The following is a 60,570-nucleotide window of genomic DNA, read 5'->3' on the forward strand; positions in this document are numbered from 1 at the left end:
GTGTTTCTAGGGAGAAAGGTTGGAACATCATTACGCATTGTCATTCAGGCCCAGTGGGGGGGGCATTATGCATCAAGTCGAACTGCAGAGAAGGTTTTAGCTGCTGGGTTCTATTGGCCGACCTTATTCCAAGATGTTCATCAATTTGTTTTACGATGTGATAGTTATCAAAGGGCTGGAAACTTATCACGAAGGGACGAGATGCCTCAAAATCCTATGCAATTTTGCGAGGTGTTTGATGTATGGGGAATTGATTTCATGGGACCATTTCCAAAGTCCAATGGCAATCAATACATTCTGGTAGCAGTTGATTATGTTTCAAAGTGGGTGGAAGCCCAGGCTCTTCCAACTAATGATGCAAGAACTGTGGTGAAGTTTTTGAAGAAGTTATTTACTCGATTTGGAACTCCAAGAATTATCACTAGCGATCGGGGAACCCATTTTTGTAACACACAATTGGCGAAAGTGTTAAAGCGTTATGGATTCATCATCGTCTTGCTACTCCTTACCATCCACAAACGAGTGGGCAAGTGGAGGTTACAAACAGAGAGCTCAAGAGAATCTTAACCAAATCAGTGGAACAAGGGAAACGAGATTGGTCCAAAAGGTTAGATGACACACTTTGGCCTCATAGAACAGCATACAAAAACCCAATAGGGACCACTTCCTATAATTTAGTGTATGGGAAATCTTGCCATTTACCGGTGGAATTAGAGCACAAAGCATATTGGGCAATTAAAGTGATGAATTTTGACTTGCGCAAATCTGGAGAGCAATGAATATTACATCTCAATGAGTTAGACGAATGGAGGATGAAGGCCTATGAGAATGCAAGGATATATAAGGAAAGAATTCGGAAGTGGTATGAAAAGCATATTAAGATTCCGAAGGACTTCAAAGCAGGCGATCAGGTGTTACTATTCAACTCTCGCCTACGTTTATTCGCGGGGAAACTCAAATCAAGGTGGTCTGGTCCGTATACCATAACCGAAGTTTCACCTCATTGAGCCATTGAGATTAACCATCCGGAGAAGGGCACATTCAAGGTGAATGGACATAGGCTGAAACCATACTATGGCGGAGAGGTTTGTAGTGACAATAGAGAAGTATTTTTCCTCCATGAACCCCCGTGAGGTAAGGCAAGTTACGTCAAGCTTAGTGACGTTAAACAAGCGCTTGTTGGGAGGCAACCCAAGTGTTTACTGTTTCTTATCTTCTAGTTTAGTTTGTTTGCATGAATAATTTGTTAAGTGTTGGTGTTTTGATTTTTAGATGCTTTTGCTGAGATTTTCTTGTGGGCTTTGTGTATTTATCGTGTGTTTTCATTTGGAATTGGCGAAGTTGTGTCGTTTGAGCTTTATTCAATGTTTTTCACTGGTAAAACTTGCATACTAGGGTAGGCTCTGAGTTTGTAAACATGTTCAGAAACTTTCTGCAGAGCCTGCAGGTTTTTCTAAGGCATCCAGTGAAAATGCACGGGCATGTGGAATTTCCACACGCCCGTGGATTTGTATTGCGAGCTCATCCAGAGAAGGCACAGGGGCGTACGGATGCCCTTGTGAACGACCATGCGAATATCGCACGCCCGTGGGTAATTTCCGCATGGGCGTGTGATGTCCTGCAAAGTTTGTCAAATTATCCTGAGAGCGCACAGGGGCGTGAACTCGCTCCTGTGGGCGACCTTGTGAAAACCGCACGGGCGTGGGTAATTTCCGCACGCCCGTGCGAATCTCTACAGAGGAGTCCTCTCTATCACGAGAAGACACAGGGGCGTGCGCTTGCCCCTGTGAGTTGGGCTTGTGAATGTCCACGACCGTGCGTAAGTCTCGCACAGGCGTGCGGAGCACTTAGGATAGTTTCTCGGATATCCAGTGAAGCTACAGGGGCGTGCGTCTGCCCCTGTGAGACCTTCGTTTGAGGGCGCATGGGTGTGGGTGATTCCCGCACGCCCATGTGGATCTCCAGGAATTAAAAATCTGTCTTCTCTCCCAATACATTGGTCACACCTTGTTCCTCAGATGACCCTAAGCCACCCAAAGAACATTTTCCGACATTCTCCTGTCCTCCTATTGTTGTCGTTGAATCGATTGATTGTGCATTGTGCGGATTGTAGGGGTGTTTAGCTTCAACTCGTCGGTAAGCCTTTGTTTCTTCTCGTCACCCACTTCCTTTGTGTCTAGCTGATTACCTACGATTAAAATGGATAATGCACATCAGTTTCTTACTAAAATGGTTATGATTTGTTTTTGAGAAGATCTGGAAGTGAGATAGGGGTGTAGCTGGAAGAATGGCTACAAGAGCCGTGTATTTTCCACGCCCTTGAAAGTGCACGAGCGTGTGGAATTTCCGCACGGCCGTGCGTTGTTATTTTCCTATAGTCTGAATGAAACTGATTGATTTTCGTTTTCTAATACATGCAGGTATGGCCACAGGTCGAAGAAGGCAGTTGCTAAACGTCCTAGAGGGCCTACCCCTGAGCCAGAAGTCATGGAATTCACACTTCCTGCGCATTGAGATCGGTTTAAGCGGTTAGCGAAGCTTAAGTTTAGTCAAATGTGAATCCCGGATGTTGGGTCACTTAGGAAGATGCAACTGGCAGATGAGGTCAAGAAACTATTATTTGTCGGTAGTTGGCACAAGTTATTGAATATTCATTACCCTACTATCCGCTCACTCACTTTAGAGGTGCTTGCTTCATTTGAGTTCGACCGCTCTTATGCTCATTTTGATAGTGTCGGCGCTATTCAGTTCAGTGCTTTTGGGCAACATCATAGTATGAGCGTCACACAGTTCTCTACTAGACTTGGTCTATATGATGAGGAATATACTGAGACTGAGGAGTATGAGAGTCTTCCAATTAACATGTCGGGTTTATCTCCCAAGTAGGCATATAAAATACTATGTGGTAAGGGGCGATATGAACCAGGAGTGTCTAAGGCCTTATGTTTATCTCGACCTAGTTACAGATATCTTCACACCATCATAAGCAGGTCAGTGAATGGTCGCGGTGATAGCACGGGAGTCATAAATAAGCAAGAACTTCTGTACTTATACTCCATGGTTCGGAATGAGCCGGTCCATCTGGGACACATTTTAGAGGAGTATTTGAAACATCAAGGATAGTATCCCAGACTAGGTGTCATTTTCTCGAGTCCATACATTACTAGACTCATTTTGGGGATGGGTCTATTAGACACTATCAGCGGAGCCGAGAAGACGATAATACCAGCACCACTTGGGTTAGAGATAATGAGGCTCATGGGTTTGGTCAGTAAATATCAAGATGGTGTTTATGTGCTGAATATACCATTCGAGGATAAAGGTGATGAGCCTCAGTCAGTACAAATGGAGACTGAGGCACCTCCAGCGGCGGAGAACGTACCCCCCGTACGTTTGTTTACACCATCTCGAGCCCATGATCGCTTTGAGAGGCTCGAGAATGCTTTAGGAGTGGTGCGGACAGAGGTCTCTGAGATCAGGGCCACGCAGGCCACTCAGTACACAGAGTTCATGGCACGTTTCGACGTATTACAACAGATCTTAGAGCGAGACGTCGCCTCTTCATTTGTCTTGCGACCGAGGACTCCTTAGCCCCCTCGGCATCTCCTGCAACCCCATCTCCTATACCAGCACCGGTGGATCCACCTTATGTTTCCCTACCACCAGCAGTAGCAGAGGAGCCGACAGAGCGTGACACCGACATTTGACTTTATTTTTCTGCATTTTATTTTAGACTTGTTCACTCAGAAAGGATTCTCCTTCTGAGTTTATTTTCATTTTCCATCTCGAGTTGTATTCATTGTCTATCTTTTATATATACTCGAGGTATTTTGTTTTTATTGAGCTTCACTGAATCCCCTCGTATATGCGTGAAGATGGTCTTGTCACTTGCGGAATTGGGACTTTGTCATGGGCACGGCCAAAGTGCTTTGGCACTTGACCGTGTGAGCTTCATAACCCGTCGGAACATTATTCCCAAGGACTTAGCTCCATCAAACGCGACACTAGGAGTCTGGGGAGTATTGTTTTGATTACTTCTCCCACATATATTCTTCATTGATATACATTATGAGTGAGCTTGCATGTGTACATTGGGGACAATGTACAACTTAAGTGTGGGTCGGAGTTTCATAGTGCACATATCTTTTATATTAGTTTTGATTGTTATACATGCTCACATAGCCAATGGCGGTTCACCTTAGTTGCAATGATTGTATTCTTGAGTTTAGGAGAATTTTTAACATTGAATATTTTCATGTTCTAGTTCTTGCTTGAATTTCTAGGAATTTTTACCCGATTTACACTCAGTGCACTGCTCACTCTTTAAACTCTATTGGAAACTCATGTTCAATGTTAAAGGGACTAGTTATAGTTGTTTCTTGTGTTAAATTCTGAAAAAAAAATGAATGATGAAAAGAAGGAACAAAATAGTTTTCTTGTTTGTTTTGCATTTTCGGTGGAAAGAGCTACCACCTATGTAGTATGAAGCTACTCTCATAAGTCGGATACTAGTTATGCCCTAATGAGAGAAAGAGCTATCTTATAGGATGAGTGAAAGCTACCACTCTGGTAGAAAGAGCTACCACCTCGAAAGTGTGAAAGCCACCTTAGCGGCCGTTTGGGAAAGGGCTACCTTAGAGAATCTGTGAAGCTACTACCATCTTTAAATTTTGGTTACTTTCTTGTTGTAGATAAATAAGTACCTTATACTTAGAGCTTTGAGGAGTATACCTTGGGTTGACTTGAGTGAGTCCACACACTTTCACGATTTCGGGTTTGTTGTCTTTTTTTTATTCAAGCTTTTAACTAGAGCTTCGATCTTTCATATTTAGTGTTGGAATTTCCCTTACTTGTAGAATGCTCTCTTTGTATACTTTGGTGAACCTAAGGTCAAGCACTTTCAATATTTTCTTCATTGATGCATAGAATGTTTAATTTTTGCTTAAGGACAAGCAAAAGCTTAAGTGTGGGGGAGTTTGATAAGTGCTTGTGCGATATGAATGCGAAAAGCGTTCTTTCCTTATGTTGAGCACTACTTTTCTCGGGTTTTTACACTAATATGTGTGTTTTTATGTTAGTCTTATGCAGGTAGGGTTGAGAAACCAATTATGAAGGAAAGAAGCCAATGTGGATCACAATGCACCGATTTTGTAGGAAATCTTGCTAAAGTTCAAACACGAAGATATAAGTCGGGTACGAGATGCTAGAGTATGTGCCAGCCTCCCCGTATTTGAGTTTGCACAACCATTTGGAGGGGTACAAGGGCATTCACACTCAAGCACTCCGACTTATGCACATAGAACAAGATTTCCATCAACTTATCGGTCATTGAAGAAGCAAAGCGATCCACGGCATAAATGTGTGCCCGTTTATGTTACCTCGAGGAAAAGTGGATTCGGGAGTATTTTTTAGCAAAGCGATCCTTGTAGAAGTTACTGTTCACAGCCGGCCGAAAAATAACAGTTTTAGAGAATCCGCACGGGCGTGTGGAAATTAAGCACACCCGTGTGGAAATTCCACAGGGCCGTGTGGATTCCCGATTCCAGCACTATTTAAAACCGATTCAGCCTCGATTTCAGCAATCTTTTCTCCATCTTTTCCCCAACTTGAGAGAGGGTTTCGTCTATGGTTTTGAGAGGTATTGGCTAGGGTTTTGGAGAGGTTCTACGGCTCCGACATCGTCATTCCTTTGGAAGAAGGTTGGTAGAGGAGCTTCCGTCGAGGCATATCCTATACCGGACAAGGGAATCCTTGGACGATGAGTAGAGGACTTTCCACAAGACCATCGACACGACTATCGAGGTGGTTTCTCTATGGATTCATTGCTTTTACATTCTATTTCTTTGATTGTACTTAGCTCCATGGAGAGCTAAACCCCTAGTGGGTATTTGGGTATTTGTGAACCCTAGGATGTATTTGTTTCATTGAATCTCTTTATTATGCTTTAAATTAATTGATGTTTGTTGTGAGTTCCAACCTTGAATACTTGATTGTATGAACATTTCCCCTAGGGTTGAGAGTTCTTGTTGGTAACCTTGTGAGTGAGTGACACACCACGAGCGTTAGACAAAGCTAGATTGGAGAGGGTTGAGAGGGTGAGTCGAGAGGTATAGGAGCATCCCCTTTCCCCTCCGACGTGATAGATTCTACCTCTGTTCCTCGAGCTCTTTGCAGCCATAATAGAGTGAATGGTCTAAGGGATAACCCTCCGCTGGGGCTTAGTTGCGCGTGCAACGGAGTGAAGCATTGAGGTGATCTTAGTATCTAGGGCTTAATCGTGGTTAGGGACCTTCCACCTGGACCAAAGGGTTAGGTCTATAATTAGGAAGAGATTTATTACTTGGAATCCCTAGAGCTCATTGCAACTCTATTCGAGTGCGAGGTTGAGAGTTTATCTAATCTCTCCTCCGGGACATGTATAGAGTTAGGCATAGTTGACCTTAGATTTGGGACTATGTATTTAAGGATTTCCACGACTCACAATTGCATTGATTAGGAAGCATAATAGAGGGTTTTTGCAATTGAACGATTGTCCTAGGCGGAGCATTATCCGAGTACCCCATCTTTATCGATTGTCTTACCTCCTTCTTTCCTCGTGCTCTCTTACTTGTTGTTTTTACTTTTGAGAATTGAATCATTGTCACACTTATCACTACTGATCTTTCACATAGCTAAGAAGCGGATTAAGTGTTTTTATTCCCTACTCCCTGTGGATTCAATACCCGCTCATCCGGGATTATTACTTCGACAAACCCGTGCACTTACGGGATATACGCAAGGGGATCTTGTCACACTACATCTGGGAAGATTCGTACCTATTCAGGGTTTGTTCCGATCAGGTTGCTCGAAGATGTGTTTCTAGGGCAGAGGGTCTATGCATTTTGAGGCATTGTTACTCAGGACCCACTGGTGGCCATTATAATGCGAATAGAACAACAAAGAAAATTCTTGATGCAGGTTTCTATTGGCCATCAGTGTTCCATGACACCCAGAAATTCATTCAAGTTTATAATAGATGTCAGCGGGTCGGTAACATATCTCGCCGGGACAAGATGCCCCAAAATTAGAACCAAGCCTGTGAAGTTTTTGATGTGTGGGGGATTGACATTATGGGACCTTTTCCGAACTCCCATGGATACAAGTTCATACTCGTGGCAGTCGATTATGTGTCGAAATGGGTGGAGGCTCAAGCATTGCAAACAAATGATGCGAGGGTGGTGGTGAAATTCTTGAAGAAATTATTTTCCAGGTTCGGCGCACCACTGGCTATCATTAGTGACAGAGGCACTCATTTCTGTAATGCCCAATTCGCAAAAATATTGAAGCGCTATGGAGTCTCCCATAAAATGGCAACAGCATACCACCCACAAACTAGCAGGCAAGTGGAAGTATCCAACAGGGACTTAAAGCGAATCTAGGAGAAGACTGTATCTCAGAATCGAAGAGATTGGGCAGAACATCTCGACGATGCCCTCTGGCCTACAGAATAGCTTACAAGACTCCTATTGGCATCACTCCGTATAGACTAGTCTATGGAAAAGCTTGTCATCTACCTGTTGAGCTTGAGCATAAAGCTTATTGGGCTATTAAGTTCCTAAATCTCGACTCTTCTCTTGTAGGTTGCAAGAGGAAACTCCAACTGAATGAACTTGATGAGTGGCGCTCCACGGCATATGAGAGTTCGAAGCTCTATAAAGAAAAAGTAAAGGAGTACCATGACAGGCGCATTAAGTACGCTAAGCAATTTCACGTGGGCGATCAAGTCCTGCTGTTCAACTCTAGGCTGAAATTATTTCCTGGGAAGCTAAGATCACGTTGGTCGGGTCCGTACATGGTTACTCAAGTGTTCCCACATGGAGCGGTTAAGGTAACCCACCCAGAAAGCGGCACTTTTAAGGTCAATGGGCAACGATTAAAATTTTACTTCAATAACAACACTACAAAGGAAATCGGGCGTGGTTTCAAACTCTTTGAGCTCCATTGAGGTAAGAAATGAGGAACGTCAGGCTCGTGACGTTAAACAAGCGCTTCTTGGGAGGCAACCCAAGTGTTCAGTGGTGTTTTCTTGCATTTTTTCGTATTCTAGGTCTTAGTTCATTTCAATTCTCATATTTCTTAGACATGTTTTCCTTTTAAATAAGTTCATGCTCACACACTTGGCATAGTGCTCTCATCGTTTTAATTGTGGTATATTTGCGCAACTTCTTGAGAAACTCATGTTTAGGTGTTAATTCATGCACTAGATCATCGTTTTATTCATTTCATTCGTGTTTGGAGAAGCCTTCGACCTTACCACACCATGTTTACATCATTTGGGGGAAGTTTTCAGAGTTTTAAATGGTTTTAAAGGGCATACGGCCTTACTCGGCCGTATGGTGGCCGTCTGAGATGAACACAGGGCCAACCCATGGCTCTGTGCCATCTCAGACGGCCCCTTAAACGGCCCCCATACGGGGCCATCTGAGTTGGGGCTCCTCTCGGCCGAGATGGGGCCCCCCTTTTTTAACCCTCATCCTTACTCTCTCTCTTCCATTCTCTAATTTCTCTCATCCTCCACCGAATTTCTCTCTTCATTCTCACTCAATTCTTGACCAAATCTCCTCATTTTTCCTCCTAAATCTTCTTCTCACCCATTGGAGACATTGATCTAGTGGTTTTCCCGGAGTTTAATGCTTGGTTTCTCAAGATTTTGTCGGTATACTTTCTCTATGCCCTAGTTTTATCTTTCTCATTTCTTGGGCATTCTTGGAGATTTTGTGTGGAATTTCTTTAGCATTTTGCTTGGGTTGAATGATGTGAATGTCATGGATGAATTTTCCTTCAAATTTATGTAAAAAATTTTCGATGCTTTGAATATAGGGGACACTCTTGTCAGCATGAATAGTGACCATACGGCCCCCTATACTGCCGTATGACCTTAAAAATTTGATTTTTCATGTGTTTCCTCTATCTCTAGCATTTTCTTTTGACTTATCTTTTATCCCTATAAGCTTAAATAAAGTTTATCTTCATTGTAGGGATGCCTAACACAAAACAGCTCGCCTCCAAGCGCCCAAGAACCGTCGGGCCCTCCTCTACACCCGATGAGCCCGTCTTCAAGTTATCCCATCATCTAGAGAGATTTGATCGACTGAAAACAAAACCATTTGGAACATTGTGCTACCTTGATTGGGGACTTGTGGAGAACCTTGGGATTGCAAGTCAAGTAAGGGAATGGCTATCAAAAAATTGTTGGGACAAGTTTTTTGCCATAAACGAGCAAACCATTCGTCAATTAACCTTGGAGGTTTTGAGTACATTTGAGTCACAACAAGATGGAGAATCCGTGTGGAATAGGAAAATTATCACCATCCGTTTTCAAGCTTTTGGAAGGAAGTGTACTATGCACCACTTGGATTTTTCCAAGTACTTGGGGATCTATGATGATGAGTTTATCAACTCCATGCCTGGTAAACGTCTTAAGCTTGATTTTCCAAGTGGAGTGGGTAGAAGCAACTATTGGGCGACTTTGGTGGGTGATGATCAAACTCGAAAGGCCTCGCGCATGATTGACTCGGTACACAGATTCATTCATGCTTTGATTGCTCGATCTATTTGGGGCCGGACCGATAGCAAGGGGGTTGTCACTCAAGCCTATATTTACACGATGTATGGCATCTTCGAGCAACGCCCTATTCACCTTGGCCACCTTGTCTCCGATGCATTTTTTCACCAGGGCTCGTATACACGATTGGGAGCTATATTTATTAGGCCCTATGTGACTAGATTGATCCGTGGCATGGGTTTATTTGAGCAGACGCGAGGCATAACCATTGTAGGAGGTACAGCACCCCTCGGACCGGCCCACATATGGCCGATAGGCTTGGTGGTCGCATGTGGCAGACCCACACTTCACCAGGCCACTGGTGAGTCTAGTCGGCGACAGACAGAGCACACAGAGTTAGACCCTGAGGGCGCACCTGCTCCTACCCCCGGCGCTACATCTTTACCTGACTTTGACATGAGACTGAGGGGGATTAAGGGAGAGGTTCAGGCTGTGCGTTAGGAGCAGCATGAGATTCGTGGCCAGCTTCACCAGATCATTGAGGCACAGCACTGGCTCGAGGCAGATCTTCACCGTTTCCTCACCTCCTACTATGGTTCATCCTCACACACTCTGGCCACTTCTTCTACCGCCATGCCATCACCACCAGCACCAGATTGTGATGAGTAGCAGCTTGTTGGAGCTTGGACACCTATTGTTTACTTTTGCTTGCTTTGTTTTGTATTTTTGTATTTTGTTGAGTTGGCATGGTTCTATCCTACCGACTTGTGTTATCGAACTTTAGTTTATTTTCACCTTTGTGTTTTGTTGACTACTCTTTAGTTTCTTCCTTGTGCTTGTATTTTTAAATCTTTGTGGAATGATGATGTCCCCTTTTTGCCTCGCAGGGCATTGAGGGAATTTGGTGAGCTTTCCTTGTTTTAATGGAGGTCGGACGAGACATGTATTGCTCACCACACATTTTCTCACGTCCTACCTCACTACGAGCACAAGTTAAACCGGGGAGTTCGTTTTCACCCTCCTTTATTATTTGCAATGTTTCATCTTGAATGTTTTTCATGATTAGTGTACATTGATGGCAATGTACAACACTAAGTGTGGGGATGGGTGTATTTCATGTATTGGGATCATTTGCTACATGCTAGTGTTACCTATGATGGCTTTGTTCATTCTTGTAAGATTCTTTTAGCTTGGACTAATGATTGATGTGAGTTACTTGTTTATATGCTTTATTGAATCCTGTTTTACCCCTAGTATTGTCATGTGCACTGAATTTTTTTGTCGATGCCCTGAGAATAGCCAATGTGACTACTCTCTAACTCTCTTGTATGCGTAACACACTACTTTGAGTACTTGGCCTTAGAACACTAAGTTCTTTCCTTCAATGAACTCTTAGGAACTTCTAAGTCTTGTTGAGCTAATCCTAGTTTTGTGGCATGTAGTGTACTCTGAAGATGTGATAAAAAAAAATGAGTCTATGTCAGTATTCCTCTGCTATTGAAGAATGAATGCGTCTATGTGGACTGTAATCGAGTAGTTGGGTGGCTCTTGTGCCTAACCAGCATGTCCACCCTCCAGAAAGATTTCAAAATGATTTTCTTGCAGTCTACATTAGTCGGACTCGAAGAAAAGAAATGAATGATGAAATGAAAATAAAAACCCTAGTGATCTTTTTGAGTAATGATCGCTTCCCCGCAAGTGTATGGGATCGCAAAGTAATACCCTTCGTGCTAGCACGAGGGGGTCGTTTTCCCAAGGGCCCAAGAAGCTACTCTTACTTCCTCTTCGCTATGTTGTTTAACCTCCAAGTTTGAATGTGTTAGTGACAAAACATATAAATAAGTAAAATGCAAATAAAATGCTAACAATGAAGGCAAGATACGGGGGATAATCAAGGGAAAAAAGCGGTCGCGGATGAGGATCCTCTCAGGGGCAACTAAAGTGTGCTGGATGCCAGAACTAACATGCAAATGGCTAGTTGGACCGAGAAAACCCTAGATTAGGTCGACCCGATGGTCATGGCAATTGACCCATAATCCGGTATGAGTATTGGATACGGAATCTCTTCTGCCCAAATCCAAATCCTCATACGATTGCAATGGGAAAGGTGGTTTTCTCAAGTTAGGGTTAGAATACAAGCTAATACATAACCCTAGAATTGGAGGGGTATAAATACCCGATGGTCACGGCGTATTTATATGTGTTTCCCTTCCAAGCTTGGTGAGTCTAACACTAGGGCAATGGTCATGCAACCTAGCATTACCTAAGAATTGATACACCGAGTTCTCATGCATACCAAAGCATTCAATTACACCAAGCAAGGATCACAAACAAGCCAAAATACAATAGAAAGAACCAAGCATCCATACAAGCACAAGTTCATCCCCAGGGTTCACCTACATCCGGTGACCTTGGGGTTTAGTTGTTCATAGTCATCAAATACAACAAGAAATCCATGCAAACAACCAAACAAAACATAAGAAACACTCTCTCAAAGAATGAAGGCCGGAGAAGCTTCCAAAGACGCCACACAAGAGGTGGCTTCCCTTGTCTTCAACCTCCTCTACACAAGCCATAGGAGTAGATCTCGCCCAAAATCGCGCTCTCCTCATCGAATCCTCCGTGGAAATGCCCTCAAAACCTTACTTCTAGTGCCGATTTGGTGTGGTGGTGGTGAGCTCCAAGAAGAAGGCCTCCTCCTCTTCAAAAGAAACCCTAACAATGCTTATAAAGGGATGAACTCGGGCTTCCCTGTGGGTGCCCTCACCCTCACAATACTGCCCGCAAGGATGGTCATAATACTGCCTATAAGGAAATCCAGACTTAGACTTTTTCTGAAATTTTCATGTTCCGAGCTGCTATAGTGCATGTGCAGTGCCCAGGGTCCAAAAATGATGTTTTTGATGTCGATTTCTTCTTACATTCCGTCGTTGAGCTCACCTAGGCTCCTTTTGTGCCTTAAACATGAAATAAAATGATTAAACCATAAAAAAGGCATCAAGTTCTCAATAAAATACAATAAACATGCGCATCGGTATGTACAAAATACGTACATTTAGACATTTATCAAACATCCCCACACCTAAGCGTTTGCTTGTCCCCAAACAAACAAACATGAAGAACTGGGGCAAGAAGATAAATGGCTAATTGCACGACCTCAAGCTCAAGTGTAAAGGACTCCACAAGCACGAATGGACAGAAATCAAGAAGTGAGTTGTTCAATGAATAGTGAAGTGATAATAGTTCTGTCTCATCTAGAGTGCTCCTGTGAGTGTGTGTGCTAACTCCCCCTTGACCTCCATACCCTGGATTACCCAAGGATGCCCATTCACCGCACACAAAATGAAAATGACATTAAGACGCTAAAGACATCCTCAATACTCAATTAAGAATCCTCTGGTTCCTAGGTAAAACTCTAACTTTCAAGTGGCTACGTAGCAAGCATTAGGGGAACAAGAGAGATACTTTATTTCTTTCACACAAATATACAACATACACACTTTTTTTTTTCTGAGTCCGACTAACGTAGACTGCACAAAAATTTTTACAATCTTTCTAAAGGATGCACATGCTGATTAGGCACAAGAGCCACCCAACGTACTCGAATACAGTCTACATAGACGCATTCATGCTATACTAGCAGAGGAATACTGTCATAGACTCATTTTTTTCCGTTTTTCTCATTTTTTTCTTCTTTTTTTTTTCTTATCACATGCACAACTGTATCTCATGTCCCCAAGTATAAAACTTGCTACAATAGTTCACTTTAAGGTAGAGAAAACAATAAAGGAACTCAAAAGCGCTTAAAAGTGCATTGAAGATAGAATTTAACAAATTAATGCCAAAATCATAATGAAGGGTTGGTTGGAGTGTACAAGGTGAAAGTGCTCATGAACATGTATAAAGATGCACAAAAGATGAAACAGATCTACATTCAAGCACAGATAGAGTACAACTCACAACTATCATTCTACCAAGCTAGGAAGTCCTTAACAATGAAATCATAGCTATCATTGGTGATTCAAGCATGCAATTGTAAAAATACTCCATCCCCACACCGAAAGTTGTACATTGTCCCCAATGTAACTAAATCAGCAGAACAAGGTGGGAAAGATAGGCAATAAATACAAGGAAATGGAGTAAGAAACTTCCCTAGTCATGTGATGAAGAGATTGACACTCGGCTCCGGACTTAGGGAAAAACAGTGTGATGAGGGTCTGGAGTGTGCCGTGACTTGAACAATGGCCCTGAAAGCAACAAAAAACACTGATCACACTTCCAGAAGCAACAATAATAGAGAGTAGCGCAAAAACAAGGTTTTAAATAGAAAAAAAAAAGTTTAGTAAGGGGGACCCTAACTAACTCCCACAAAAACACACTACAATGACAACACAAAAGTACAGTCAAGACAAAGAAATAAATAACAAAAATAGATAAATATCCATGTGTTGGGTGCCTAGAGATCAGGTGGAAGCGATGATGCCGCGCAGGTGGTAGCTGCAGAGGTGGTGCCAACCGATGAGGATGAGCTACACAAGAATGTTAAGATGTTGGCGGTGTTGCTCTCAATGCGGCTTAGTGATGCAACCAGGTCTCGGTGTCCTTGCTCAGGCACCTGCAGCTGCTGGTAGACCTCAGTGTGAAATTCTTCAAACTGTGCTTCTACACAAGGTCTACGTGCCCTGGATTCCTTCTCGGGTTCAGATTCAGACTCAGAAGTAGACTCAGCATCCTGTGTATGGCCGGTGTCTTGTGCATTTGTTTGATGACGCTGTGTAAGCTTGTAACCACCGCCCCGCTTTGCAACTATCCCAATGCATACAAGAGTCTGCATCCCGAGCAGGGTGATAGTGCCAACAACTATCATGCCCTGGGTACGCTCAATAAGGCCCATGCCTCTAATCATTTGTGTGATGTATGGTCCGACGAAGATGGCCCCAAGGCGAACAAACTGCCCATTGTGTGCTAGGACTTCGCAACAAGGTGTCCCATGTGGAGGGGGTGACGCTCAATAATGCTGTAGAGCATCAATAAATCTGTGCGAGATACCACCCCCGTAGAGTCTAGCCGTCCCCCGATACCTCTAGTAAGTAGAGCATGTATGCAGCAATGCGCAGGGTTCGACATTTGAGACACCTTCCGTGTCTTCCAACAAGTTGCCATGGAAGCCCAATACTTGTCACTTGTTATCGGGTACGGAAAATCCTGTGATAAGTCTTTGAATTTGGTTGTGAGTGTATATGCTTCGGTGTAAAGTCCCAAAAGTACACCCAAGTGATCTTGCGTAACCCGATGCTTCTTCCCGAATGCACAAAAGGAGATAGAACTTGGTTGGTGAGTGAATGGACAATGCTTCGCAACCTCGACGGTGCTCAAAACTTCTAGTGTTAACTCCTTGTAGGTGGGCTCTTCAATGGAGAATAATTTGTCCCACCCACTATGGGAGATGAGCTCCAAGATGATACCATCCAACCCCAACAGCTTCAAGACATCCCAATCTATTCTCCGAATGGTTCCAAACCCCTTCCGCGATAAAAGTGCATAACGGGTCTTGTGCTCTTCATTCTTAAACTTTGGTTCGTTGGGAGGGGGAGAAGGGTCCCTCCTAGCCTTCTTGTAGGCCACTTTCTTCACCCTCATACCTACAAGACCAAGGGAAGAACAATTAACCAAGTTTTAAACAAATACAAGTTCAATGGAATGAAAACTAGTGAAAAATGCCCAGAGCTACAGTAACCCGAAAAAACTTTTGCAAGAACCTTGTTTGTAAATGGAGCACAACAAATTTACAATCACAAATTTTCATTCCACACATGTTCCACCATCGAAAGAGAGCAAAAACCCCATAGAATCAGCCCAAAAAGAACATCAAAAGCTCAAGGGTTGAGAGATGAGAGACATACCATAACCCTAGAGTAAATGGGGTGATTCAAAAGCTTAAAATGGCCAAGAGAGTGTTTAAACCTTAAAATTCCTTCACAAAATAAGATTAGAGAAGGAGGAGAGTGATCTAGAGCAAAAGAAATGAGTGGATTCGGTGGAGAAATTAGAAAGTTATGAGAGAAAGAAGATGAGTTTGTGAGTGAGAAGAAAGAAGATGAGTGAGGGGCTAATTTAAACCCTCACTCGGGTGTCCTTGCGGGTGCCCTTGCGGCCGCAAGGGCAACTGCAAGGGCTCTCAAGATGGCTCACGGGTGCCTTTGCGGCTGCAAGGGCACCAGTGAGAGCTCTCTGGATGCCTCACGGGTGTCCTTGCCGACGCAAGGGCACCCGTGAGAGCTCTCTGGATGGCTCACGGCTTCTCTCACGGTCATAAAACGGGTGATTTCCATATTTTCATCAACTTAGCCTCCTTCAAACCTAAAAAACAATGAAAAGAAAGCCAAATTAAGCACATAAACACTCAAGAATTTAATTTCATGGAGTCTAAACATCAAATCACTCAAGGCATTCTCAACGACATGGATGAAAAACATAAGAAAGATGATGAACAAGGCTACCAAACATGCACAAAAACTAAAGAATACAAACCACAACCACTCAAATAATACGAAAAGAGAAGGTAAAGTGTTCAAAAGCTTGGGTTGCCTCCCAAGAAGCCCTTGTTTAACGTCATTAGCTTGACGTGTTTTACCTCATGATCATGGTGGGACATATGGTGGAGAGTTACCTCCATTCTTTGGCAAAGTGTTGTTACCCGGAAAGTAATGTTTCAATCGTTGACCATTGACCTTGAATGTTCCATTTTGTGGATGAGATATCTCGACGGTGCTGTGAGGGAACACATGTGTGACTGAATATGGTCCATGCCACCGTGATTTCAATTTTCCAGGAAAGAGCCTTAGTCGAGAGTTGAAGAGTAGTACTTGATCTCCCTCTTAGAAGCACTTAGCTTGTATGATGTGTCGGTCATGGCTTTCCTTCACACTCTCCTTATGGCGCAATGAGTTTTCATATGCCATCATTCGCCATTCATCTAGCTCATTAAGTTGGAGCTTCCTCTTGCGGCCTATCAAGTGGGGGTCAAAATTTAACTGTTTTATGGCCCAATATGCTCTGTGCTCCAATTTGATGGGTAAGTGGCATGCCTTCCCATAGATTAGTCTGTATGGTGTTGTTCTAATGGGCATTTTGTAAGCCGTTCTATAGGCCCAAAGTGCATCGTCCAGCTGATCAACGTAATCCTTTCAATGATGACTCACCGTTTTCTCTAAGATTCGCTTCAACTCCCGATTTGAAACTTCAACCTGACCGCTCATTTGGGGGTGATATGGAGTCGAAGTATGATGAGACACCCCGTACCGTTTCAGGACCTTGTCGAATTGAGAGTTACAGAAATGAGTGCCCCAGTCGCTAATGATCACTCTAGGGGCGCCAAAACGGGAGAATAGTTTCTTCAGAAATTTCACTACCACTCTGGCATCACATGATGGAAATGCCTGAGCTTCCACCCACTTTGAAACATAGTCAACTGCTACCAGAATAAACTTATTACCATGAGAGCTAGGGAACGGGCCCATGAAATCAATCCCCCATACGTCAAACACTTCGCAAACTTGGTTCCAATTTTGCGGCATCTCGTCCCTTTTTGAAATATTCCCCGTCCTCTAACATTTATCGTAGTGCTACACAAATGTCTGCGTATCTTGCAATATACTAGGCCAGTAGAATCTCGCATCCAAGATTTTTTTGGCTGTTCTGTTTCCACTGTAGTGACCCCAGTTGGACCTGAATGACAATGCCTCAAAATGTCATGCCCCTCCCCTCGTGAAACACATCTCCTAACAACTTGGTCCGCACAAACCCGAAAAAGATATTGGTATTCCCAGATATAATGCTTGAGGTCGGTGAAGAATTTCTTTCTTTGTTGATATGTGAGCTACCTCGGAAAAGTTTTCGCTGCTAGATAATTTGCGATGTCAGCGAAACACGGGGTCTCATCCTCTGCTACCACTTGAATACTGCATAGTTGTTCCCCGGGGAATGCATCATTTATCTTTCTCCTTTCCATCACATCATCAGTGGGTCCCTCAATGCGTGATAGGTGATCCGCGGCCAAGTTTTCTGCCCCCTTTTTGTCTTTAATCTCCAAGTCAAACTCTTGTAGCAAAAGTACCCAACGAATCAATTGAGGTTTGGCATCTGATTTATTCAGCAAGTATTTGAGTGCAGAGTGATCAGTGTACACAGTTACTCTAGACAACACCAAGTATGACCGGAATTTGTCGAAAACAAACACTACTGCAAGGAGTTCTTTCTCAGTGGTGGTGTAGTTCTCCTGGGCTGAATTTAAAGTTTTATTTGCATAATAGATAGGATGGAAATGACTGTCCCTGCATTGCCCAAGCACTGCACCAACTGCATAATCACTTGCATCACACAACAATTCGAATGGCAAATTCCAATCTGGAGAAACTACAATTGGTGCCTCCACGAGTTTCTTTTTTAGACTGATAAAAGCATTCATACACTCATCGTTAAACTCAAACGGAGCATCTTTTTCGAGTAGCTTTGTCAAGGGTCGAGCGATCAAGGAGAAATTCTTGACAAACCTCCTATAAAACCCCGCATGTCCCAAGAAGCTTCTAATAGACTTCACTGACGTAGGGGGTGGTAGTTTCTCGATGGTCTCCACTTTTGCCCTGTCCACTTCAATCCCTTTCTACGATATCTTGTGCCCGAGAACTATACCTTCCTTTACCATGAAATGGCACTTTTCCCAACTGAGGACCAAGTTAGTCTCCTCGCACCTGTTCAAGACTCATTCTAGTTTTTTGAGACATAACTCGAACGAATCACCGAAAATAGAGAAATCATCAATAAATACCTCCATGATGTCTTCCACCATATCTTCAAAAATTGCTAACATACACCTTTGGAAAGTAGCTGGAGCATTGCATAGTCCAAAAGGCATGCGGCGGTAAGCAAATGTGCCATATGGGCAGGTGAAGGTGGTCTTTTCCTTATCTTCCGGGCCAATAGGTATCTGAAAATACCCAAAGAGCCAATCTAGAAAATAGTAATAAGAGTGTCTTGTAAGTCGTTCGAGTATCTGATAGATTAAAGGCAAAGGAAAATGATCCTTCCTCATGGCATCATTGAGTTTCCTATAGTCTATGCAGACTCTCTAACCTGTTACAGCTCTGGTAGGAACAAGCTCATTCTTCTCATTGGTGACAATTGTCATTTCTCCCTTCTTTGGTACCACCTGTACTGGGCTTACCCATGCACTGTCGGAGATGGGATAAATTATACCTGCATCAAGTAGCTTAATAACCTCGTTTCTTACTACCTCCTTCATGTTAGGGTTAAGCCTTCGTTGGGGTATCGCTGTGGGTTTGTGATTGTCCTCCATGAGAATCTTGTGTGTACAAAAAGATGGACTGATTCCCTTGATATCAGCTATTTTCACCACAATCGCCCTTTTGTGCTTTTTCAGTACAGCTAGAAGCTTATCCCTCTGCTCAGCTGTCAAGTCAGATGCTATGATGACCGAGAGCTTGGAACCATCACCCAGAAAGGCATATTCTAAATGCTCGGGAAGGGGTTTCAGCTCTAGTTCAGGCGGATCTTCAATTGATGATTTCAATCTCCCATATTTCCCGAGATCACATTTCTCAACTCTCTCATCCTCTGCTTCAGATGAATTGTCACTGCTCGAACTATTTTCTGTCACCAGAACCTCGGCCCCAGTCGAATATAATTCACTCACTTGAGAATAATCCATTTCCTCCAAACCTCCTGACCCCGTTGGATCTGTCTCCTCTTCAACCAGACTTGTTGACTGTGAGGGTCCATCGGAACTGTCTCTAGATTCAACACTGACAGGGTCGAATTGCCAATTAAGTGAACAAAAATTCCCTACCAGGCTCGCCCAATCTGTCTCCATGTATTCCTCAAGAAATAACTTGACCTTCTGCCTCTCTAGAGTTGGATTGATTGACTCCTCACAATACTATTTCTTCCACTGATCATTATCAAAATAAAAACTACCCCATCCATTTGGCTCGTATGAGTGACGAGGGTACGAATCCTGTGACCAGTGGTAAAAAACCCGATAATTAGTCAAAGCAATAGTTAAAGAAGACAAAAGAGACATTTACAGAAATAGAGGTCAACACACAAAGATAGAAAGATAAGGGGATATGGCGGGATGAAATAAAATAGTAAATGCAAGAATGGTAGTACAAAACCAAACAATGGTCAAATCAACACGCTTAAGTTTTCCGAGTATTCCTCGTGGGTTCCCGGGCAACAGCGCCAAAAACTTGATCGCTTCCCCGCAAGTGTACAGGATCTCAAAGTAATACCCCTCGTGCGAGAACGAGGGGGGTCGTATTCCCAAGGTCCCGAGAAGCTACTCTTACTTCCTCTTCGCTATGTTGTTTAACCTCCAAGTTTGAATGTGATAGTGACAAAACAAATAAACAAGTAAAATGCAAATAAAATGCTAACAATGAAGGCAAGATGCGGGGGATAATCAAGGGAAGAAAGCGGTTGCGGATGAGGATCCTCTCAAGGGCTACTAAAGTGTGCAGGATGCCAGAACTAACATGCAAATGGCTAGTTGGACCGAGAAAACTCTAGATTAGGTCAACCCGATGGTCACGACAATTGACCCCTAATCCGGTATGAGTATTGGATACGGAATCTCTTCCGCCAAAATCCAAATCCTCCTACGATTGCAATGGGAAAGGTGGTTTTCTCAAGTTAGGGTTAGAATACAAGCTAATACTTAACCCTAGAATAGGAGGGGTATAAATACCCGATGGTTATGGCGTATTTATACGTGTTCCCTTCCAAGCTTGGTGAGTCTAACACTAGGGCAATGGTCATGCAACCTAGCATTACCTAAGAATTGATACACCGAGTTCTCATGCATACCAAAGCATTCAATTACACCAAGCAAGGATCACAAACAAGCCAAAATACAATAGAAAGAACCAAGCATCCATACAAGCACAAGTTCACCCCCAAGGTTCACCTACATCCGGTGACCTTGGGGTTTAGTTGTTCATAGTCATCAAATACAACAAGAAATCCATGCAAACAACCAAACAAAACATAAGAAACACTCCCTCAAAGAATGAAGGCCGGAGAAGCTTCCAAAGACGCCACACAAGAGGTGGCTTCCCTTGTCTTCAACCTCCTCTACACAAGCCCTAGGAGTAGATCTCGCCCAAAATCGCGCTCTCCTCATCGAATCCTCCGTGGAAATGCCCTCAAAACCTTACTTCTAGCTCCGATTTGGTGTGGTGGTGGTGAGCTCCAAGAAGAAGGCCTCCTCCTCTTCAAAAGAAACCCTAACAATGCTTATAAAGGGATGAACTCGGGCTTCCCTGCGGGTGGCCTCATCCTCACAATACTGCCCTCAAGGATGGTCATAATACTGCCTGTAAGAAAATCCAGACTTAGACTTTTTCTGAAATTTTCATTTTCCGGGCTGCTACAGTGCATGTGCAGTGCCCGGGGTCCAAAAATGACGTTTTTGATGTCAATTTCTTGTTACATACCGTCATTGAGCTCACCTAGGCTTCTTTTGTGCGTGAAACATGAAATAAAACGATTAAACCATAAAAAAGGCATCAAGTTCTCAATAAAATACAATAAACATGCGCATCAGGTACGTACAAAATACGTACATTTAGACGTTTATCAAGTAACTACCAAAGGTTTTGAGAAGAAAGTGGATTTAGTTTCAAGCTATAGAATTAGAAGGATCTTACTTAGCCATTGAAGTAGCACTTAGTAGTTTAAGACTTAGTATTCTTTGTAAGTGGAGTGATTAGCATCTAGAGCTGTACTGATTAAGGCCCTTAGGCTAGACCAGATCAGGGCATATGAGATATAAGATTCACTTACACGGCACATACATATAAGGGGTGAGACGGGATATTTTTATTATGCTTATTGACTATGACTCAACATCTATGTATCATTGTCCATGGCTTTTGGAGTCTTATATTTACTTGATGCCAGAGGTAATGCATTTAGCGACTTCTCAGTCTCTTTGTCTTTCATGAGTTGATTGCTTGGGGACAAGCAACACTTAAGTGTGGGGATATTTGATAAGTGTCTAAATGTAGATGTTTTCATATATATATCGTATTCACTTTGCATGTATTTTGTGAGGTTTGATGCCCGTTTTATGCTTAGTCGTCTACTATTTTCTTTGTAGGGCATAAGGAAGCCATGGAGAACAAGAAGATATCATTTGGGCAAAAAGAGTAGAAAAAAAGAATTTCATACTACCCCCATATTACCCAGCATAGGGGCCGTATACACTGTAGCAGCAGAATGATTCGGAGAGTCTGCCCAGATTTCCATAATATCCAGTATACGGGGCCTTATGGAGGGTATGCACCCCGTATGGAACGCGAATCTAGGGTTTTTGAGTGCTATACGACCCCCATATGACCACCATATGACCCGTATGACCCAGGGGGTATATATACTGACTTTTAGGGCAGAAAAGGGACTTTTTGGCTAGACTTTTTGCTGGGCATATTTTGGGAGACACTTGAGAGGCTAGTGGTGACCTTGGGGAGGAGAAGAAGGGCAAGGAAGCTAGAAGATCATCCAAGCCCAAGGTCCAAGACTCTCAAGGAAAGAAGGCAACTTCATTCAAGGGGATATCTACCACGATTTGAAGGAAGGAGACCCGCGGCTAGATGAAGCGTCATTGGGCACTCCTTTGGCTGGGAAAGAGTCATTCGGCATATTCTTCACCTCCTCCTCCACCATTTCATCTAGGGAGTGTCATTGATGCTTTTGTTTCATGTTTTGCTTGTGTGTATTGCTTGTTGTGGGATGATGACACACTAGACCCCCAAGGCCACCGGGTGTTGGTGAACCATGGGGGGTTCTATCATGTATGTTGGATGATAACTTGTTAATTCCATGTTTAGGTAATTTTGAGATTTAATCCATTGTTTTCATGCTAAGTGCTACACTAAGGAGAAATCCGTAGCTCTTTTATGAGTGATGCATGTAGATGTGACTTGCTCGCATTTATTAGATCATGAATGGATTAGAAGGGGATACTTGTTTCATCATGTCGAGAAATCGGGTGTTTGGTAGCCCTCCATGTAGGTTTAATCCGAAGAAGAGTAGGTTTACTCCTAAGTGAGATTTCCTCGTACTTAATGCAATCGTAGGAAAATGGATTTGGGAGAAATTCCTATCTATGTTCGTATGGGATTAGGGTTCAATCGCCGAGAAATTGGTGTTGTTCTAATCTTGGAATCTCATGGTCCATTTTACCCTTGCATCTTTAGATCATCATCCATGTTGGATGATAACCCCTCAAGGGGATCCACATCCATAGGCCTTTGCATTTCATTGATTCTCTTGCTTGCTCATGGCTTGTTTTCTCTAATTTGTTGGCAAATATCGTTTTAGCTTTAATTACATTTAGTAGAGTAAAATCCATCGCTTGAGATCTTAGGCTAGATAATAGCTCGAGAAGGAGTAATAGGAGATCCTTAGCCCCGTGGAATACGATCCTCGTGTCTTCACATGAGGTATTACTTGGCGATCCCGTACACTTGCGGGGAAGCAATCACTTGATCACTACATTCAACTCATTGTAGAAAATTCAAACTTGCATCTATTTGACAATCCTGCGTTGAGGCACTTCCGCAAAATTTCCTTGTATTTTTCTTGAGTGTCATAAAGTTTTTTAGACTCCATTTTCTTGTAGGAGGAGATATCGTTTCACAGTTTAGTGATCATTACATATGGAAAATACCTTGCCAAAAACCTCTTGGCCAATTGTGCCCATGTGGTGATCGACTCTTAGGGCAAGGAACTTAGTCATTGTTTGTCCCTTCTTCACACCAAAAGGGGGAAAAGTATAGATGAACCACATCCTCAGACACACCATTCACCTTAAATATATCTCAAATTTCTATTAAATTAGTCAAATGTGCATATGGGTCTTAATCTTGAAAACCATCAAATTGGCACATTTGTTGAACCATCTTGATGAAGTTTGACTTTAACTCAAAATTGTTCACTACAATAGAAGGTCAAACAATGCTAGAAGTTTAGGGATGCAAATGGGATGGGGACCCGATCCGACGGGGTGGGGATTCCTGAAATAGTCCCTCCTCCTAGGAGGGAAATGGGGGAAAACACTTCCCCGCCTAGTGGGGCAGGACTAGGGCGAGAGCGTGGAATACTCTCCAGCATTGCTCCCAGTGGGGAATCACCATGAGGTGTGGCATTCCCCGCGAAATACCCACTGAGAATTCCCCGATGCGCGGGTATTCGCCAACCACAAAAATAAATTAAAAGTTTTTATTTTTTAATTATTTTTTAAAAAATTTTAACATGAATATAATATTATATTGACCAAGTATTTGGTTTTTGAAGAAAAAATATCTTTTGGAATTTATTAATAGTGTTTTAGTAAATATACTTTCCAGTTTAATAGAAATTTGGTTTAAAACAATTGAGTTTAAAATACAATCTTAACAAAATTTCTTTTAAAAAAAAGTTGTACATATACATTGTGACCCCAACATTGGGGGGTTATCACACTTGTAACCCTGATGTCTAACCCTAGGTTAGCACTTGTGTCGGGCAGGGAGGGGATTCCACGACCCTGCTGGGATCCCCGTGGGGGAGAGAGAGGGGAGAAGTTCTCCCCCACGGGGAATTTTAGGATAGGAAATCCCCACCCCGTGGGAAGTAAGAACGGGGACGGGGATCCCATTCCCCTCCCCGCCTTGTCCCACTTGCATTTCTATGGAAGTGGTACCCTCCATATTTGTTCTTACACAATTTAAAATGCTTTGTTGATGTGCTGCCATTGGCTTTGTTTTCTCAACCTCGACATTGACTTCCATTTATCTTCTTTGCTCAATGTTCTCCAAAAAGTACACTCAATATTAGAATCTTCCTCTACCAATCAGGAATGATTACCTAGGGTCATACAATTATATCTTCACGTGGAAAAAACAAAATTAGCCTCAATCAAGAAAAATAGAAAAATAAAAAATATTTGTAAACAATTAAATGATAAAAAGGAAATTAAATGACTAGGCTAATAGAATCAGAATGTTCCTAGAATACCAATTCACTAGCAAAGGCACTAAAAAACTTGATACACCATTTCTGTATACTCGACAAGTGCATGGATCATAAGAAGAAGTAAAGTGTACCTGACAGTCGGATAGTTGAACCCACAAGGACCGACACTCCTTGTACTAACTCTATTATCTAGCCAATAAAATCAATTGGTCATGATAACCCTCATTAAGAAGATTAAAAGATAAAAAAGAGAGATGGTGAATTGGGGTAGGATCAAAGAGATGAGGTTGTACCTAAAACTCAATCTTCTCGAGCCATCCATACACTTGGTTTTCTAAATTGGTTATTGCTTGAACACTCTTAGACCATAGAAATTCCTACATTAGTTGATCCCTTTTATGCAATCATTCAACCCTAATCCCGTACAACACTAACCGTTGTCCTATGATTGCACTAAAGCATTTTGTGAATCCTCCTATCTATTTAACCATAATCTAGAGAGTTTGACACCATATACCCTATCTCTCGACATATTCTCAACCTCAATCTCCTTTGTGTGATCTAACATGATCAATTTCTTAATTCTTATCATATTTATCGAATACGCAAATTGGACAATCGCACAAGCAATTACAAGCGTGAAGAAACATAGGAGATTCACAAGAAAACTCAAGGCCAATATGAAAGCTTGAAATCCAATAGAGTTAGTCTCGAGATTCATGGTCCAAGGCACCAATGAAGTTTTAGCCTCTCATGGTGTAGAGAATAATAATACAACCTAATATAAGAGAAAAGGTTGCAAACATAATGAAAAAAGTCCCTTAAATTTCACTTCAAGCGGATGAGGATGGAAACTCCCAAATTGGAGAAGACAATGTCATCATTCTTGAACCCTTAGTTCCAAAGGAGTGTCATCAACTCATCCAAGATCAGTTGTCTTCAACCTCTGTTTGGATCCCTAGTGATAAGTGCTTGTGTATTAGTAATACGAAGTATTCTTTTCTTACATATAGCATTACTTTTCTCATATTGTAGCACTTATGCATGAGTATTTGTGTTCTTTTGTGTATTTAGGGTTATGGAAATAATTGTGGAAGAAATTAACCAAAAGTAGATCGTGGATGCATTTGTTGATGAAGTCTTAGATTGAACAAACGTGAAGACACAAGTTGTGTTCAAAGACATGTGAGTGTGTGCCAACCTCCGTTAAGCTCGAGTGAACAGACAAATTGGAGCGGCACAAAGGCAGTCACATTCATGTGTTTTGACTTGTGCAATACTAGCAAGATCTTTGTCAATTTGGTTTTATTGAACACACGACGCGATCTACGGCATGGATGTGTGACCATTCATGTGGTCTCAATGAAAAGAGTGGAATCGGGAGCACTTCAAAGAAGAAAAGGAAATTTGGAAATCCACACAGCTGTGTGGAAATTCCACACGCCCGTGTGGATGCTTGATTCCAGTCCCTATAAAAGCCGCGATTTAAGACGTTTTAAGGATTCTCTTCCTATCTTTTTCCCAAATTTTCCCCTTCTTTGGAGGTGCTCGCGGTTAGGATTTGGAGAGGCTTTGGCTAGGTTTTCAACATCACATTCCTTCGGAAGATAGTTATTGGGGGAGCTTTCGTCAGCATCGATTCGATGAGGTGTGCCCTAGGCTTGACGAGGGAATCCTTGGAGAAGACAAAGAAATTCCACAAGACCATTGATAAGTGCTTGAGCGATAAGAATACGAAGTGTTCTTTCCTTGTGTTGAGCATTACTTTTCTCGGGTTTTAACGCTAATATGTGTGTATTTATGTTACTTTCATGCAGGTAGGTTGTGAGACCGAATATGAGAGAAAGAAGCCAATGTGGGTCATAATGCACTAATTTGGAGGAAATCTTGCTAAGGTTCAAACGCGAAGACATAGGTCGGGTTCGGAATACGGGAATGTGTGCCAACCTCTTCGTATTCGAGTTAGCACAACTATTTGGAGGAGAACAAGGGCAGTCACATTCAAGCATTTCGACTTGTGCATATAGAACAAGATCTCCACCAACATGTCGGTTATTGAAGAAGCAAAGCGATCCACGACGTAAACGTGTGGCCGTTTGCGTTACCTCAATGAAAGCACAGATTCGGGAGTATTTCGGCCGGTATTGTAGTAGAGTAATATAGCAAAAACTGTAGCAAGAATACTGTACCAGCAATGTTCACAACTGGCCGAGAAAATAGGAAAACAAAGAATCCACACGGGCGTGTGGAAATTCCACACACCGTGTGAAAAATCCACAGGGGCGCTCACACGGGCGTGTGGATTCCCGATTCCAGCCCTTTAAAAGCTGATTTCAGCCCCGATTTAAGCATTCTTTACTCCATCTTTTCCCCAACTTGAGAGAGGGCTATGGCTAGGGTTTTGAGAGGTATTAGCTAGGGCTTTGGAGAGGTTCTACGGCTTCAACATAACGCACCGTTTGGAAGAAGGTTTGTGGGAGAGCTTTCGTCGTCACCGATCCGGCGAGGTGTATCCTAGGCCGGACAAAGGGACCCTTGCGACGAGTAGAGGACTCTCCACAAGACTATCGCCATGACTAACGAGGGGGTTTTCTATGGATGCTTTGTTTTTACATTCGATTTCATTGATTGTATCTAGCTCCATGGAGAGCTAAACCCTTAGTGGGTACTTGGGTATTTGTGAACCCTAGGATGTATTCGTTTCATTGAATCTCTTTATTATGCTTTCAATTAATTGATGTTTATTGTGAGTTCCAATCTTGTATGCATGACTGTATGAATACTCCCCTAGAGTGATACTAGGGTTGAGAGTTCTTCTTGGCAACTCTTGTGAGTGAGTGACACACCATGAGAGTTAGACAAAGCTAGATTGGAGAGGGTTGAGAGGGTGAGTCGATAGGTAGCAGAGTGTCCCCTTTCCCCTCCGGTGTGATCTATCCTACCTCCACGTTCCAAGAGTTCTTTGCGGCCATAGTAGAGTGAATTGGGCAAGGGATGACCTTCCGCTGGGGCTTAGTTGCGAGTGCAACGGAGTGAAGCGTTGAAGTGATTTTAGCATCTAGGACTTAATTGTGGCTAGGGATCTTTCACCTGGACCAAAGGGTTAGGTCTATACATAGGAATAGGGTTTATCATTTGGAATCCCTAGAGCACATTGCAATTCTATACAAGTTCGAGGTGTTGAGATTGTTTGATTTCTCCTCCGGGACATGTATAGAGTTAGGCATAGTTGACCTTAGATTTGGGACTATGCAATCAAAGATTTCCACAACTCACTATTTCATTAATTAGGAAGCATAATAGAGGTTTCTTGCACTTGAAACGATTGTCCTAGGCTATACATATCCGAGTACCCCATCTTTATCGATTGCCTTACCTTCTCCTTTACTTGTGCTCTCTTTCTTGTTGTTTTTACTTTTGAGAATTGAATCTTGTCACACATATCACTATTCATCTTCCACATTAGTTAAGAAACAATTTAAGTGTCTTTATTCCCTACTCTCTATGGATACGATACCCACTCATTTATTACTTTGACACCCATGCACTTGCGGGTTACACACATATACGGACGTGTCAAGTTTTTGGCGCCATTGCCGGGGAGTAGGCGTTTAGAGATAATTTGCACTTTGTTTTTCTTAGATATTCATTTATTCATTCTATTTCATATTTTCTTATCCTATCATCGTTCTGATTTCTTGTTCTTTCTTTTTGGGTGCAGCTCCAGGTTATGACCCGAGGGAACCCCTCCATACTGATTGAAGGAGATCCTGAGCTCGAATGTACATTGAGATAAAAAAAAGGGAAATAACCTGTGCAAGAACAGTCTAATCTAGCTGATTTGGAAGTAGAAGAACCTGAAAACATGGCAGAACAGAATGAGCAGCAGCGGACATTATCCGATTGTGCCAGATCTTCAGTATTGGGGACACAATCGAGCATTATGCGTCCCCCGATTATAGCTCAGGGCTTCGAGCTGAAGCCGACATTCATTCACATGTTGCAGCAATCCGCACAGTTTAATAGTTTGGCTGAAGAGGATCCGCACAGTCATATAGAGAATTTTCTCGAGGTGTGTGATATGCTGAAGATAAATGGGGTAACGGATGATGCCATCAAGTTGAGGACCTTCCAATTTTCCTTGAAAGGGAGAGCGAAGCAGTGGCTACACTCATTGCCTAGAGCATCAATTACCACATGGGAGGAGATGGGAGAAGCTTTTCTTGTCCATTATTTCCCTCCTGGAAAATCTGGAAAGCTTAGGAATAAGATCTCATCCTTTGTACAATTGGAATTGGAGTCTCTATTTGAGACGTGGGAAAGGTTCAAGGAGCTCCTGAGAAAGTGCCCACAACACGGATTCCCTGAGTGGATGATTGTTCAGACCTTTTACAATGGTCTAAATCTGAGTACAAAGCAACTCTTGGATGCGGCAGCAGGAGATACTATAGTTAGCAAGACCCCCTATGAGGCTCGTCAATTAATTGAAGAAATGGGTTTAACTAGCTACCAGTGGAATGTTAGGGAGAAGAAAAAGGTGGCCGGTCTCTATGAGATAGATGCAGTGACTTCGTTGGTGGCTCAAGTGGAATAATTGAGTAAGAAGTTAGATCTTCTAACTTCGAATAGAGTAGCGGCTGTGATTACTTGCACCGGGTGTGGTGGAGGACATGCTCTCTCCGATTGCCCGATATCTATTGGTGATGCATCTTCGGTTGAGGATGTCTATTCTGTAGGTAATCGCATGAGGACTCAAGGGACCCCATATTGCAATACCTATAATCTGGGTTGGAAGAGTCATCCCAATTTCTCCTGGAGCAACCATGGTCCACAAAAGGCCATGGGGTCACCGGGTTTCCAACAACAAGCCCCAAATGTGGAAAACCGAGTTTCAGGTTTGGGACCCGAATGACCGATTTGGAGAAGGCCTTGACTAGGTTTGTGCAATCGTCAACTACAAGGTTTGAATCAGTTGAGGCTACACTTCGCAACCATTCCGCCTTCTTACATAATCTTGAAAATCAAGTGGGGCAGATTACGAAGTCTTTATCGAAAAGGCCACATGGAAGTTTGCCAAGCAATACCGAGACCAATCGTAGAGAGCCTGTGAAGGTGATCACTTTGAGAAGTGATCGTGAGGTCGATAGTAGGCTTCCGAGTGAGAAGCCGAATAAACATGTACCCAAGGTTATAGAGGTTGAAGAGGGAGCAAGCAAAGAGATGGAGGTGGCACCCCCACCTTTCAAGCCAAGAATCCCTTATCCCTCTAGATTGAAAAATGACCAAGGAGATGAACAGTACAAGAAGTTCCTGAGTTTGTTCAAGCAACTCTATATCAATATTCCTTTTGTTAAGGCATTGGCCCAAATGCCTAAGTATGCAAAATTCTTGAAAAATTTGTTGACCAACAAGAGGAAGTTGGAGGAGAGTGCTTCAGTAATCTTAGATGCATCTTGCTTGCCGGTCTTGCAAAAGAACATGCCGAACAAGAAGAAGGACCTAGGAAGCTGCATCATTCCATGTAATATTGGCAATCTAGGTGAAGAAATGGCATTGGCCGACTTAGGGGCTAGCATCAACGTCATGCCATACACCTTCTTTCAAAAGCTAAGCTTGGGCGAGCCTAGACCTACTCAGATGACTTTGCAACTAGCCGACCGAACGGTGAGACATCCGAGAAGCTTCATCGGGGATGTGCTTGTCAAGGTAGACAAGTACATTTTTTCGGTTGACTTCATAGTGCTAGACGTCAACGAGGATGCGAATGTACCCTTGATACTTGGGAGACGGTTTTTTAGGACTTCCAAGGCATTGATTAACATGGACGGCGGAGAGCTAACTTTGAGATTTGGAGATGACAAGCTCACATACCGCCTTACTAAAACCATGCGGCATTCTCTTGATTTTGGTGATACTTTGTATTTTCTAGATGCTACTGATGAGATTGTTGATGAATACATACAGGAAATGTTCAATCCGGATCCATACGAAGGCTTGTTCGACCAAGAGGAGGACAATGAAGAAGTAATGATGCTTGGTTCGACGGAAGAAGTACCATCTACCCCGGGGATCTTGAAGAAGGTGCTCCGGAAATTGAAGAGGGCTAGGAGATGCCACCAGAAATGCTCAAAGCTGTTGGTGATGTGCGTGAACCGAACAAACTGGGTGAATCATTGCTAGGCAGTCCCAAGCCTGACAATTCACCCTCTACCCTCAAGAGATTTTGCTCATCATGTTTCCAAGCTATGGATAAGAGGGAAACTTTCATCTATGAGCCCCCCATGAGGTAAGACAAGGTACGTTAAGCTAAGTGATGTTAAACAAGTGCTTCTTGGCAGGCAACCCAAGTGTTTACTGTTTTCTTAATTTGGTAGTTTAGTGTTGCTTGAATAAATTGTTGAGTGTTGGCGTCTTCATGTTTTATATTTCTGCTGTGATTTTATCGTGGGTTTCAAGTTGATTGTGTGTTTTCATGTGAATATGGAGAAGTTTTGGTCGATTGAGCTATTTCTCATGTTTTTCACTGGTATAAATTGCGTATTGGGGCAAGCTCTGAGTGTGTAAACATGCTTAGAAATTTTCTACATAGCCTGCAGAATTTTCTAGGCATCCAAAGAAAACACACGGGCGTGTGGAATTAATACACGCCCGTGGTTTTGTATTTCGAGCTCATCCAGAGAGGGCACAGGGGCGTGGACTCGCCCCTGTGAACGACCATGCAATCTTCGCACGCCTGTGCGGAATTTCCACAGGGGCGTGTGAAGTCCTGCAGAGATTGGCAGACTTTCCCGAAAGCACACAAGGCTGTGGACTCGCCCCTATGGGCGACCTTGTAAAAATCGCACGTGCTTGGGTAATTTCCGCACGCCCGTGTGAATCTCTGCAGAGGAGCTCTCTTCAACCCCAAAAGCCACAGGGGCGTGCGTTTTCCACTGTATGTTGGGCTTGTGAATGGCCACGCCCTTGCAGAATTTCCACACTGGCGTGCGGAACACTTTGAAATTTTTCTCAGATGTCCGAAGTAGCCACAGGGGCGTACGCCTGCCCTTGTGGGTAGGGCGCACGGGCGTGGGTATTTTCACACGCCCATGTATTTGCATTCAGAGACAGTGAGTATTTTCCCGAGAGCACACAGGGGCGTGCACCTGCCCCTGTGAAGCTTTCCTGTGGAGGTACACGGGCGTGTATAATTTCTGCACGCCCGTGTGGATGTACAGAACTCCAAGAGGCGCAAGTCCTTTTAAAAGGATTATCGTTTCTCTTTAACTTAATATCCTCTAGTTGTCTGAGAGCACCTCTACATTGTTTCCCGACCTCATATCGCCAATTTGGAGGGATTTCGCTTGGTTTTCAGGCCGTTCTCAAAGCTTTTCCATCTCAACTCGACGGTAAGCCCTATCTTTGATTTCCTTCACAAATTCATGATTTTCATCGATGAAACTAGTCAATAATGCTTCGTTTCTTCAATTAGAATGATTATTTATATTTAGAACAAAGTAAAAGCGTTGTAATGGTGCATTTGTGGAGTTTGAAGCATGGCCGTGCGTTTGTTCACGGCCCGTGGATCCACACGGGCGTGCGAAAATTCCGCACGACCATGTGGATTTCTGTAGCTATGTTTAATTAACTAGTTTGATGAATTCTTTTTCAATTTTTTCAGACTATGGCACCCAGGTCAAAGAAGCAAGATGATAAGCATTCGCGAGAGTTATCTCCTGAGTCCGAGAGTATGAGATTCACTATCCCCGAGTATCAGACTCATTTTGAGCGTCTGTCGAGACTTCGGTTCTGACAGACTCAGTTCTTGGACATGAGTATATTGAGAGATTTGCAGCAGGGGAATGAGTTTGCTAATGAGGTCGAGGATCTCATTTTAGTGGGTGGTTGGAGGTAGTTATTGTCGATTAGAGAGCCAGCCATCAGGGAGCTTACACTGGAGGTTCTGTTGACATTCGAGTTCCACAGATCCTATGCGAGATTCGATGACCTCGACGTAGTTTAGTTCAGAGCACTTGGATATCTCTATAGTCTGAGTATCACTCAGTTTTTAGGTTAGCTCGGCTTGTATAAGGAGGCATTTACAGACACTGAGGAGTACTCTCAGTTATCAACAGATTATCCTGGAGCTCTGACCTCACAGAGAGCTTACAGAGCATTATGTGGTCAGGGCCAGTATGAGCCGGGGGTGTCGAAGGACGGTGAATGGCCGTGGTGATAGCACTGGCATTCTGAGCCGGCAGGAGCTTCTGTACTTGTATTCGATGATGCAGCGCACACAGATCCATTTAGGGCACATTGTCGCTGAGTACATTCGACATCAGGGACAGTATGCCAGATTGGTAGCGATCTTCTCAGGTCCATACATTACGAGATTAGCTCTGGGTATGGGTCTCTTGGGCGCGATTCGCGGGGCCGAGAAGACGAGTATACCAGCACCCCTGAGCCTGGAAATGATGAGATTAATGGGCGTGGTCTGTAGGATTCAGACAGGGGTTTATGTTCTGGTTCTACCGTTCCCAGAGATAGCCGAGGAGGAGAGCGATGATGCCGAGGCTTTCCAGCCTGCCCCCGAGCCTCAGTCAGCACCTATGGAGATCGAGGCACCTCCGGTGACAGAGGACCCATCCCCCTGCGCATGTTTTTACCATCTCGAGCCCAGGATCGCTTTGAGAGGCTCGAGAGCATTATGGGGGAGGGGGAGATACAGACAGAGGTTGCAGAGGCCCGAGTAGAGATTGTCGATATTAGGGTTGCGTAAGCCGCATAGTATACGGAGTTCATACCACGTTTCGACACATTATAGCAGATCTTAGAGCGAGATGTTGGATCATCATTTGTCCTGCGGCCGAGGACTCCACAGGCTCCCTCAGTTTCTCCGGAACCTCCATCCCCTATTACGGCGCCAGATGAACCACCATGTACTTCATCACCAATAGCAGCAGCAGCAGATCCAGAGCGCGACATCGACACTTGATTTTATTTTCCTAGTCTTTTATTTCCACATTTTATTTTGGACTTGTATTCTCAGAAAGGACTTTCCTTCTGAGTTTATTTTGTATCTCGATTTGTATTCATTGTCTCATCTTTTATATACTCGAGTTATTTTTTGTTTTAATTGAGCTTCACTGAACCCCTCGTGTATGCGTGCAGATGGTCTTGTCATCATGGGAATTGAGACTTTGTCATGGCCACGGCCAAGGTGTTTCGGCACTTGGCCGTGTGAGCTTCACAACCCATTGGAACAACACTCCCAAGGACTTAGCTCCATCAAATGCAATACTAGGAGTCAGGGGAGTATTGTTTTGATTGTTTCTCCCACATCTAAATCCAATTGATTTACATTATGAATGAGCTTGCATATGTACATTGGGGACAATGTACAACTTAAGTATGGGGGGGGAGTTTCATAGTGCACGCATCTCTTTTATACTAGTTTTGATTGATATACATGCTCACATAAAAAATGGCGGTTCACCGTAGTTGCACTGATTGTATTCTTGAGTTAAGGAGAATTTTTAACATTGAATGTTTTCATGCTCTAGTTTTTGCTTGAATTTCTAGGAATTTTTGCCCGATTGACACTTGTTGCACTACTCACTCTTTGAACTCTTTTGAAAACTCATGTTTGGTGTATAATGGACTAGTTTTAGTTGTTTCTTGTGTTAATTCTGAAAAAAATGGAAAAATGAAAAGAAAGAACAAAATAGTTTTGTTGTTTAGTTGTGCTTGTTCGGTGGAAAGAGCTACCACCTATGATGTATGAAGCTATTCTCATAAGTCGGATACTAGTTATGCCCTAATGAGAGAAAGAGCTATCTCATGGGATGTGTGAAAGCTACCACCCCGGTAGAAAGAGCTACCACCTCAAAAGTGTGAAAGCCACCTTAGCGGCCATTTTGGAAAGGGCAACCTTAGAATATCTGTGAAGCTACTATCCTTTTTGAATTTTTGTTACCTTTTGTAGATAAATAAGTCCCTTGTATGTAGAACTTTGAGGAGTATACTTTGGGTTGACTTGAGTGAGTTGAACTTACACGATTTTGGATTTGTTGTCTTTTTTTATTCAAGTTTTTAGCTAGAGCATTGATTTTTCGTATTTAGTGTTGAAATTTGCCGTACATGTAGAATACACTCTTTGTATGCTTTGGTTAACCTAAGGCCAAGCACTTCCAATATTTCCTTCGTCTATGCTTTAATGCTTTAATTATTGCTTGAGGGCAAGCAAAAGCTTAAGTGTAGGGGAGTTCGATAAGTGCTTGTGCGATAAGAATATGAAGTGTTCTTTCCTTGTATTGAACATTACGTTTCTCGGGTTTTAACGCTAATATGTTTGTATTTATGTTACTTTCATGAATGTAGGGTTGTGAGGCCGAATGTGAGAGAAAGAAGCCAATGTGGATCATAATGCACCAATTTGGAGGAAATCTTGCTAAGGTTCAAACGCGAAGACATAAGTCGGGTTTGAGATGCGGTAATGTGTGCCAACCTCCTCGTATTCGAGTTAGCACAACTATTTGGAAGGGCACAAAGACAGTCACATTCAAGCATTCCGATTTGTGCATATAGAACAAGATCTCAACTAACATGTCCGTTATTAAAGAAGCAAAGCGATCCATGATGTAAACGTGTGCCCGTTTGCGTTACCTCAATGAAAGCATGGATTCGGCAGTATTTTCAGGCCGGTACTGTAGTAAGTACTATAGCAAGAATACTATACCAGTACTGTTCACAGTCTGCCGAGAAAAGAGGAAAATAGAGAATCCACATGGGCGTGTGGAAATTCCACACACCTGTGTGAAAAATCCACAGGGGCGCTCACACGGGCATGTGAAATCCCGATTCCAGCCCTTTAAAAGCTGATTTCAGCCCTGATTTCAGCATTCTTTTCTCCATCTTTTCCCCAACTTGAGAGAGGGCTGCGGCTAGGGTTTTGAGAGGTATTGGCTAGGGCTTTGGTGTGGTTCTACGGCTCCGATAACGCGCGTCGTTTGGAAGGAGGTTAGTGGGAGAGCTTTCGTCGGCATCGATCCGGCGAGGTGTATCCCAGGCCGGACAAAGGGACCCTTGCGATGAGTAGAGGACTCTCCACAACACCATCGCCACGACTAACGAGGTGGTTTTCTATGGATGTTTTGTTTTTACATTTGATTTCATTGATTGTATCTAGCTCCATTGAGAGCTAAACCCCTAGTGGGTACTTGGGTATTTGTGAACCCTAGGATGTGTTCGTTTCATTGAACCTCTTTATTATGCTTTCAATTAATTGATGTTTATTGTGAGTTCCAATCTTGGAGACTTGATTGTATTAATGCTCCCCAACAGTGACACTAGGGTTGAGAGTTCTTCTTGGCAACTCTTGTGCGTAAGTAACACACCATGAGAGTTAGAAAAAGCTAGATTGGAGAGGGTTGGGAGGGTGAGTCGAGAGGTAGCGGAGCGTTCCCTTTCTCCTCCGGTGTGATCTATCCTACCTCCACATTCCAAGAGTTCTTTGCGGCCATAGTAGAGTGAATGGGCTAAGGGATAACCTTCCACTGGGGCTTAGTTGCGAGTGCAACGGAGTGAAGCGTTGAAGTGATTTTAGAATCTAGGGCTTAATCGTGGCTAGGTATCTTTCACCTGGACATAAGGGTTAGGTTTATAAATAGGAATAGGGTTTATCATTTGGAATCCCTAAAGCTCATTACAATTCTATACGAGTGCGAGATGTTGAGATTGTTCAATTTCTCCTCTGGGACATGTATAGAGTTAGGCGTAGTTGACCTTAGATCTGGGACTATACAATTAAGGATTTCCATGACTCACTATTGCATTAATTAGGAAGCATAATAGAGGTTTCTTGCACTTGAAATGATTGTCCTAGGTGGAACAATATCAGGGTACCCCATCTTTATCGATTGCCTTACCTTCTCCTTTACTTGTGCTCTCTTTCTTGTTGTTTTTACTTTTGAGAATTGAATCTTGTCACACATATCACTATTCATCTTTCACATTAGTGAAGAAACAACTTAAGTGTCTTTATTCCCTACTATCTTTGGATACGATACTCACTCATCTGGGATTATTACTTTGACACCCGTGCACTTGCGGTTTACACGCATATACGGACATGTCAAAGAATCTGAAAACATGGCAGAACAGAATGAGCAGCAGTGGACATTATCCGATTATGCCAGACCTTCATTATTGGGGACAAAATCGAGCATTGTGCGTCCCCCGATTACAGCTCAGAACTTCGAGCTGAAGCCTGCATTCATCCACATGTTGTAGCAATCCGCACAGTTTAATGGTTTGGCCGATGAGGATCCGAACAGTCATATAGAGAACTTTCTCAAGGTGTGTGATATGCTGAAGATAAATGGGGTAACGGATGATGCCATCAAGTTGAGAGCCTTCCCATTTTCCTTGAAAGGGAGAGTAAAGCAGTGGCTCTACTTATTACCTAGAGCATCAATTACCACATGGGAGGAGATGGTAGAAGCTTTTCTTGGCCGTTATTTCCCTCCCGGGAAATCTGCAAAGCTTAGGAATGAGATCTCATCCTTTGTATAATTGGAATTGGAGTCTCTATTTGAGATGTGGGAAAGGTTTAAGGAGCTCCTGAGAAAGTGCCCGCAATACAGATTCCCGGAGTGGATGATTGTTCAGACCTTTTACAACAGTCTGAATCCGAGTACAAAGCAACTCTTGGATGCGGCAGCAGGAGGTACCTTTGGTAGCAAGACCCCTGATGAGGCTCATCAATTAATTTAAGGAATGTGTTTAAACAGTTACAAGTGGAATGCTAGGGAGAAGAAAAAGGTGGCCGGTCTCCATGAGATAGATGCAGTGACTTCGCTGGCGGCTCAAGTGGAATAATTGAGTAAGAAGTTAGATCTTCTAACTTCGAACAGAGTAGCGGCCATGACTAATTGCACCGGTTGTGGTGGAAGACATGCTCCCTCCGATTGCCCGATATCTATTGGTGATGCATCTTCGGTTGAGAACGTCGATTTTGTGGGTAATGGCATGAGGAATCAAGGAAATCCGCACAGTAATACTTACAATCTGGGTTGTAAGAGTCATCCCAATTTCTCATGGAGCAACCAAGGTCCACAAAAGGACATGAGGCAACCAGGTTTCCAACAACAACAGCAAGCCCCAAACATGGAAAACAGAATTTCACGTTTAGAGACCTGAATGAACGATTTGGAGAAGGCCTTAACTAGGTTTGTGCAATTGTCAGATACAAGATTTCAATCAGTTAAGGCTACACTTCACAACCATACCGCCTTTTTGCATAATATTGAAAATCAAGTGGGGCAGATTGTGAAGTCTCTATCGGAAAGGCCACATGGAAGCTTACCGAGTAATACCGAGACCAACCCTACAGAGCATGTAAAGGCGATTACTTTAAGAAGTGGTCATGAGGTTGAGGGTAAGTTTCCGAGTGAGAAGCCCAATGAACACGCACCCGAGGTTATAGAGGTCGAGAAGGAAGCAAGCAAAGAGAAGGAGATGGCACCCCCACCTTTGAAGCCAAGAATCCCTTATCCCTCTAGATTGAAGAATGACCAAATGTCTAAGAAGTTCTTGAATTTGTTCAAAAAACTCCACATTAATATTCCTTTTGTTGAGGCATTGGCCCAAATGTCTAAGTATGCAAAATTCTTGATAGACTTGTTGACCAAAAAAAGGAACTTAGAGGAGAGTGCTTCAGTGATTTTAGATGCATCTTGCTCGGCGGTTTTGCAAAAGAACATGCCGAACAAGAAGAAAGACCCAGGAAGCTTCATCATTCCGTGTAATATTGGCAATCTAGGTGAAGAAATGTCATTGGCAGACTCAGGGGCCAGTATCAACGTCATTCCATACACCTTCTTTCAAAAGCTAGGCTTGGGCGAGCGAAGGCCTACTCGGATTACTTTGAAATTGGCGGATAGAACGGTGAGACATCCGAGGGGTATCATCGAAGATGTGCTAGTCAAGGTGGACAAGTATATATTTCCTGTAGACTTCGTAGTGCTAGACATCGATGAGGATGTGGATGTAGCGTTGATACTTAGGAGGCCGTTTTTGCGGACTTCCAAGGCATTGATTGACATGGATGGTGGAGAGCTAACTTTGTGGCATTCTCTTGATTTCGATGATACTTTGTATTTTCTAGACGCTACTGATGAGATTGTTGATGAATACATCCAGGAAATGTTCAATCCGGATCCATATGAAGGCTTGTTCGACCAGGAGGAGGACAATGAAGAAGTAATGATGCTTGGTTCGATAGAAGAAGTACCATCTACCCCGGGGATCTTGAAGAAAGTGCTCCAAAAATTGAAGAGGGCTAGGAGACGCCACCGGAAACACTCCAAGGCTGTTGGAGACATGCGTGAACCGAACAAACTGGGTGAATCATTGCTAGGCGGTCCTAAGCCCGATAATTCACCCTCTACCCTCAAGAGATTTTTCTCATCATGTTTCCAAGCCATGGGTAAGAGGGCAACTTTCATATATGAGCCCCCGTTAGGTAAGACAAGGTACGTCAAGCTAAGTGGCGTTAAACAAGTGCTTCTTGCGAGGTAACCCAAGTGTTTACTGTTTTCTTAATTTTGTAGTTTAGTGTTGCTTGAATAAATTGTTGAGTGTTGGTGTCTTGATGTTTCATATTTCTGCTGTGATTTTATCGTGGGTTTTCAAGTTCATCATGTGTTTTCATGTGAATTTGGAGAAATTTTGGTCGTTTGAGCTATTTCTCATGTTTTTTCACTAGTATAAATTGCATATTGCGGCAGGCTCTGAGTGTGTAAACATGTTCAGAAATTTTTTGCAGAGCCTGCCGAATTTTCTAAGTCATCCAGAGAAAACACACGGGTATGTGGAATTAACACACACCCGTGGTTTTGTATTGTGAGCTCATCCAGAGAAGGCACAGGGGCGTGGACTCGCCCTTGTGGGCGACCTTGTGAAAATCGCACGGGCGTGGGAAATTTCCGCACGCCCGTGCGAATCTCTACAAAGGAGCTCTCTTCATCCCGAGAAGTCAAAGGGGCGTGCGCTTACCCCTGGAAGTTGGGCTTGTGAATGCCCACACCCGTGCTAAATTTCCACACGGGCGTGCAGACCACTTACCAATTTTTCTCGGATGTCCAGAGCAACCACAGGGGCGTGTGGCTGCCCCTGTGGGTCGAGCGCACGGGTGTGGGTATTGCTCACACGCCTGTGTATTTGTGTTCAAAGGCAGGGAGTGTTTTCTCGAGAGAACACAGGGGCGTGCACCTGCCCCTGTAAAGCTTTCCTATGGAGCGCACGGGCATGGGTAATTTCTGCACGCACGTGTAGATGCGCAGAATTCCAAGAGACACGAGTTTTTCTTTAAAATCTTTTTGGATCCTCTTCTTCTTCATCTCCAATCACCCGAAAACCACTCCTGATCAACTTCCCGGCCCTTCACCGTTGTTATTGAGGATTTTTCTTCACATTTCATGCCGATTTTTGAAGTATTATCATCTATTTCATCGGTAACCCTTTTTATCCTCTTTTCTTCGCAAATCCTGGGTTTTTATTGGAGTAAAGATCTTGACTTGTGCCAATTTTCATAATATAATGTCTTATGCATGTTTAGGAAGCCCTTAGGGGTGGTTTTAAGTTGAATATTTGGAGAATTGGTGCACAACCGTGCTGTTTTCACACCCCACAGATCCACACGAGCGTGGGTAATTTTCACAAGCCCATGTGGAATTCTGCAATATGTTGTTTCTGAGTTTATTTTATCATTTCTTCCTCATTTATCGCAGGAATGGCACCGCACTGGAGGAGGCAAGAAGGGAAGCGCCCTAGAGAACCTTCACCCGAGTTGGCACATATTGAGTTCTCGAATCCTGAGCATCGGACTCATTTAGAATGGTTATCAGGACTTAGGTTTGGCCAATTCCGGTTCAAAGATGATAAGTTCTTGTGCGATAAGAATACGAAGTGTTCTTTCCTTGTGTTGAGCATTACTTTTCTTGGGTTTTAACACTAATATGTGTGCAGTTATGTTACTTTCATGTAGGTAGGGTTGTGAAGCTGAATATGAAAGAAAGAAGCCAATGTGGGTCGTAAATGCACCAATTTGGAGGAAATCTTGCTTAGGTTCAAACGCGAAGACACAGGTCGGGTTCGAGATGCGGGAATGTATGCCAACCTCCTCGTATTCAAGTTAGCATAACCATTTGGAGGGGTACAAGGGCAGTCACATTCAAGCATTCCGACTTATGCATATAGAACAAGATCTCAACCAACATGTCCGTTATTGAAGAAGTGACACGTCCGAATATGCGTGTAAACCGCAAGTGCATGGGTGTCGAAGTAATAATTACCGCGGTGAGTGGGTAGTCAAATCCACAGGCAACAGGGCTACTAGTACTAACTTCTTCTCTGCTTTCTAACCTAAAGATAAATGGAAAGGTGTGGTGATCGAATGTGCGAAGAAATGAATACCGGAGACGAATATGCAAGGGTTTAATGGATGGAGATCTCAATCAGTAAAAGTGGGGTATTCAGGCAATGCTCCCCCTAGGATTCAGGTATTAGGTACCGGATAAGCAAAGTGTTTCTATGAAGAGTAAGTTAAGTCGTGGAAATCCAAATATAATCGGATCCGGCCTCCCGATCACCGATACTAGTCCCCTACGAGGTCCCGGTGGAGAAATCGCTCAATCTCAACACCTCACACCACATATGACCGCAAAGCACTCTAGGTATTCCAAGAGGTGTATCTGATTCCTAAATATTGATCCAACCCTAATTCCCGGCGAAGGATCCTAACCCCCTACAAGGTCCCGGCAGAGAAATCTCTCAATCTCACGCCTCACACCAAATATGGTTGCATAGAGCTTAGGGAACGGAGATAGAATACACCAATCGGAGGGGAAAGGGAATGCTCTCTATCTCATGACTCACCCTCTCAACCCTCTTCAATCTTGAGATTCTAACCCTAATGGAGACCTCTCTCTCACCAAGGTAACAAATCATGCAAACCAAATAACCAAAAGATCAATAAGGCAAGCAAGCATTAGACAATCAAGATTAAAACTTAATCAAACTCGGATTAAATAGAAACACTAAGAAAATTCACAAAATATGAGAATCCTAAGGTTCACAAGCCCAAATACCATCTAGGGTTTTAGCTCTCCATGGAGCAACATACAAAACACACCATCAATGAATGAAAGTACATTAAAACCATAGAAATAAACCCCCTTATATATGAAAAGATGGCCTTGATGGAGAGCTTCGACGTCTTGAAGGACTCACTCCGAAGCTAGGTTCACCGGTGGCTTCCTTAATGCTATGACGGAGGAGGAATCGATCAAAGTTGGTGACGAAGCGCCTCCAAAGCTGCAAAGACTTCCTCTCCAAACCCTAGCCGTCTCACCCCTCAAGAGCTGCACAAAAGATGAGAAAGAATAGGACAAAACGGCTATTTATAGGCCTTAGATCGCGACTGTCATGTGCCCTCACGCACCCGTGTGGATTGTCCATGCGACCGCGTGGGCTGCAGGAATTTTCATGCTACAGTGAAATTGCTACAGTACTTTTCACAAAACGAGGTCCAAACACTCTTCTCTTGAGGCCACATGTCCGGGCACACGTCCATGTGGTAGGCTATAAAACTTTTCTTCATCGACGTATCTTTGAGAGGTCTTGCAATCTTCACAAAGAGAAGGAACATGAAGATGTGGCTGCCTTTGTGCCCTTCCAAATAGTGAATTGACTTGAATCTTTTTGGAAGTTGGCACACATCTCCACGTTTATGAACTCCTCTCGTGTCTTGGTCCTTGAATTGAACAAGAACTCCCAACATTGTGTCTTTATAGCCTATCTTTGCTTCCTTTTTACTCTTCAAGACATTCACAACCTATATGCATAAAAGAACACCAAATACACAATATGAGACACAAACCATGGTAAAAATGATGCTCTATGCATGTAAAACATATATAAAAATATATCTACTCAAGCACTTATCAAGAAGCAAAGCGATCCATGATGTAAACGTGTGCCCGTTTGCGTTACCTCGATGAAAGCATGGATTCTTGAGTATTTCAGGCCGGTATTGTAGTAGGGTACTGTAGAAAAACTGTAGCAAGAATACTGTACTAGCACTGTTCACAGCCGGCCAATAAAATAGGAAAACAGAGAATCCACACAGGCATGTGGAAATTCTGCAAGCCTGTGTGAAAAATCCACAGGGACGCTCACACGAGCGTGTGGATTCCCGATTCCAGCCCTTTAAAAGCCGATTTCAGCCCCGATTTCAGCGTTCTTTTCTCCATCTTTTCCCCAACTTGAGAGAGGGCTGCGGCTAGGGTTTTGAGAGGTATTGGCTAGGGCTTTGGAGAGGTTCTATGGCTCCGACATCGCGCGCCATTTGGAAGAAGGTTAGTGGGAGAGCTTTCGTCAGCACCGATCCGGCGTGGTGTATCCTAGGTCGGACAAAGGGACCCTTGTGAAGAGTATAGCACTCTCCACAAGACCATCACCATGACTAACTAGGGGATTTTCTATGGATGCTTTGTTTTTACATTCGATTTCATTGATTGTATCTAACTCCATGGAGAGCTAAACCCCTAGTGGATACTTGGGTATTTGTGAACCCTAGGATGTATTCGTGTCATTGAATCTCTTTATTATGCTTTCAATTAATTGATGTTTATTGTGAGTTCCAATCTTGTATGCTTGATTGTATGAATGCTCCCCTAGAGTGACACTAGGGTTGAGAATTCTTCTTGGCATCTCTTGTGAGTGAGTGACACACCATGAGAGTTAGAAAAAGCTAGATTGGAGAGGGTTGAGAGGGTGAGTCGAGAGGTAGCAGAGCGTCCCCTTTCTCCTCCGATATGATCTATCCTACCTCCACGTTCTAAGAGTTCTTTACTGTCATAGTAGAGTGAATGGGCTAAGGGATGATCTTCCGCTAGGGCTTAGTTGCGAGTGCAATGGAGTGAAGCGTTGAAGTGATTTTAGCATCTATGGCTTAATTGTGGCTAGAGATTTTTCACCTGGACCAAAAGGTTAGGTCTATACATAGGAATAGAATTTATCATTTGGAGTCCCTAAAGCTCATTGCAATTCTATACGAGTGCGAGGTGTTGAGATTGTTCAAGTTCTCCTCTGGGACATGTATAGAGTTAGGCATAGTTGACCTTAGATCTGGGACTATACAATTAAGGATTTCCATGACTCACTATTGCATTAATTAGGAAGCATAATAGAGGTTTCTTGCACTTGAAACGATTGTCCTAGGCGGAACAATACCCGAGTACCCTATCTTTATCTATTGCCTTACCTTCTCCTTTACTTGTGCTCTATTTCTTGTTGTTTTTACTCTTGAGAATTGAACTTGACACGCTGACCACCGTGGGAACCTGGCGAAGATTATTGTCTATACTGGAGCTAGTTTTTCGGCCATTGACACTGGAGGTGCTGGCATCTTTATAGTTTGCACAGCAGTATGGGAGTTTTGACATCACTGATGGCATACAGTATAGAGCGTTTGGACATCAATTTGCCATGAGTGTCACAGAATTTTCGGTTCATGTGGGCTTGTAAGACGAGATATACGCATAAACCGAGGAGTATAATCACTTGCCAATAGATTACCTTGGCACCTTGAGCCCACAGCAGGCTTACCAGGTCTTGTGAGGACAGGGGCAGCATGAACCAGGAGTATCCAAGGCCACATGTCTGTCTCGGCTGAACTACAAATATTTATTCACTGTCATTAGCAGATCTGTGGATGGCCGAGGTGATAACACTAGTACTCTGAGCCGACAAAGTTTACTTTATCTGTATTCAATGACTAGGTCCGTGCATATTTATCTGGGGCACGTTGTGGTAGATTATATGCGATACCAGGGCCAGAACGGGAGAGTAGTAGTATTATTTGTTGGTCCCTACATTACTAGACTTATTCTGGGGATGGGTCTCGGTGATGCTCTTCGAGATACTGATCATACAGTTATTCCCTCTCCACTTGGACTCGATACTCTCAGGATGATGAGAGTGGTGCGGAGATATGGGCCTGGAACTTACATTTTAGCCACTTCCACCACTGAGAGCGTCGAGGATGGCAGGGATGCAACGGAGGGTTCCGCACTGACGGCGACCAAAACCTCAGGGTGCCCAGGTACCCTTTCAGGAGCCTATGATCGTATAAAGAGGCTCAAGAGCATTGTGAGTGTATTGTGATCTGAGATCATCAAGATGCGGTCGATACAGTCAGCACAGTATGTCAATATGATGGCCTGTTTCGACTTCTTACGATAGCTATTGAGAAGCAGACCACCAGCCCTCCAGCATTTCCTTCACCACCTCCACCAGCACCCCTTGATTCATCACCAGCAGCAGCAGCAGCTAGTAGAGCCAGAGCACGACTTTGATATTTGATTTTATTTTCCTCGTCTTTTACTTCCACATTTTATTTTGGACTTGTATACTCAGAAAGAACTTTCCTTCTGAGTTTATTTTCATTTTGTATCTCGAGTTGTATCATTGTCTTATCTTTTATATACTCGAGTTGTGTTTGTTTTTATTGAGCTTCACTGAACTCCCTTGTGTATGAGTGTAGATGGTCTTGTCATCATGGGAATTGAGACTTTGTCATGGGCACGACCATGGTGTTTCAGCACTTGGCTGTGTGAGCTTCACAACCGGTTGGAATAACACTCCCAAGGACTTAGCTCCATCAAATGCAACACTAGGAGTCAGGTGAGTATTGTTTTGATTGCTTCTCCCATATCTGAATTTAATTGATTTACATTTTAAATGAGCTTGCATATGTACATTGGGGACAATATACAACTTAAGTGTGGTGGGGAGTTTCATAGTGCACACATCTCTTTTATACTAGTTTTGATTGATATACATGCGCACATAGAAAATGGCGGTTCACCGTAGTTACATTGATTGTATTCTTGAATTTAGGAGAATTTTTAACATTGAATGCTTTCATGCTCTAGTTTTGCTTGAATTTCTAGGAATTTTTACACGATTGACACTTGTTGCACTACTCACTCTTTGAACTCTTTTGGAAACTCATGTTTGATGTATAAGGGACTAGTTATAGTTGTTTCTTGTGTTAATTCTGAAAAAAAAATGGAAAAATGAAAATAAAGAACAAAATAGTTTTGTTGTTTAGTTGTGCTTGTTGGGTGGAAAGAGCTACCACCTATGATGTATGAAGCTACTCTCATAGTCGGATACTAGTTATGCCCTAATGAGAGAAAGAGTTATCTCATAGGATGTGTGAAAGCTGCCACCATAAAAAGAGCTACCACCTCGAAAGTATGAAAGCCACCTTAGCGGCCGCTTTGGAAAGGGCTACCTTAGAGGATGTGTGAAGCTACTACCCTTTTAGAATTTTTGTCACCTTTTGTAGATAAATAAGTCCCTTGTACGTAGAACTTTGAGGAGTATACTTTGGGTTGACTTGAGTGAGTTCACACACTTACACGATTTCGGGTTTGTCGCCCTTTTTTATTCAAGTTTTTAGCTAGAGCATTGATTTTTCGTATTTAGTGTTGAAATTTCCCGTACTTGTAGAATGCACTCTTTATATGCTTTGGTGAACCTAAGGCCAAGCACTTCCAATATTTCCTTTATCTATGCTCTAATGTTTTAATTTTTGCTTGAGGACAAGCAAAAGCTTAAGTGTGGGGGAGTTTGATAAGTGCTTGTGCGATAAAAATACATAGTGTTCTTTCCTTGTGTTGTGCATTATTTTTCTCGGGTTTTAATGCTAATATGTGTGTATTTCTGTTACTTTCATGCAGGTAGGGTTGTGAGATAGAATATGAGAGAAAGAAGCCAATGTGGGTCGTAATGCACTAATTTGGAGGAAATCTTGCTAAGGTTCAAACGCGAAGACATAGGTCGGGTTCGAAATGCTGGAATGTGTACCAACCTCCTCGTATTCGAGTTAGCACAACTATTTGGAGGGGCACAAGGGCAGTAATATTCGAGCATTCTGACGTGTGCATATAGAACAAAATCTCCACAAACATGTCCATTATTGAAGAAGCAAAGCGATCCACTACGTAAACATGTGCTTGTTTGCATTACCTCGATAAAAGCATGGATTCGGGAGTATTTCGGGCCGGTACTGTAGTAGGGTACTGAAGCAAGAATACTGTACCAGCACTATTCATAGTCGGCCGAGAAAATAGTAAAACAGAGAATCCACACTGGCGTGTGGAAATTCCACACGCATGTGTAAAAAATCCACAGGGGCGCTCACACGGGCGTGTGGATTCTCGATTCCAGCCCTTTAAAAGCCGATTTCAACCCCGATTTCAGCATTCTTTTCTCCATCTTTTCCCCAACTTGAGAGAGGGTGGCGGCTAGGGTTTTGAGAGATATTGGCTAGGGCTTAGGAAAGGTTCTACGGCTGTGGGAGTTTGACTTTTTCTTTACTTCGCTTATGTTTTGTCTCTTGAGTTTAACTTGTGTGCTTAAGTTCTTTGAATGTCCTATTATGTTAAAAAATTTATTTGAGATATTTAAGGAGGTTGAAAAGGTGGGAGAAAACCCTCAAGAAGGGGTAAATGCAAGGCTCGAACCTTGTGAACAATAGGTGCTAAATGGGAGGGTTCACGGATGTGGTAGTTCGATCAATTTCATATTTATTTTTCTTATGTTTTAATGTGTTTTATTGATTAATTTTCATTTCGGAGTGTGCCTTAGAGTGTCCCAAGTCATTAGAATCAAATATGAGGTCAATCGGACACCAAATGAGCCGTTTAGAGCCATTTTAGTGCATGGTGTTTGTGGTGTACAGTGTCTATACGGGCTGGATAGAGCTCGGGATAAAAATCCAGAAACTTTGAGCTAACTCTTACGGGCTGGAAGGAGGCCATATGGGAGGCCGTATGGAGGCATATTTTTAGGGTTTGAAGCTAGTTTAAGCCATTTTTACTTCATTCCTTCTACACACTTCCACAAATCCTTTCTCCTCCAATTTTCTCCTCCTCTTGAACATTCATCCCCTCTTCTCTAACCTATCATTCTTGCCTTGAATCAAGAAGAAAACTCAAAGATTTCTGCTTCATCTCTTGAGAATGAGCTTTCCCTGGGGTTTTTGAGAAGTTTTAAGGTAAGGAAGTACTTCATTTGATCTACTCCTCCTCTCTTTCTCTTTTGTGGGATTTCTTTGATATTATGGGTGGAGAATGATGGGTTTTGTTTGGATTTAGAGAATAGAAGAACTATGTAGTTGTAAAACCTTGAATCTATTGAGATTGGAGAAAGATCTTTCATATTCTAAATTAGGGTTACTGTAGCACCAAACCAAGTTTGATTTCTTTTGCTTTTCTTGTTAGTTTTGAGGGTTGTGAGAGTATCATTTTTGTTAGATATTCTTGTTAGAGTTCTTAGAAAACTCTAGAAGCAATTTACTCCTATTTTAAGCACATTTTCCTTCTTTTTAATTGGTTGTATTGTTGTTGATGAATCTTGCTTTTGTTGGTTGTTTAACTAATTCTAGTAGGTGAAGCTTCAAGCAAAGGAAAAGAGATTATAGACAAGTAACTTTGGAGGGTGTTAGCTTGCCAAGTTTGTGAGTGGAATTTTATTAAATCATGGACTATATATCATGCATATATATATATATATATATATATATATAAATATATATTGGCCTTTGAATGATAAGCTTTCTATCTATAAAACTCTTGAGATGTTATTCATTGGATTTGGAAATCATGAGGATTTATGATTTGATTTCCTTCATGGTTTTTACTAAAGATCATAAATATATATATATATATATATATATGTTGTTGTTATGATTTGAAAACTATATGTTTTAGAAGATATGTTTGAATTATGTATCCCTATAAAAGATTGATGTTCTTCCTATGATGACCAAAAGTTTTGGGTAAAACAAATTGAATCTTACCGTGATGATGGCATAATTGATTTGAGGTATATATATATGTGTTTTCAATGAATATTCTTGTGTGATGTTCTTCATAAAAATGTTTTCATTGAATGGTTATGAACAAGTTGTTGACTTTTGGAGTGAGATTGGCATTTGTGAATACTTGCGATCTCTTGATGAGATTTATGCTTCCCTATTAATGAATATATTTAGCATATGGGCCAGAATGATATTTATTGCTTTCTTTCATGATTTGTGAACATAGTCCTGAATAAGGACCCTTTTCATGTTGTGATGAATAATTGGATTTTATTATGCAAACACCCTTGGGGTCTTGAACATATCCATGGAAATGGTGGGCTACGGCCTTCATGTTCTTGACGGGGTGGTTTTGATGGTGACAGGGGGAAACCCCAGAACTTGCTGCAGTAAGGGTGTGTATGGTTTCCACGGGCCGACCTGTATAGAGGTGGCATGGAATACTGTCAAACCGGTTATGCCATTTCAGGTGGGAGCGTAGAGCCCTGACTTGGATATAGTTGGGTTGTTCGGAGTCACCACACGAGCTTCCCAGCGGCCAAAGCCAAGATACGCGCATCTTGGTGGCTCCTGACCTAACCGCGACCACGGTTAGCAAAGGAGGGTTTTGAGGCTATTTAAGATATATATTTGATTGTTTTAACAGAAGATTCATATGTTTCTTGATTATGAGTTACTTAACAAAGGAATGGATTTGGATTTCTTACTTGTATTGATTTCATGATGATTTAAAGAGTTTTATCAAGCATTTCATTGTTGTAAATTTTATTTCTTACTTTATACTTGACATTCAAAGTATATTGAATATTTTTGAGGATTTGAAATATTTTTTTGACATTTTACTTTAATATATTATGTATGAGATATAGCTCCATGTTTAGCCACTCACTCGAGTAACCTAGTTACTCATCCCCTCTTCATTTTCTTCCCCAAGGTGACAGGACAGTAGCGGGATAGAAGCGTGAAGTGCTTGGCAGAGTAGTTTGTATTATTTAAGCTGTGTATGATATTTAAGCATTTTAGCATGTATTAGCATGATCCACTAGTATGTTTTAACTGCATATTTTGTTATACTTTCCTTGGACATTCGTATATGTGTGAATTTAGATTATATAATGTATGACAATTATACTCAGTGTTAGGGGATGGTCTCGTTATGATATGACCTTCAGACACGCGTCCAAATATGCGTGTAAACCGTAAGTGCACGGGTGTCGAAGTAATAATTACCCCGGTGAGTGGGTAGTCGAATCCACAGGGAACAGGGCTACTAGTACTAACTTCTTCTCTGCTTTCTAACCTAAAGATAAATGGAAAGGTGTGGTGATCTAATGTGTGAAGAAATGAATACCGGAGACGAATATGCAAGGGTTAAATGGATGAAGATCTCAATCAGTAAAAGTGGGGTATTCGGGCAATGCTCCCCTAGGATTCAGGTATTAGATACCGGATAAGCAAAGTGTTTCTATAAAGAGTAAGTTAAGTCGTAGAAATCCAAATATAATCGGATCCGGCCTCCCGATCACCGATACTAGTCCCCTACGAGGTCCCGGTGGAGAAATCGCTCAATCTCAACACCTCACACCACATATGACCGCAAAACACTCTAGGGATTCCAAGAGGTGTATCCGATTCCTAAAGATTGATCCAACCCTAATTCCCCGGCGAAGGATCCTAACCCCCTACAAGGTCCCGAGAGAAATCTCTCAATCTCACGCCTCACACCAAATATGGTTGCATAGAGCTTAGGGAGCGGAGATAGAATACACCAATCGGAGGGGAAAGGGAATGCTCTCTATCTCATGACTCACCCTCTCAACCCTCTTCAATCTTGAGATTCTAACCCTAATGGAGACCTCTCTCTCACCAAGGTAACAAATCATGCAAACCAAATAACCAAAAAGATCAATAAGGCAAGCAAAGCATTAGACAATCAAGATTAAAAACTTAATCAAACTCGGATTAAATAGAAACACTAAGAAAAATTCACAAAAATATGAGAATCCTAAGGTTCACAAGCCCAAATACCCTCTAGGGTTTTTAGCTCTCCATGGAGCAACATACAAAACACACCATCAATGAATGAAAAGTACATTAAAACCATAGAAATAAACCCCTTATATATGAACAGATGGCCTTGATGGAGAGCTTCGACGTCTTGAAGGACTCACTACGAAGCTAGGTTCACAGGTGGCTTCCTTGATGCTATGACGGAGGAGGAATCGATCAAAGTTGGTGACGAAGCGCCTCCAAAGCTGCAAAGACCTCCTCTCCAAACCCTAGCCGTCTCACCCCTCAAGAGCCGCACAAAAGATGAGAAAGAATATGGCAAAACAACTATTTATAGGCCTTAGACCGCGTCTGTCACGTGTCCTCACGCGCCCGTGTGGATTTTCCACGAGCCCGCATGGGCTGCAGGAATTTCCACGCGGGCGCGTGGAATTTCCGCGCGGGCGCGTGAACAGTAATTTTGCTGCAGTGCTTATCACAAAACGCAGTCCAAACACTCTTCACTTGAGGCCACATGTCCGGGCACACGTCCATGTGATAGGCTATAAAACTTTTCTTCATCGACGTATCTTTGAGAGGTCTTGCAATCTTCACAAAGAGAAGGAACATGAAGATGTGGCTGCCTTTGTGCCCTTCCAAATAGTGAATTGACTTGAATCTTTTTGGAAGTTGGCACACATCTCCACGTTTATGAACTCCTCTCGTGTCTTGGTCCTTGAATTGAACAAGAACTCCCAACATTGTGTCTTTATAGCCTATCTTTGCTTCCTTTTTACTCTTCAAGACATTCACAACCTATATGCATAAAAGAACACCAAATACACAATATGAGACACAAACCATGGTAAAAATGATGCTCTATGCATGTAAAACATATATAAAAATATAGCTACTCAAGCACTTATCACCTTCTATGTTATGATTATCTATGTATTATATCTTATATTATAGTGATGAGTATATGTAGGAATGGTTGTGCCTATCGGATTGTTAAAATGTTTATTTCTATTATGGTGATTCTGTACAGGGAATAAGTTAGCCTTACGGCAATCAAGGGTCGAGACAGTGTTGGACCTCCCTTGGGCTGTCGTGGCGGTATGTCATGTGTGGGACCCGCGGAAAGGGACGTGACAACGGCTCTGACATCGCGCGCCGTTTGGAAGAAGGTTAGTAGGAGAGCTTTCATCGGCACCGATCCGGCAAGGTGTATCCTAGGCCAGACAAAGGGATCCTTGCGATGAGTATAGGACTATCCACAAGACCATCGCCACGACTAACGAGGGAGTTTTCTATGGATGCTTTGTTTTTACATTCGATTTCATTGATTGTATCTAACTCCATGGAGAGCTAAACCCCTAGTGGGTACTTGGGTATTTGTAACCCTAGGATGTATTCGTTTTATTGAACCTCTTTATTATGCTTTCAATTAATTAATGTTTATTGTGATTTACAATCTTGGAGACTTGATTGTATGAATGATCCCCTAGAGTGACACTAGGGTTGAGAGTTCTTCTTGGCAACTCTTGTGAGTGAGTGACACACCATGAGAGTTAGACAAAGTTAGATTGGAGAGGGTTGAGAGGGTGAGTCGAGAGGTAGCGGAGCATCTCCTTTCCACTCCGGTGTGATCTATCCTATCTCCACATTCCAAGAGTTCTTTGCGGCCATAGTAGAGTGAATAGGCTAAGGGATGACCTTCCGCTGGGGCTTAGTTGCGAGTGCAATGGAGTGAAGCGTTAAAATGATTTTAGCATCTAGGGCTTAATTTTGGCTAGGGATCTTTCACCTGGACCAAAGGGTTAGGTCTATACATAGGAAAAGGGTTTATCACTTGGAATCCCTAGAGCTCATTGCAATTCAATGCGAATGCGAGTGCGAGGTTGAGAGGTTATTCAATCTTTCCTCCGGGACATATATAGAGTTAGGCATGGTTGACCTTAGATTTGGGATCATGTAATTAAGGATTTCCATGACTCATTGTTGCATCAATTAGGAAGTATAATAGAGGGTTCTTGCATTTGAAACGATTGTCCTAGGCGGATCAATATCCAGGTACCTCATCTTTATCGATTGCCTTACCTTCTCCTTTACTTGTGCTTTCTATCTTGTTGTTTTTATTTTCGTTATTTCATATTTTGCCACACTTATCACTATTTATCTTCCACATTAGTTAAGAAACAACTCAAGTGTATTTATTCCCTACTCTCTATGGATACGATACCCACTCATCTGGGATTATTACTTCTACACCCGTGAACTTGTGGTTTACATGCATATTCGGACATGTCAACCATCGATACGGACTACGAGGGGTTTTATCTATGGATAGAATGCTTTTACTTTCAATTTCATTGTTGATTGTATCTTGCTCCATGGAGAGCTAAACTCCTAGTGGGTGCTTGGACTTGTAAACCCTAGGATGATTTTGTTTCATTGACTCTTGTTTTGTTTCTTTAATTGATGTTTTAATTGAGTTCCAATCTTGAATGTATATTGCATTGATTTTCCCTTAGAGTGACACTAGGGTTGATAATCTATCTTGGTAATCTTTGTGGATGATTAACACACCATGACGGTTAGACAAAGCAAGGTTAGAGAGGGTTGAGAGGCTGAGTAGAGAGGTAGTGGAACATCCCCTTTCCCTTCCAATGTGACTTATCCTACCTCCACATTCCAAGATTTCTTTGCGGTCATGATAGAGTGAAGTGCTAAGAGACAAACTCCGCTGGGGCTTAGTTGCGCAAGTGACAGAGTGAAGCGTTGAATTAATCCTTAGTGCTGGGGCTTAATTGTGACTAGGGGTCTTTCGCTTGGAACAAAAGGGTGAGATCTTTATTAGAAAATAGGGTTTATCACTTGGAGTCCTTAGAGCTTCTTGCAACCCCACACAGTGCAAGGCGTCAAGAGTATTCCTTTCCGCTGGAGCATAATGTAGGTTTAGTCACGGTTGACCTTAGGTTTGGGACCGTGTGTTTTAGGATTTTCATGACTCAATAAACATCAGTTAGGAGACATAATGAGTAGTTTTGCACTTGAAGCAATAGTCCTAGGGTGAGCAATTTCCAGGTGCCCCATTTTCTATCGATTGCCTCTCCTTATATCCCTATTACGCTCTCCTTTCTTCTCTTTACTTTTATTTGCATTAATATTGTTCACACCACTCTTGAATCATCTTCACTATAGTTACATAGCAATTCTTATGTTTCTGAGCATTATTCCCTGTGGATACGACTACCTACTCACCAGGGTACTTTATTACTTCGACAACTCATGCATTTGCGGTACACACACGCAAAGGGTGTGTCACCTAGCAACCCTCTAGAGATTTCGCCAAAAGACCCTCTTCCAAACCTAACTTTTGAGTTATATTTTGCAGTTAACAGGCTAGTGCATGGCCTTGTTTGGGTGTATTTTGGCTCGTGCACTTTACTATTGTAACCTGAGACTCGAATCATGTAAAACTATAGTCTCCAATGATTTGCACAACCTTGAGTACTCATGTGCTTAATAAAACACAACTGTGTAAGGAGAAATGGAGCTATGCTTAGATTGTGCACTCAGAATTCTAAATTCCTGTAATCTACACGGGCTAAACAAGCCCTTGTTTGGCTCATGCTCTTCTTTGGAGTTGTGCTTTTTTCACTTGCTTTGCTCTTATTCACTCTGAATTTTCTTTCTTTCTTTCATCCCAAAACATGTTCACCTATGTATTGCAACAATGAATACCTGACATAACACTAAAATAAAGAAAGTTATGTAAGAAAACAAGTGGAGTGCATGCTTTTATCATATGAAAAGTATGTATAATATTCACTCTTCAAATATTATTTAGAGAAAGAATTTGCAAGGTATGTAATTGTTTGTATTACAACTCAAGGAATACTTCTTCAACATTCGATAATTTTATTTTTTTATTTATTTGACTTGGTCCAACTAAGTGAAGGGTGATGTTAACTCAATGAATGCATGTCTTTTTCTGATGAAGTTTTTGGAAATATGATTTACTTTGTTCATTAGAATGCTCAGAAATATTAACAAAGTTCAAACATGTTCATTAGAAGATATATTTGAATGATCAAGACATGGCAACCATCATCTTCTTTATCGCATATCCAAACACTCAAAATTGGTCAACTTTTTCTCCACACTACGCACACTTGGCTTATGGATGAAACCTTGAAAAACAGAGTCGGAAACAACGATAAAACACTCAAAACATCAATGAGCATGCATCAAGAACAAGAACTGCTCAAAGACCACATGACAAACAAGAGAACACAAAGGCTAATGAACTAAGAAAAATGATGAAAATGCAACTAAAACCAAACCGCAACTAATAACACAAGTTAAGCAAAACAACACAAATGAGAAATAGAATATGAGAAATAAACGGAACTTAGGTTGCCTCCCAAGAAGTGCTTGTTTAACGTCATTAGCTTGACGTGCGTTACCTCAAACAATCATGGTGGAACAAAGGGAGGGAAGTTACCTCAAGCGTTTGGGGCCGTGTTGCCACTTGGAAAATTCAATGAAAGACATGAGAAAACTTTAAATTTACCACGTTTTCAAAGAATAAATGATCAACCTCATCCGGCCGTAATGTGGATTTCTTTATGTTCTCTTTTTGTTTCTCCTTTGATTTTCTCCACATCTTCTTAACACCCATAATTTTCTTGCCATTATTTGATGAATTACTGATGCGGGTCGTATTGAGGAGATGGCATGCGCGTTCATGCGGAAGTGGGACTCGAAGTAATAAGGGTATTTTAGTAATTCGCCGGGCAGTGGAGTTTTTAGGTTACTTGGGCCTAGTCTGATGGGAAACGGGCCAACAAACACAAGTCACCAGTTTGCTAGGCAAACTCGTGAGTCATGCATGATTTCGGCTAAATTCCATCGTTTAGGCCTCCAAAACCCTGATTTTGCTATTTTTAGTAATAATTGATTTCGCCATTTTTTTGGCTAGAAATCTCTGATTTGTAAGCCGTTTATGGCGTTAGTCTTTATTTTGTTAACTCTTTTATTTCTTGCCGGTATTTGAAAATTTACCAATTTTGGTATATTTTCCGAATTATCTCCGTTTTAAGATTATTTTCATATCTTTGATTTTTTCCTATTTAATGTAAGCCTATGGGCAAGAAAAAATCAGTTTTGTAATAGTTATTCTCTTGAGTAATAAAATTTACTCTCTTTCCCAATTCCTGGCTATCTTTGATCAACAGGTTTTGAAGGCTTGTACTGGGTATTCATGCGCGAATCAACAGTTCGAGTATATCGCTGTATCAGTTTGGTACCAGAGCCGAAGCGATCATGGCACCATGAGTACGTGGTACGGGACGACCTACACAAAGGGTGGAGGAGATCTACGATCGTGATGACGATGCTAGATTTGAGCAGCGCGTTGGCCGCATCTTGTATGTTCGAATGGAGCGGATGATGGAGGAATTGACTGAACGGATTGCCCAATTGACGGGTGGCGGCAATCAAGGGCGTGTCTCCGAGAGTGGGAGTGATGGCACCATCGAGGAAGACAATGGTTACTTTGCTGACATCGCAGGGCGTCGGGGAGGACGGGATCGTGGGGTTGACACCCGTCATCACCGCGATGAAGATAGGCGTTGGGAATCGGGCATACGGGTAGATATTCCAAAATTCCATGGTAGACTACAAGCGGAGGAGTTCCTTGATTGGCTTACCACGGTCGAGGAAGTCTTGGAGTTCAAAGGAGTCCCGGAGGATAAAAGAGTGGCGCTAGTGGCAACACGACTGCGTGGGCGTGCCACCGCCTGGTGGCAACAACTGAAGCTCAACCACAGTAGGGTGGGAAAAGGCAAGATCAATTCTTGGGAGAAGATGAAGAAACACATGCGCTCTAACTTCTTAACCCACAATTATCAACGCATAATCTTCAGCCGATTGCACAATCTTCGCCAAGGAACGCGCACTGTGGAGGAGTACACCACTGAGTTCTACCAGTTGTTGGCTCAAAATGAAGTTCAGGAATCCACAGATCAGTTAGTGGCAAGGTATATTGGTGGCTTGGGCACTCAGATCCAGGAGACAGTAAACCTGTTCGATCGAGTCTCCATCTCGGCGGCCCATCAACAAGCACTAATTATTGAGCGACAGCAATGACGATCATCCTCTATGAGCTCGGGTGGGCCTCCCAGCGGTAGTAGACAGATCGGCACTAACCCGAGTGGTGTGACTCGGGGAGCGGCTCCCACTGCTCGACCGGCGGATGCCACTGCTGCCAGAGGAGGCAGCAACAACAATATACAATGCTTCAGTTGTGGAGAGAGAGGTCACCGCCAAGCCGACTGTCGGAAAGGGGGCAAACGAGTTATGTTGGCGGAGGAGGAAGAAGACACAACCGAAGTACTTCCACCACTGTATGATGAGGATGACCTCGATGAAGAGATGGTTGAGGGAGACGTGGGGACAGCTCTAGTTGTGCGCAGATCTTGCTTGACGCCTCGAGCTACGGAAGACGACTGGTTGCGAACCAATATCTTCCACTCCTCCTGTACTATTCTTGGTAAGGTATGTCGGTTCGTAATTGATGCAGGTAGCTGTGAGAACATCATATCTGAAGAAGCTGTGCAGAAGCTCCGGATTTCCACTGAACAACACCCTGCACCGTACAAATTAGCATGGCTAAAGAGAGGAGGAGAGTTGACAGTATCCAAACGAGCTTTGGTTACGTTCTCCATCGGTGCGAAGTACAGGGATGAAGCATGGTGTGATGTCGTGCCCATGGATGCGTGCCATTTATTATTAGGAAGACCCTGGCAGTATGATCGGAGGGTTTTCCATGATGGGCGCGCGAACTCCTACAGTTTCACCTACGGAGGAGTAAAGTTGGTGCTAGTACCCAGCAAACCAATGGAGAAGCCACTATCAAACAACGTCAACCTGCTGTCTTATGCACCATTCGGAAAAGGAGTTGAAGGGGGCAGAAACGACGTTCATCTTACTCGGTAGGGCAGTCACTGAAGGCTTGGAAGATGTAGAGATTCCAAAAGTTGTTCTTCCTCTTTTGGAGGAGTTTCAGGATGTCTTCCCCGATGACCTACCGGAGGGCCTGCCACCTCTTCGAGACATCCAGCACCATGTGGATCTACAGCCGGGCTCTGTCCTACCTCACCGGCCACATTACCGAATGAGTCCAAGGGAGCATGAGGAATTACGGTGGCAAGTGGAGGAGTTGTTGGCGAAGGGGCACATCTGCGAAAGCATGAGCCCATGCGCGGTCCCAGCCTTGTTGACGCCAAAGAAGGATGGCACGTGGCGCATGTGTGTTGATAGTCGAGCCATCAACAAAATTACTATCAGGTACCGGTTTCCTATCCCTCGTTTGGATGACTTGCTTGACCAGATTAGTGGTGCTACGGTGTTCACACGATTGGACCTGAAGAGCGGGTACCACCAAATACGCGTGCGGCCTGGTGACGAATGGAAGACCGCCTTCAAGACGCGTGAGGGACTATACGAATGGATGGTGGTGCCATTTGGTTTGTCCAACGCCCCCAACACGTTTATGAGGGTCATGAATCAACTACTGCGGCCCTTCATTGGCAAGTCAGTGGTCGTATACTTTGACGACATCCTCATCTATAGTCCAAACCAAGAAGCGCACCTTTTGCATGTTCGGGATGTCCTGGGGGTTCTTCGATCCCAACAGTTCTATGCAGCAAGAAAGAAGTGTGTTTTCTTCACACCCAAGGTATTATTTCTTGGTTATGTTGTTTCAGGAACCGGAATACAGGTGGATGAGTCCAAGATCACGACAATACAATAGTGGCCGACTCCAACAAGTATCACTTAGGTGAGGAGTTTCCATGGCCTCGCTTCATTCTACAGACGGTTCATCTCACATTTCAGCAGTATTATGGCGCCTCTTACTGAGTGTATGAAGGGGAGCAAGTTCTTATGGACACCTGAAGCAGATGCGGCATTCCACCTCATGAAGCAGCGCTTAACCACTGCACCGGTCCTGGCACTGCCAGACTTCAACTATGCATTTGAGTTGCATACTAACGCCTCGAAGGTCGGCATTGAGGGTGTGTTAAGCCAACAAGGGCGGCCCGTCGCCTATTTTAGCAAGAAATTATCAGGGGCCCGCTCTGAACTACGACATCATCGACATCGAATTTTTATGCGAGTGGTCCGGGGCTATCAAAGCGATGGAGACACTATTTGATTCATCGGGGAGTTTATCTTGTACCCAGATCATGCCGCCCTCCGACATATCCACCAGCAAGATAAGTTGTCCGCGCGTCATGGCCGGTGGATGAACTTTCTCGATGAGTTCACCTTTGTTGTCAAGCATAAAGCTGGAGTCTCTAACCGCGTGGCGGACGCGCTCAGTAGGCGGATTAACCTTTTGGTCACAATGAGAGTCGAGGTACCCGGTTTTGACTCTTTTCGTGATTTATTTGCTACTGACCCATATTTTTTGGAGATTTTCTTAGATGTCCAAGCGGCAAAGCGAACGGATTTCGTGCTGCATGATGGGTACTTATTCCGGGGAAATCAGCTCTGTATTCCAGATTGCAGCCTACGGTTGCAGATCATTAGGGAGTTGCATGGCGAAGGGCATGTAGGAAGGGACCGAACACTCCACTTGATTCAGTCTTCCTACTTCTGGCCGGGCATGCGCAAGGAAGTGGAAAAATTTGTCCAACGGTGTCGGATTTGCTAGATCTCCAAAGGGGGAGCCACCAACGCCAGCCTTTATATGCCGCTGCCAGTACCCTTACGGCCGTGGACAAACAACAGCATGGACTTTGTACTTGGACTACCCCGTACCCAGCGTGGCAATGATTCAATTTTTGTTGTAGTGGACCGCTTTTTCAAGATGGCGCACTTCATCCCCTGCAAGAAAACTACTGATGCTGTCAATGTCGCCCAACTCTTCTTTCGGGATGTCTACCACCTCCATGGCCTTCCGTCTTCCATTGTCTCCGACAGGGATACTTGGTTTCTTAGTCATTTTTGGCGAAGCATGTGGAAGATGTTGAATACACAACTTAACATGAGCAGTGATTATCACCCTCAGTCGGATGGGCAGACCGAAGTCATCAACCGCTCCCTGGGCAATTTGCTGCGTTGCCTTGTGGGGGACCATCCGAAAGAGTGGGACATGAAGTTGAATCAGGCAGAGTTCGCTCACAACCATGCTACCAACAGGAGTACAGGATTCAGCCCATTTCAGGTGGTGTATTCGGCGCTTCCACCACCTGAAATCCTCAAATGCAAAGACTAAAGTCCAAGGAAAGGCTGCTGATTTTGTCACGGGGTTACAAGACATTCACAAGACTGTCTTTGACAATTTAACTTCCTCAAATGCACGTTACAAGAGGCATGCTGACCAACACCGCCGCCATAGTGAGTTCGAGGTGGGTGACTTTGTGTGGGCTGTGTTATCTAAGGAGCGTTTTTCTGTTGGGGAGTATAATAAGCTCAAGGCAAAAAAAATTGGGCCTGTCGAGGTTATTGAGAAGATTAATCCCAATGCTTAACGGCTTCGACTCCCTAGCCATATCCGAACAGCGGATGTCTTCAATATCAAACATTTGTTACCCTACTATGGAGACTCTTCAGATGATGAAAATTCGGGGTCGAATTCTATCACGCCTGGGGAGAATGATACGGGCCGTATTGAGGAGATGGCATGCGCGTTCATGTGGAAGTGGGACTCGAAGTAATAAGGGTATTTTAGTAATTCACCGGGCAGTGGAGTTTTTAGGTTACTTGGGCCTAGTCTGATGGGAAACGGGCCAACAAACAGAAGTCATCAGTTTGCTGGGCAAACTCGTGAGTCATGCATGATTTCGTCCAAATTCCATCGTTTAGGCCTCCAAAACCCTGATTTTGCTATTTTTAGTAATAATTGATTTCGCCATTTCTTTGGCTAGAAATCTCTGATTTGTAAGCCGTTTATGGCGTTAGTCTTTATTTTGTTAACTCTTTTATTTCTTGCCGGTATTTGAAAATTTACCAATTTTGGTATATTTTCCGAATTATCTCCGTTTTAGGATTA

The 60,570-nt window shown here is 42.9% G+C and overlaps 2 non-coding genes across 2 annotated transcripts; both read right to left on the bottom strand.

The window, feature by feature from the left end:
• Nucleotides 1-28,835: 28,835 nt before the first annotated feature.
• On the bottom strand, nucleotides 28,836-28,942 carry LOC120252057. Its single transcript, XR_005533609.1, has one exon. It is a non-coding gene; the product is annotated as a small nucleolar RNA R71 (small nucleolar RNA).
• An 8,157-nt stretch (nucleotides 28,943-37,099) lies between these two features.
• LOC120252324 lies at nucleotides 37,100-37,206 on the bottom strand. The gene has a single exon (XR_005533865.1). It is a non-coding gene; the product is annotated as a small nucleolar RNA R71 (small nucleolar RNA).
• Nucleotides 37,207-60,570: the final 23,364 nt, after the last annotated feature.

The sequence above is a fragment of the Dioscorea cayenensis genome, chromosome 20 (genome assembly GCF_009730915.1).
Source record: "Dioscorea cayenensis subsp. rotundata cultivar TDr96_F1 chromosome 20, TDr96_F1_v2_PseudoChromosome.rev07_lg8_w22 25.fasta, whole genome shotgun sequence".
Taxonomy (NCBI): Eukaryota; Viridiplantae; Streptophyta; class Magnoliopsida; order Dioscoreales; family Dioscoreaceae; genus Dioscorea; species Dioscorea cayenensis.